Raw genomic sequence first — 72,089 nt, forward strand, 5'->3', positions numbered from 1 at the left:
TTAAGATGTGTTGAGTGTGCAGGGACAACCGCACCATGGTCTCAGCCCCCAGAGCAGCCGCACTGCAGTCTGGCTCCACCTCCTGCTCCAGCAATGGTTCACCAGGCAGCCTGCCCTGGCTGCAGCTCTCATCCTAGAATGTCTCCCCCTTTGTCAAGGTGTTATATCGGGCGTGGGCTGGGGATGGAAGCATTTTGTGTCTAGACCGCCTGCCCCAGCCTTCGGAAGCCCCCGTTTGTCTCCTCTGAGATGCAGCCTTATGGTTCTCATGGGTCATGATGATGAACTGGTTTGGGCACACAGTAAGCACACACAGTAAGCCAAAAAGGAAAAACACAAATTTAGCAGAGTTCCATTTTTGCATGTGATGTTTTGGTTTTACCATTGGCAGTGCAGGGAAATTTCACATATGTTGACATTTCAGATTCCTAGATGAGTTTTGTTTCTTTGTCTTCCAAAACCTCCAAATTTGAGATTATTGCATTTCTTGTTTTGAAGAGCTGAGAAGTTTTCCCTAAGGCTACATGTAGACTACAAGCCTCTTTTGAAAGTAGCTTTTTCAAAAAAACTTCTTTCGAAAGAGAGTATCTAGACTACAAGCGGATTTTTTGAAAAAGCGAGCCGCTTTTTAGAAAGAGAGTCTAGATGCTCTCTTTCAAAAAAGCAGAGTTTGCATTCAATAGCTCCTTTTTTCGAAAGAGTACTTTTGAAAAAAGGTGTTATTCCTCGTACAATGAGGTTTACCGTGATCAAAAAAACTGCCTCATTCCTTCGATTTACTTTTGAAAGACTGCGGCTGCAGTCTAAATGCAGGGGAAGTTTATTCGAAAAAAGGCTACTTTTTTTTGAAAAAACCCTGTAGTCTAGACACACCATAACAGGGAAAGATTTTTAAAGTAAGATGTTTTGTTTTTAATGCATGAGTTGGGAGATCATGTTACTTTGGGTTTCTGAGTCTTTATAATGTAGTATCCTTTTAGGTTTTGTTTGAAAAAACAGTTTGAGGAACGACCCCATAGACTTTAGTTCAGACTTTTTTTGATTTTACGTGCTTTTGAACCTTTTTTGTTTTATTTTTTAAATTTTTTAATAGAGAAATCAAACTTTTCTCCTTATTGGACCCCTAGTTTCACTTCTGCAACCATTCCACAAATAGAATCTTGTGCCAAAAAAAAAAAAAAAAAAAAAAGAGAGCAACAATAATTATCACTTTCTCACATTAAGATACTTGTCCCTGTAATAACATTTTACTGACTTTGTTCTGTTGTTCTATGTTCAAAAGGTTTCTAGTAAATAGATTTATACACAGGTATGCCTTCCAGTCTTCCTTAAACGCCACAATATCTTTTTTGTCTGTAAGCAAATTTTCTGCAGGCACCTTTTTTGTATCTAATTTAATTGTCCATTGATTCATTTGGTGTGGTAGACTTGTTTTAGTGTGTCATAATACAACTGAGTAACAGAAAAGTCAGCCTTGGTACCACTAGGTAAGTCTATCCTGTGCGGCTGGTATCCCAAAAGAGATACCTTGTATCTACACAAGCTGGCCGATACTTTGAAATATTTTTTGAAATAATGGACATGCTATTTTGCCATCCTGCTAAACCTTGTTGCACGAGGGATAAAGGATGGTTCGAAATAGCACATTATCTCAAAATCTGGTGCTGTGTAGATGTGCCAAATTTCAAAATAAGCTATTTCAAAATAGATTTGAAATACGATATGCAATTTGCATAGCGCAAATTGAACATTTTATTTCGAGTTTAGAGTGCTGTGTAGACGCACCCACTGAGTACCTGCCCAGACCAAAGTATCTTTCAGACACCTTAAGATAGTCTTTATTTGTAATACTCCCTTATCTTCCCCTTGGATTTTCAACACGGAAAGCATGTTAAACTTGTTCCTCCTATCATATATCAAAATATGTACAAGACACAGTCTAACATTATGGAATAGCTGTTAAGAGAAAATTAGATATGTTCTGGTAATTATTATGAACTAAGATTCCTAATGTTCATATGAGCTAAGATTAGTTTATGTGAATGTCGTTTGCAAACATAAAGCTTACAAGACAATCCTGAAGAGACAGAATTTAAATGTGTATGTTAATGGAGGAAAGTTTATATACCCCGTATCTTCTTTTCAATAACTTCTTGTCATCTCAGCACAGGGTCCAGACAGGTTTAAAAAACTTGAGGATATGTCTACACTACAAAGTTAGTTCCAACTAACGTCCGTTAGTTCGAACTAACTTTCATAGGCGCTACACTAGCGCTCCGTTAGTTCGAACTTAATTCGAACTAACGGAGCACTTAGTTCGAACTAGGTAAACCTCATTTTACGAGGATTAAGCCTAGTTCGAACTAGCTAGTTCGAATTAAGGGCTGTGTAGACCCTTAATTCGAACTAGTGGGAGGCTAAGGCTTCCCAGCTTGCCCTGGTGGCCACTCTGGCCAACACCAGGGAAACTCTATTGCCCCCCTCCCGGCCCCGGAGCCCTTAAAGGGCCACGGGCTGGCTACACAGTTTGTGCCAGTTGCAAGGCTGCAAGCACCCATGCCAGCAGACCCTGCACCTGCCACAACATGAGCCAGCCACCCGACGACACCCAGCCCTCCACTGCTCCCCAGGACCAGCCTGGCGGCTCCCAGGAGCCTACCCGGGGGCGCAAAAGGCGGGCGCCCGCTTGGTCAAGTGCGGAGATCGTGGACCTCATCGAGGTTTGGGGGGAAGCCTCCAATGTCCACGATCTCCGCACTAGCCACAGGAACGCGGCCGTCTACGGCCGCATGGCTACCAGCCTGGCCGCCAGGGGCCACCAGCGCAGCCGGGAGCAGGTCCGGTGCAAAATTAAGGACTTGCGGCAGTCCTACTCCCGGGCCTGCCAGCCAGGGGCCGACCCGGAGGCCTGCCCCCACTTCCATGCCCTGGACCGCCTCCTGGGGGCTCATGCCACCCCTGCCCCCCGGGTGGTGATTGACCCCGGGGCAGAGGGACCGCTCCAGGAGACAGAGGAGGAGGAGGAGGGCTCCGAGAGCCAGGAGCCTGCTGGCAGCCTGCCCAGAACCTGGGACCCCCGAGGCACCCCACAGAGCCGCTCGCCTGTGTCGTCCGAGGCCGGGGAGGCGTCCACCTGTGAGTACCATCGTGCTCCCCTTATGTGTATGGGGGGCTGCGGTGAGAGGGAGCCCCGGGACCGTGTGCCTGGGCCTTGCCCACCACGGAGCAGCAGCTGGGGATCCTGCAGGGGCCCTGGCCTTGCAGAGGGGAGCTGGGTTTCACACACCTGGGCCCCTGAGGTAATTGACCGCTGTTCTGGTTTCACCACAGCCGCAGCACCTGGGCCTGCAGGGCGCACCACCCCGCCTGCAGCAGCCGCCCGTGCCCGGGCAAGCAGGAGAGCCAGGAACCAGGAGGACTACCAGAGGCGGCACCTCCGGTTCCTGGAGCAACAGCTCCGTCTCCAGGACCACTGGGTCCAGGAGGACCTGAGGCTGCGCCGGAGGAGCTTGGAGGCACTGGAGGAGCAGGGCTGTGCCCTGCGAGGCCACCTCCAGAGCCTGCTCGACCGCTTCCCAATTCCTCCTGCTCCCCCTGCTCCTCCTCCTCCTCCCCCTGCTCCCCCTTCTGCTCCCGCTCCTCCTTCCTCCACACCCCCCGTCCCTCCTGCCCCACCCTCCACAACCATTCCCCACCAACGCCCCCAGACCCGCAGCGTTGCGAGACAGGAGAGGCAGCCGGACCCCCACCCCTGTGCTTTCCTTTCCCTTCCTCCCTTCCCTCCCCTTCCAGCTCCCTCATCCCAGGTTTCCCCCTCCCCTCTCTCACCCTCCTTCCTCCCTCCCTCCCCCCACCCCAGTTATGTAAAATAAAAAGACGTTTTTGTTTGAAAAACAGGTGTCGTTATTTGACAGTAGGTAGGGAGGAGAAAGGGGAAGGGGGGTAGGGTGGAAGAAGGCCCCAGTGGGGCATGCAGGGAGAGGTCAGTCCTCCTCCTCCACCAGGAAGCTCTCCCGCAGGGCTTCCCAGATCCGGACGGCCCCCCGCTGGTGCGGGGCTGAGCGTAGTGGCCAGCCATGCGGTCAGCCTCAGCCATCCAGGCTGGCAAGAAAGCCTCCCCCTTCCGCTCACACAAATTGTGGAGCACACAACATGCCGCCACCACGGGAGGGATGTTGTGCTCGGCCAGGTCCAGACGGGTGAGGAGGCATCGAAAGCGGGCTTTCAGTCGTCCGAAGGCCCCCTCCACCATGATGCGGGCCCTGGTCAGCCTGGCATTGAAGGCCTGGCGGGAGGGATTGAGGTGCCCCGTGTAGGGCTTCATCAGCCACGGCTGCAGTGGGTAGGCGGCATCCCCCACCAGGCACACGGGCATGTCCACGTCCCCGACCCTGATGTGGCGGTCGGGGAAGAAGGTCCCGTCCTGCAGCCGCTGGCACATGGAGGAGTTGCGGTACACCCAGGCGTCGTGTGCTTTGCCGGACCAGCCCACATTAATGTCCGTGAACTGTCCCCGGTGGTCACACACGGCCTGCAGGAGGATGGAGAAGTACCCTTTGCGGTTGACGTACCGGGACGCCTGGTTTTCCGGGGCACGGATGGGGATGTGCGTCCCGTCGATGGCCCCCCCGCAGTTGGGGAAGCCGAGGGCGCCGAAGCCCCGGATGACGGCATCCGGGTCGGCGAGGCGGACCACCCTGTGGAGCAGCACCCGGTTGATGGACTTGACCACCTGCGGAGAGAGACACAGCAAAGCTCCAATCAGTGGGGCACCCGGGTGGCTGGGAGCATTCGTGCCCTGGCAGTGCCCCGCGCCCCACTCCCGGAAGCAGCCCCCCTGGCAGCGTATAGTACGGCCGGGACAGACCGACCCCTCCGGTGCAGGGCGCTTTCGCCTCCTCCCTCCCGCCCGTTTGTCCCTGGGGCGGCCCATCCTCTCCTTGCAGCCCCCCTCCCCTCCCGGCGCAGTGGCCGACGAGTGCCATACGTGCATGAGCACCGCTCCGACGGTGGATCTCCCCACGCCGAACTGGTTCCCGACGGATCGGTAGCTGTCCGGCGTGGAGAGCTTCCAGAGGGCGATGGCCACCCGCTTCTGGAGGGGGATGGCGGGCCTCATGCGAGTGTCCCTTTTGCGCAGGGCAGGGGCGAGCCACTCGCAGAGCTCCAGGAAGGTGTCCCTCCTCATCCTGAAGTTCTGGGTCTACTGTCGGTCATCCCAGTGCTCCAGGACGATGCGGTCCCACCAGTCGCTGCTGGTGTCCAGACGCCAGATGCGGCGGGGCACGCCGGTGCTGGGGCGCCGCCGCGGCTCCTCCACGGCCCCCAGGGCGGCCAGGCGGAGAGGCAGGGGGCTGACGTGCACCAGGTGGTGCCAGGCAGCCTCGAGCCATTGCTGGCAGGCTTGCAGCAGCAAGTCCAGAAAGTGCACCAGAAGGTGCAGGGCGAGCTCTGGCTCCATGTTGCCACCTGCGGTGGCCCCCCGAAGGGAAGCACCGACACAGACGGGCGCAGAGACCAACGCTTTGCTGTCCCTCGGCGAGGTTGGCAAGCAAGCAGGAAAAGCTGAAAACCGGCTGTCCGGGGGGGTCCCTGTAAGCACCAGCCTCAGATAGCCTCAGACAGCAGCCACGCAAAGCAATTACTGACCTGAAGACCTGCCAGAACCGGTTTCAGCCGCCCTGAAATGCTCCCCTGCGTCCAATCAGTGTGGACGCGCTAGTTCGAATTAGCAAAACGCTAATTCGAACTAGTTTTTAGTTCTAGATGCGTTAGTTCGAATTAGCTTAGTTCGAATTACCTAATTCGAACTAAATTAGTTCGAATTAGCGCTGTAGTGTAGACGTACCCTGAGATAGCATCTAATCCAGTGGGGGAAAGGTCTGGGAGAAGGCTATAAACAGATGAAGCAGGCTACTGAAAATTTTGTAATATTAATTTTCTTTTTATCTGACTTCATATTAAATAAGCATTTAAAGTCATGCACCTTGTTAATTATCCCTTGTTTTCATATTCTTTCTTCCATAACATTTAAAAAAATATGCAAGATATTTGTAAATAACTTGAGTGCCACAATGGCACACACCCGAACAAGGTCACATGACCTCAGTATTGGTGCACAAGACAGAACTCACTCCTCTCATGGATGGAAAATCTTAGCGGGAACGCTGGTGCTAAGGCACCTCCCTGCCTGTCCTGGCACCGCAGACTGCTCTGTGCCCCAAAAACAGCCGGCAGCAGGCCCTGCTCCTAGGTGAGGGGGACAGCACACAGGCCTTCGCACACTGCCCCTGCCATGAATGCTAGCTCTGCACTCCCATTGGTTGGGGACCTGCTGCTGGCTGCTTCTGGGGCACAGCAGGGTCTGTGGTGCTAGGAGAGGCGGGAAGCTGCCTTAGCACCCCCACTGCACCGCTAACCAGGAGCTGCTTGAGGTAACCCCCTCCTGCCCCAGCCCTGCTCCCCCCCAAGCCAAAGCCCCTTCCTACACCTGAAAGCTCTCATCCTCAGCCCCACCCCAGAGCCCACACTCCAGTCAAATTACATTGGGTCGCAGGCATCAACTATTTTCTTCAACTGGGTCATGAGAAAAAAAGTTTGGCACCCCCTGAGTTAGGGTGTCCTCACCAGATGCAGCTGTAGTACTTCTAGTGCAGTCTAGCCCGGCACGAGTCTGCGTACTAGAATGGGACCTGCAAATTTATTTCATTTTCTACTTCACCGAGGGTTTGGAGCAATGACTCCAGAATGGAGTCTAAGATTACAATACAGTAATTTGGGTATCATGGGCAAAGTGGATTGAATGTTGATGGGAGATGCTGCACTAAGACGAACAGCAGCCGCCTCGTCATTTCCCAATCGTTAGCCCCGATGGTATTTTTTGAGTAGTAGGCTTTGATGGATGCCTGATTGGTCTGGAAAGCAGAATCACCTGCAATCAACATATTAAAAGAAAAACTTGACAAGCTTGCCACTCTAAAACAATCACATGTTCAGTAAAAGCTCAATTCCATATTTATAAGGCCTGATGCTTCTCCTTTACTGCAATCACCGTTCACCAGGCTCTAAATCACTTTGCTCGGGGATTTTAAAAACGCCTGAAATACTGATGTATTTATTGTATTGTGTGGAGAGTTGCAGAAGACATGAGTGCTTGTTTGTCCTTGGGCATGTTACTTCTCACCTTTCTGATCCTCCACTTCTCCTCGTGCAAACCTGGAAACTAGCTAGATGAACCATTCTAAGTACGGGCTGAACCCACAAAAACTGGGATTTTCTGGTCCAGCAACATCCATGCCCTGGCAAGTTCTTGGGCCAGAGAGCCCCAGCAGCCAGGAGTCAGGCAGCAAGAGGACCTATGGCCGGCAGCCCTGCTGGGGTGGGTGTCAGTGGGGGCAGCAGCTGGCCGGGATGGGTGACAGCAGGGCAGAGCACAGTCTGTCTGCAGGGCTGGTGGTTGGTGAGGTGGCAGCTGGGGCTGGGAGCAGAGCTGAGCTTGGAGGCCTGGAATTGACCTCACTGGTCAGGCAAACTCCCTCATTCAAGACCAGTCAGACCCCGAGGGTGATGGACCAGGGAGGTCCAACCACTATTAACATCACATTGGTCAGTCGCTCTGGGCTGACAGTCTGATTTATTCAGAGAAGTAGCAGATGATTCCATAAAGGATGTAATTTCTGTTATTTCAGGAGCTGGTGTCCATCAGCTTGACTATAGCTCAGGTGGTCAAACGCCCAATTTTACCTCTAGATGTTTGCACACAACTGCATTTGAAGGGAGCCAGCTTTCTGGGATGAATTTGGCCAGTTATACAGCATGGTTTTTTGCTCTGCTGCTCTTAACTGCAAAGTCTTTTTGTAATTGTTGATATGTTTGACACACTAATTATGGTTCATAATGAAGGTAAAAATAGAGGGACAGTAAGAACTAGATATTATCCACACACGACCCGATTATCTATCACCCTGCTCTTGTGCATCACTGACACCAGTACAAAGTGGGTGTAAGTCCCTATCACATCAAAATGGCAGATTTCCACCCACTTCGCATTGGAGTAAATGGCTCTGGGAGATAGAGAATCAGGCACACAGCCATGTCCTCCCTGTATAAACCACAATGCCACACACCCACTTACAAGTGCCACCTCCTAGGGTCTGCTTCATTAACAACAGGTAATTAAAAATAACCTGTAACATGGACTGGGACACTGCTTCCTGCTGCTCCCAGAAGCTGCGAATGGTGATCTGTGCACCGTAGGCTGGTATTTACTTACCTCTGTAGTAGAGGCTTGAGCATTATGCTCTGAAGGTCCCAGGTTCAATTCTGCCTGTCAGCATTACATGCACTTTGTTCAAATTCCATAGGCTTCCTGAAAAGAGCCCTTTCTGTTAACATTTTGTGAACAATTCTATCTAGTCTCTACTATAGTTGCCTCAGTGACCTAATAAAGTACAAATATTCAAAAGACCAGATGAGACATTTTGTAAGTAAAGTATCTTCCAGGTAAATTATAAAGGGAAGTAATAATCCTAGACTATATACTTGATCAATTTGCTAGGCAGACATGTTAGGGTTGCCAGGTGTCCGATATTCTACCAGACAGTCTGGTATTTGTGCTCTTTATCCGGTAAAAAAAAATCAGAGAATACCGGACATGCGCAATGTCTGGTATTCTCTGATTTTTCCAGCTGCGCACCGGACGGAAGCCTGGCGTGGGCGGGGGGAGCAGCTGGAAGGCAGGGCCACGATCGGCACTAGGAGCCTGTGATTGCACAGAAGCCTGGTGGGGGCAGGAGGAGTGGCTGGGTCTCCCCCGTCCCCGCTAAGCTTCTGCGCAATCACAGGCTCCCAGCGCCGATTGCGGCCCCAGCCTCCCAGCTGGGACTCCCAGGCTGGGTGGCGGGGCCGCGATCGCCACTCTTGGCATGTCAGAATCCTAGTGGGGGTGGGAGGCATGGCTGGGAGTCCCATCTGGGAGGCGGGGGCCGCAATCGGCGCTGGGAGCCACGCCCCCCGCCCCTCTTGCTTCTGACATGCCCAGAGTGGCGATCACGGCCCTGCCTCCCAGCTGGGACTGCCAGTCTGGGAGGTGGGGCCGCGATCGGCACTGGGAGCCTGGGAGTCCCAGCTGAGAGATGGGGCCACTATCGCCGGTCTGGGCCCATCAGAAGGGGCGGGCGGAGTGGCTGGGAAAGGCAGTATTTATTAGCCTGTGCTCTTTTTTTTTTTTTTTTTTTTGCTTGACCAAAATACCGCACGTCCGATATTTTTGGGGGGATCAGCTGGCAACCCAACATGTGATTTGGCTGTGTGTTGAATCAAACAGAAAAAAGTTGGTGCATGTACTATGTTGGAAAAAGGACAGAACCACAGATCAAAATTCTCTGGGGCTCCAGTGGAAAAATCTCCTGTTGTTTTGAAGTAACTAAGAAAGTGGCAGGTGTTTACAAATGAAAACTGCAACTTCTCTGTAGAAGGGAATGAATCCAGGTATTTTAGTGGTACCTCGTACTGTTCCGACAACATTCAGAGGGGCACAGGCCTGGATCCACAAGGGGATGTAGGCACTACAACACTTAACTTTTAGGGGCCTAGAAAGTCACTGGAACAACAATGGGATCCACACAGTCAAATTAGGCTCCCTGTAGATGAATGAGGGACAAGCATTCTTACAATGAGATCTACAAAAGTGTGGTGATGGATTTCTGATGATAGTTGAGAGGCTTGTTAAACCTTTAACCCAATGATTAGGGTGTTTATTGGGCATGTGGGGGACCTCCAGGCAAATTCCCCCCAGATGATGATGAGGAAAGATTTGAACAGGCGTTTTCTCTCCGGCTCACATATTTGCCCAAACATTCCTTCTACCTTTAGGCATTTTGTGTGGAGTTTAGTCAGCCTCTGAGTACATCTACTGGATTAGGCCCTAAGTGCAAGTTATGAAGAGGAGTGGCTATCTTCCTCTGGGTCATGGATTGCAGGTGAGTGTGGTGTTTTAGATACTGCTTGTAATTATTAGAACTAGGGCCACTGGCTATTGGGAGTCTGGAAGCACAGGAAACAGGAAGGAGAGGGGAGGAGATGAGCCAGGGCTGAGTGAAAGCTACAGTGGGGTGCAGCAGCTTTGTAAAGAGGTTTACTTTTGGTCAATAAAGTTCTGTTGAAGATTGTTAGTACCTTGCTTGCATGATAAAACAGTGGGAGATAGGTGCCTGGATAACTAGAAGGAGGCAGCTATGTGCATGCTTAGATGTGGTGTCTAGAGGAACTTTTACAGTAAAAGCCTAGGCACCAAGGGAGTTTGGATGGCTAAAGATTTAGGGGGCAGCTGAGTTGGGTTTTGTGGGTTGCAGTGGCTTAAATCTGGGGATGAGTGACTAAATCCCTTTGCAGATCAGTCTTGAGATTATACTTGTCTACTTTCTTCTCCCTTTGTCATTGGCTGTCCTGCGCCTTTAAAAGCCTGGACCCAGTCAGCCCAGTTCAGTTAACCCTGCACTGCTCCACCTGTGTGGGATCTGGGACTTAAAAGGAGGAAAGCACAGCTGAGTCATGGGCAGGCTGCAGAGGAGAGGCCCAGGCATAAAGGCCTGGGGCAGATTCCAGGTAGGAAGGCCTGAGAGAGGCTGCTCAGGAGACTGCAGGGAGCTGAAGGGAGAGTTGGAAAGGAGCCTGGGAAGGGTGAATGCAGAGCCCGGTGTAGGGCAGGCCTTACCATGAGGTGAACTGAGGCGGCTGCCTCAGGTGCCAGACAGAGTGTGTGTGGGGGGGGAGGTGCCACTAGGACCCAGAGAATTAAGACCTTCCAAAGTTTTGGCCCAAGTGAGGGGCCATAGGGTGTCATTTGAGCTCCCTGCCTCAGGTATCAAAATGTTGTGGGCTGGGGCTGGCCCTGTGGGTGGGGAGGAGACAGAGAGTGTCTGAAATTAGAGGAGAGCAAACCCCTTAAGAAGGAGGAGCTGGACCTACCTGGAGACAGGGCAAAAGTTTGGCTGCAACTCCTGTCCTATTCACAGCAGCAAGCTAGCAAAGCAGCCTGGAGGCATTGCTAGCTATGTGGCTATGCAGGCAAAGCTGTTGTGGTGCCAGGAATGCTGGAGTGGTTGACAAAGGCTTCCCTTGTCACCCGCGGCGCGTCCAGACTGCCCTGCTGTGCCACCAAACAGCTGATCGGCACAGCGTGGAGGCCATTTTGATGTAAATGATGTGATTTTATTTAAATCGCAGCTTCATTTTCCTGTGTCTAGTAAACTCCTCTACATGGCTCCGTTGAGTCATGTAGTCTAGACATACCCTCATGGATTGGGAATTCTGCTGCATTATACAGGCTGAACCTCTCTGGTAACTGGAAGCATTTGTGGTCCAGCATGATTTTAATTAGCCAGATGTCCACTTATCATGGGTGTGGTCAAATTTCCTATGGTCCGTTAAAGTTTGTTTTCAGACACCAGTCCTGAGTCTCAGTGTTCTGTGCTGCTGTTTAGTTCTAATTTACCCCTAAATGTTTTCTAAGAGCTCAGTAAACAGTGCAAGTGTTAGAAATGCTGCTAACTACACCATATTGACCTCCCATGGTCTGGCAAATGCTCTGTTCCACATTGGTCAGATCCTGAGGGTGCTGGACTAGAGAGGTTGAACCCAAACATAACAATGTAAGTCCAGCTAACACAAAGTGGCTGTCTGACCTTCTATAGAGGTTATTACCTTTGAATTAGTGCAGTGTTCCTTAAACTGTGTGCCGTGGCACACCAGTGTGCCACAGAGAACAAGTGTTCAAAATAGTTGCCCTTAAAGGGGCAGGCAACATTTTTTCTCTTTCCCCTGACCCCCTTCTACCCCCCCCCCCTGCCTTTTTTTTTTCTTTTGGCTCAACAAAAAATCCTTGGTGTTCCTCATTTAAAAAACAAAACTATTGTTTGGTGTTCCTTGGTCTTAAAACGTTTAAGAAACATTGAATTAGTGTATTCCTTTAAATCAAGTAATAGAGACTTATGGTTTGTGATCTAGAATTTGTAGGTCGGTCCCCCCAGAAGTGCCAGGCAGGGAACATTGATATGAGTAGAGGTGGATAAAAATGCACACTGCATTAAAATAATACATATATGAACATATTAATACTTACATTGAGTGTGTTTTTAAATATTATTTGTATAGCATTTTACAATGTGATCAGGAGAGAAGATCCTAACACTAGATGTTTATGGTCCAAAAGGGCAACCACAGACTGTTGGGAATGGGATGTAATGGTGAGCTGTTTGCTTAAGTGCGGTGTTTCTTTCCAATGACTTTTGTTGGGTGTAATTAGCCCATACTGCTGTGCTAGGATAATTTTTTTTTTTTGAAAGACTTCTTAGTTCTAAGGGAGATCTTGGAAAGGGTTGTGTCACAAATGCTACCACTTTCTCATGTTCTTCACTCTGTGAGCTTATATGGAAAAGGGCAAAGTAGCAGGTTTCCCCTCCAGCAATAATGCCCGGAGCTAAGCAAGCGCAGTGCAGGAAAGATTTTTATAATGACAGTTTTGGACGAGCCTACAGAATGGTGAGTTTTGAATAACGGGTGTTTGTCAAATGTTTTATTTTCACTTGGCGCAGGCAGATGCAGAGTCAAAGTGATCCGAAGCAGGACGAAAACAAGCCAATTGAGAGAAGTGCTTTTAATGGCAGTGTTCTAAAGTGTAAATGATAAATAATATATAGATTTGCATTACTTACCAGAGCCGATAGATGTGCGCACTGGGGATTTTATTGCTGAGAAATCATATGTGCCTGCTGAAAGAGCTAGTGTAAAAGCTGTACACTGAATTTGAAGCGTGCTGGTGATTTGCTGTCCCAAACCTGAGCCGCACACGGAGGAGTCTAGGGTAGTGATTTGATGACATTGGAAACGACCTTATAGCAGGTTCCTAGGTATCCTGTTTTTTAATTATTTGAAACAGTCCAGTTCCAATAACCCACCAGTAAAAATCGATTGAATGGGCACACACTGTGGAGATCTTTTCCTTCAAAAACAAGGTGGGCAAAGGGGTTTCTTATTGTTTTTGAACTTTGTGTTGAGGAGGCCAATGATCCTGAGAATTGACCCTGACAGGGGCTCTCGGGGATGCCATGTGGCTTAATGATCTCGTGGCTCCCTCCAGTGGCTGGGCTCAGCCTTCTACTTTTTCCACAGTCTCCCCCTTTAGTTCACTAGAGTGAGGCACATCCTGTCACCTGAACATCCTCTCCATACCCTTTCTCCCTCTCAGCAATGTTGAATATCTGCCCTTCCTCCTCCCCCTCAAACAGACTGAGGGTGCGTCTACACTGCAGAGTTTTTTCTGGAAAAACAATATTTACATCCACACTGCTATTGCATTCTTTTGACAAAGTCTAAAGAATTGAGCGATTTTTTTTTTTTTTTTTCCAATGGCAGTAAACCACATTCTATGGGGAAGAAACCTTTTTCCAAAAAATCTTTTTCAGAAAAAGGCATGTGTGGATGTGGAAGAGTGGTTTTTTTTGTTCCCCCCCCCCCCCCCCCCGAAAGAAGAGGCCTCCAGGAAAAAACACAGGTGCCCTGGTGGCCCTCTGTCCATAGCAATCACAATTTAAATGTGAGATAGCATTCAATGAATGTGGACGCTATCTTTTGAAAAAGCATACCGCTTCTTTTGTTGTACTTTTGCTGTGTAGATGCTCTCTTTCAAAAAGTTTTTCTGGAAGATCTTTCAGAAAAGCTTCTTCCAAAAGAAGCCTGCAGTCTAGCCATAGCCTGACAGACACAGGGGAGGGGGACCAAAAAGAAAAAAAGGTGATGTGACCGGCTCTCAGTGGCAACCCCTGTCCTACAGCTCTGGGTCTAATTTCCCTCTCCAGGCACAACGAACAGTGCTACATCCGTGCCTCTCGGGTTTGGCACTTCCACCTCTCCACAGATGGAGAACCAAAGCAAGGGAGGGACAAATTTGATTGGTGTTGTGAGATGACCCCTGATGTTGCAATCACATTTAGTTCTATCTCCATCTATGGAGGGGCAGAGGTGCCAAACCTCAGCTGTGCTATGACACCATGGGCTAGTCACAGCTCCTGGAGGTGAAAAGAGCCAGCACTGTGGGGTGGGGGAAGGGGATCATAGAATTTGTTCAAATTCCCAATTATTTTGAACACCAATAGCTCTGTGCCAGATCTGTAGCCTTAGGGAGATGGATGAAAGAGAGTGAAGGCTGAGAGGGAAAATGGGGAAGGAGATTTTGGAGTGATTTTTGAGGGAGGAGAGAATGGATATTGCATGAGGAGAAGCTGGGCAGAGTGAATAGGTTTTGGGCAGGTTCATTAGGGTGTGATGAGCAGAGCTCGACAAACTGTGGCGAGAGCTACTTGCCAGCCCCGCACCGTGCATGCGCCAGACGGGCACTGCGCATGTGCGCAGCACCGGTGAATGGGGCGCACGGAGCGACCGGCTGAAATCTTCTCGCCACGGGCGAGTAGAAACTGCAGTTTGTCAAGCCCTGGTAATAAGCTTTAAAGCTGTGTTGCCTGGTAGCATCTGGTAATGTGAAGGCAGGTCAAACACGACTGGAAAATGCAGATACAATATTACTGTCCTAGTCCACTCCAGTTTTATCATCAGTCTCACAATATTTGGTCTTTCTTAAAAAGCTGCTGAAGTTATATGCAATTCATCTTCCATTAACCCCTTCCCCCCCCACACACACTTCTAGCCTTCTTGCTTGTGAAGAAAATTGGGACAATGTAGCCCAAGTGTAAGCTACAGGCTCAGCCACTAGCAAGCAAAGAAAAAGAATTTCTGTAGAATTTCATGACGTAGGCCAGTGTCATAATTTTGGCATGCTTCAGGTTGACAGGTTTAAGCTTATGATTTCCATGGGACTTGAACCTGCTCTCAGCAGGCTTCAGTGGAGGCTATTCTCCCTGGAAGAATGATCGTCTCGCTTTATATTTTAGAAATGTGCATCTGTCTGTCTGCCCTTCTGTACCACCAAATTTGGTATGCAGCTCCTCTTTTACTAACGTAAAGCAAGGCCAGGGTTTGGTTGTGCCAGCATAATGGGATGTGAGTGGAATTTGATGGTGTCTCATAAAATGGAAAAGGAATCGTCTGGCAGGAGGAGGTTATACTACAGAATTATTACAGGGGGAAGAGTGAGGCCAGAGATGGGCACTGTGCTATGTATAACCCCTTTTGGCCAGTAGAGAGCACGGGTGGAGAAAGGGACAGCTATCTACTATATATTTGAGAGGGTTTGTTTGTGTCCCAAAGCCGGGAAACATGCGCCTCTCCCTGAGCCGTGCCCACTGGAGCTGCAGTGGCCATGGACAAGTGCTTCTCACCTGGCCCCAAGCTGCTGCAGCGAAAGAGGGCTGGGGTTGTCCGCTCTCCCCATGGCAGCCTGCTTACTGAACCCCTTGTCCTCAACCCTACCCAGAGTAATGATTTAAACAAAGAAAAACAAAACTTATTTGAGTTAAGGACCCGAGAAACTCCGGGTAAATCTTCAGTCATCTATATGTTGTACCCTTTTCGCAGTATTGTTCCTTAGCCCTATTGATATTTGTGATTGCTCATCGGGGGATAAAATAACATTGACTTAGGCTTTCAATTCAACTTAATCAACAGCTGACAGGTTTTTTCAGAGTCCCTCTGCCTGCAGTCTCCTCAATATTCATAAGCCTGATAACTTTGCACTTGCAAAAATGGAATTGTGTCTTTTCCTCCCACTACCGTTGATAGAACATATGGCTCTGTGTTTGATTCTAACTAGCCAGATGAGGCACATTTTACAGCCTGGTAGCAGTCTCTTACTGTTTTTTTTTTTTTTTTTTTTTTAATAATTTTGCTCTGCCTTTTGACAAACTATCACTTTCTGTTGTGTTAATTTAAATGTGGCTTCATATTCTATAGCATAAACACTCTCCTTTACATGACTGAGCTTCTACATCTTACAGGCCTAGACACTGTCAGGGAATCTGTATTTTGTTTTTAGCCGCCTTTAATTGTTTTCATGGTGCTGCAGTGGAAATGACTTTCTAGGCACTGATTCAATAGTTAATCATTTCAACAGCGAGGGTGGACAGTTTGTTTTTGGTTTTGTTTTAATTCATTAACTCTTTACTTCTAATTAACCCATTTTTTTTAGCTTTAGAGTATCCTCTGCATTAATTTTTAGTTATTTATTACTTTGGAGAGTTGATTAATAGGATATGTTAAAATTCTAAGGCTGGAAGTAGGATGCAAAACCATTTTCTGTCAATATTTACTTAAATTGATTAACTCTGACTAGACACACACATTGACTTCAGTGTCATTTGAACCTTTTGAACGTTTCTACAAACCTATTTCTATTACTGCTACAGTGGTTCACAGAAAGCTAATACCCATCCTCAACTTAATACGTCCACAGAAACCAAATCCATTATTTGTACAAGCAGATACTCACACGGAAAATATTTGCACACTTAAGTCAGAGAATGTGAGCAATACCATGAATCTTACCTGACCAATCATAACTAACCTACTCGGTGTCAATAGCCAATACTGTATATTCCCACAAATCTCATGATAAATACAGATTAAAAAAGGAGAGAAATCAGTGAAGAAATTGTCAAATAATATCAAATCACAAACAGAAGACTTCCGCTTGCAATTGTTCTATGAGCAGAAAGAGGCAACAGTCACTGAATACATTTGTTGTGACTTATTTGCTCAGCTCTTACAAGACAAAGTCCCAATAATGATTTGGTATTTAAAGGTCCTGTAACCTTTACTCATATGACTTGGATGGACTACAAGGTGCACAATGGATGAAGGGCTGAGGCTAATGACTGAAAGACACTTTGCTTTACAAGCTTGTTCTGGATTCCCTAACTTTCTCAACAAAATTCTTTCCAAGCAAAATTTCTCCCATGAGCTCTGCATTGTCTGACCTTTATTTGTGCCTACCCTGCCCGTATTAGTCTGACTACTAATGTTGGCATTTCAAGATTTTGAATGTGGTATGTTTTTCTAACTTGTTTTGCTCATTCCTAAATCAGAGATAATTCAGTGTAGAAATCTATATTCTGTACTAATCCCTACCTCTGTCATTCCCTATTAGAAATTTAAAGCAAATACCGATATTGACATTGAATGGGAGCTGATAGTACCATACAGAACTTTGATGTGATAATCTGGATTATGTTCCCTCTCTGTTCTTGACAGCCTCAAAGGAGGGCAATCAAAATTTTTCTAGTCAGAAAGGTTTGAACACCTCTGCCCCCATTGTGGTGCACAGTCTTGGTATCTCCAATTCAATGAGATGCATCTGTGGCCTTTCTGACTGATCTAGGGCGCTAAACAGAGCTTACCCACGGCAGCATAGGCAGTGGGAGGGACTAGCTGCCCTGATATGATCCCATCTGAGATGCTATGCAAGTACGAGGGCAGCTGGAAACTACACAGTGCAGATCCTGCATAGATGCACCTAGGACCATGCCCATACCACAAGCGTATTGTGAGTTATTGAGCCAATCCAGCCCAATTTACTCTCATGAAAAGCTTCATTGACGTTGATATCTTGGGGCTATTGGCTTCTCTGAAGGCCTGACCGCAAGCCTACCGCAGTGATGGGTGTCTTTCCAATGACTTGGGCCTCAAGGAAGATCAGTAAGGTGAGTGGATCAAGTCCGGTTGTTTTTGAAGGCCTTTGGAATCCTTCAGGTGGAGACAGGCCTATCAATTTACAGGGGGTAGGGGAGTAAAGGGGGCAAATGCCCTGGGGCCCAGTGATTCTAAAAGGCCCTGGGTGCCCTGCCTCTTCTTCATGAGGACACCCCCCTTCTGGGAGCATGGAGCCAGCCTTCTCCATCTTGCCCAGGGGCCCGGTGTGGCTGTTACCTCCCCTGCTGCTGTGTGAAGTGTTCAAATGCAAGTTGCAGGCTGGCTAAAGGATGCTTTTGAGGGAATACATTTCCCTCCACACCCTCAGGCTTCTCTCTTCCCTTCTGCATCACCTTTAGCTTTAGCTGAGATGACCCCAACCCTTCACCCTACTTAGATGCTGAAAGAGAGTGCAGAAGGGTTGAGCAATTTCCCTTGTCTTTCCCTTTAAATGAACAGAGACAGAAACCCAGCTCAGATTCTCCCCTTTCTGTTCTTCCCTCCTGTCTGCAGATGATAACCACTTTCTCTGTCTTGCTGTTGATGCAATTTACAATGACGTGCCACAGGAGCATGCAAGATTAATGAAAATGTTCTGTAATTCTTCAAGTCTTTCTGTTGAGGTAATGTAATAGAGATTGATTTGGACCAGTCGTTTGCCTCGTCCCCATTTCCCAAGGGCCGTGACAGATTTTTGTGAGATGGGGAAGGGAGAATATTAAATGGCCTTGTCACCAGCTGCTTATTTGGAGCTCTGTTGTATCACTTTCTAAGCAAAGTGCCCCTTTCAGCTACTCTAGTCCATTCCTGTCTTGATTGTGTGTAATGCTGCTGACCACTTAAAAACCCACAATTACCTTGCCATGGTATTAGTTACTGAGTGATATGCTGTATTTCCCATACTTGGAATAAGGACGACTACTGTAATATAATGTCATTCCCTCCTGCCCCCTTTGATAGTAGCAGCCACTCTATGGACCAGATCCAATGCTCCTGGAAAGTCTCAAATCTCAGCGACCTTTGGCTCAGGCCCTATGTATCAATTTACTCAGCAACTCAGATTTTTGGATGATAGGAATTTGTTTTTCAGTTGCACACATGATTATGTGGAACAGCTGTCTGCATTTTTATCTCACTCCTGCTCTATTCTTTCTAATGTCCTTGAAGCCTGCTTCTTTCGCAAACCCTTTATCCTCTGCAATCTTGCTAGTGCTGTCATTGGTAGTAAACAGATATTAAAGTCTTTGCTGCTGCTGCTGCTGCTTTGCTCCAGCTTGAATTGCTGCACATGTATGCCGGGTGCTGCTGCTGCCGGAATAGCCAACAGCAATGTTCCCCCTATCTTTTCCATGCATGTGCAGAGTACATTTTGTTATGTGCACCACCCGTAGAAATACAAAACCTAGCTGTGGGTGATCTGCTGAGTAGCTACACAAGTGCACAGCTTACAGGGAACACTGTCCAACAGCTCCTTTGCTTGATGAGGTGTTTGGTACTGAACCCAAGCAGCCTTATTTTCCGTGTCTTAATTACAATGAAAACCCTCATCTTCCCATTTCATTAAATTTGAGAGCCATTTTTTTGGTCTTCAGTACTCTTTTTAAGGTTGCCAGATGATTTAACCAAAAATACAGACCCCCCCAAAAAAAAACACCGGGGAAAAAATTCCGGGGGGGGGGGGGGGGGGGAAACCAAAGTTAAGTTGAGCAGAAAAAAAAGGACCCCAAGAGTTATTAAGCAAAAAACAAACAAAAACAGCATTGCCCCTTTACGAAACACTTTTGAGGCTTTTTGGCCCTAACAGACTGTTGGCTGCCATCCACCATCTTGTCTCCCTGCTCCAGGCCAGACAGCTCCCCTGCAGAACGAGGTGAGCACCAGGTATTTTCGCCTCCTGGATGGGAAAAAAAGTCAGAAAATACCAGATGTCTTAGGTGTCTGGTATTTTCTGAATTTTTTTTACTGGATGGGAGATAAAAATACTGGATTGTCCGGGTCAGTACCGGACACCTGGCAACCCTTCTCTTGTTTATGCCTGGTGCTTGCCCTTTGTACTTCCATGTTTTCCCCCTCTGTTTTGAGATGGAACTACTTGAACTGCATGCAATATTCAAGGTGTGGGTAGATCATGAATTTATTTAGTGCATGGAAACCCTCTGGGCAAGCCATCAGTTGGTTTCAGGGGGTCCCCACCAGGCAAATCTGGTATTAGACTCAGGGGAGCTCTGGGTGAAAGCTGATATATGCCACCCATGGCTGAACCTAAGAAACTTAGCTTGTAGAACCCCCTATGCCATGGGACTCCAGGCAGTTTCCTTACCTGCTTCCCCCTCATGCCAGCCCTGGCTTTTGTATGTAGAAAAACAGTTGTTGTGGAGTTTTTATCGCATGTGGGGAAGTAGGGAAGGATCAGAAAGAAAATGCTTGAGAACATCTGATGTAGTGACATGTTGGCATTTTCTCTCTTAATGGCCCATAACATTCTGTTTGGGGTTTTTTTGTCTACCACTGCATATTACACAGATGCTTTTCAGAGAAGTATCCACAGTAACTTCAAGATCACTTTCTTGAGTGGTAACAGCTAATTTAATTTGTGTGCATAATTTGGATTTGTTTTCCAATGTGCACTACCTTGCATTTATCAACATTGAAGTTCATTGGCTATTTTGTTGCCCAGTCACTATGGACATTCCTTTGTAACTCTTTGCAGTCAACTTTGGACTTAAGAATAATTTTGTATGGTCTGCACATTTTTGTCTCCTTATTGTTCACCCCCTTTTCCAACCAACCAATGGATACTTCTAGAGGTGCAAATTGATCTTATCAGCCTCTTGTGAAATGGAATGTTCAAGTTACTATTTTTTTCTCCTTTCTCTCCCCCCCCCCCCCCGCCTCATTCCCTCCCTATCCCTCCTCCTCCCGCCTTCTACCTTCCCTTATTTATTCTAGAACAGCTCAGGTCCCAGCATAGATCCTGAGACTCCTCTGTTTCCCTCTCTCCACTGTGAAAACTGCCCATTTATCCCTACCTTTGGTTTCTTAGCTTTTAACCAGTTACTGATCTGTGGGAGGACCTTTTCTCTTATCCCTTTGGTGTGGAATCTTGTCAAAGGCTTTTTGAAAGTCCCAGAGCACTATAACAATTGGAATACTCCTGTCCACATGCTTGTCGATACCATGAAATAATTCTACTAGTTTGAGGTATGACTTTCTTGGCAGAAGCTATGTTAGCTCTCCCCCAACAACATATCATGTTTATCTGTGTGTCTGATAATTCAGTTCTTTACTGTAGTTTCAATCACTTTGCCTGGTGCTGAAATGAGACTGTCAGGATCACCCATGGAGTCTTTTTCTTTAAAAAATCAGCATTGCATGAACTCTTCCAGTCATCTGTTACAGGGGCTGATTTTAAGGGATAGGTTACATACTGCAGCTAAGGCAGATGAGTAATATCTATCACGTGTGGTTTCTCCCTCTTAATGTAAGCTACATATCCAGGATATTTCCTTCACACTTTTTAACCATATTTTCCTGGAGTGGACCACTGCATCAGTTTTAAAATTGATTAGAGAGCATGTCCTACTTGCTCTGGTTGGGTGGGAGTCTTGCAGTACTCCTTAATATTACAATAATTTAAAATACAACTATCGAGGACTCATACATATAATAGTCAGCGGTGAAATTCAATTTCATCACAGTTGTAGCAATTTGACCTGTAGTGCATGAATAGCAGTGCATCCCAGGAAACTTAAAACTATAGCCTAATTAGTGACATTTCTGTATATTTTTGTTTTAAAATGTATTTATTAAGAAATTGTCAGGGCAGCATGCATGAAAATACTACTTTTTTTTTATACAGGGCAAAAGATCTGTTCCTGCTGCTTGCTCCCCCCCCTTTTTTTTATTGAAGTCATTATCCCCTGAGTGTAAAACCTCCCAGTGAATTGCCAGAGCTGTGATTAGCTACCCAGTGCTCATACTTTAAAATACGTACTTTCTAATACAAGCAGTAGTCTTGTAGCACCTTAGGGCATGTCTACACTAGGAAATTATTTCAAAATAAGTTTATTTTGAAATAATAACTCCCAAAATAATAATTTTGAAATAGCGGGCCCGCACTACGGGGAAGCCTTGAAATCAGTCCAAGGCAGGCTCCATTAATGTTACACTATCTCAATTTAGAGCCCCAGGAAGCACTGGGGAGTAATTCGTTTGAATTACTCTGGGGAGTAGTTATTTCAAAATCACAGCACCCGTAGCATTCACACTACTGTTATTTCAAAATAACTATTTCAACATTAGCGTTATTCCTCATTGAAAGCAGGCATTATTATTTTGAAATAACCAGCCTGTTATTTCGAAATAATGGGGTTGGTAGTGTGGACGTGCCGCTTGTTTCGTAATAAAGTGAGTTATTTTGAAAACTCCCTAGTGTGGACCAGAGCTAGAGACTAACGAAAAGGTATAGATATCATGAGCTTGGGTGGGCAAAACCTTCTTTCCCAGGGTACGTCTACACAGCAATGTTATTTTGGAATAACTGGTGATATTCCAAAATAATATCGACTCTGTCTATACTACAAGCAGTAATTTTGACATGTCAAAATAATATCAAGCTGGAGGACTTTTTACTATAAATCCCTTAACCCTCCTTTTGAGGAGTAAGGGAAGTCAGAGGAAGCATGCTCTTCCTCAGACTTCCTGCTGTCTACACAGCAGGCAAAAGCTGAAGTAAGCTATTTCGACTTAAGCTAAGCAATTGACTTAGCTGAAGTTGCGTAACTTAATTCAATTTCTGCCCTGCTGTGTAGACATACTCTCAGTTGAGCGGAGTGGAGCGAAAAGAGGGGGGAAAAGTACCTGTCATTGTTAGTGCTGGTGCTAATGAGGCTACTTGAGTGGGCTGGAATTGTCCCATAATTGTCATTAAAAGCTAAGTGCGTTGAATGTAAGGAGAGCAGGTTTTAAAATGGGCCATGCAGTTCTTCAGTTTTTCCCACTCTCCTTTTTTTTTTCCTGTTATAAATTGAGTGTCCCCCCTTTTCTCTCAACTCTGCGCATCTGAGGAAGTGGTTTTGCCCATTAAAGCTCATGATACTACCTATATTATTGTTAGTCTCTAGAGTGCCACAGGACTACTCATTTTTCAAGTTACAGACTAAGATGACTACCCCTCCAAGATTCTCATACAAACTTCATCCAGCTGGACATGTGGCATCTCTACCTATGTCTCTGAAGCCACCGCCTAATTAGTCTTCCCACTAGATTTTGACACCACCCAGGTGCAGGTCCTTACTCCTGCTTTTTGGGGTATGCATTTCTACCAGTACTTCTGTACCTTAAGCACAGCCAGATCTTGTGGAATGAACCAAATTATAGTTTTTAAATTAAGGCCCATGGGCAGTGGCTTCAAATTAGCATTGTATACTTCCCATTATTGCTAACAGAAATGCCCATTCATCGCAAGGGGAGTCTCACACAAAGGCGAAGCATAAAATATGGGTGTGTGTGTGTGTGTGTGTGATGTTACTATTTATATATGGTTCACACTTGCTCTCACTTTCCTTCCCTAATCTTCTCTTCTACAATTTTTGTTCCTTAGCTTCTTAGCTTCAAGGTCAGTATGGTGTCGATAACCTTTGTTTCTATTTTTATTGTGTTTTAAGATAATTGTTTAGCTCTGTCAGAGCATTGTGTTCTAATAGTTTACTACCTCATGAGTGCTTTCCAAAGGATGGTTGGTTGTGTGTTCGCACACGTGTGTACCACAGCTGTCCACAAAAACACTTACCCGCTTTTTGCCTGTTCCTCATTTGTTAGTAGGAAAGAGGATACCAAGCAGGAGAACAATTAAATGGCAAGCAATGACAGGGAAGGCATTTCAACCTCTATGCAAACACGTGGCATAGCTGTGTGTAGTCAGCATCATCACTCTTGCTTCAGCTTGTCAGCATGAATTACAGAAGTAATTAAGTGAATGTATGTCATTAGTAGAATGACATTGCATAGTGTACCATCCAGCTGGAAAAATAATAGAGGAGGACTTTATTCGAAACCACCATATCGAGATTGCCCCTTCAGCACCCTGATGGAGGCATTTGATGTTTACTTGTGAATAAGGACTTGAGAATTTGGCCTATGGAGGTGAAAAATAAAACCGGTCTTTCCTACTAGGGACAAAATAATCCCTTAACGCAGGGGTTCTCAAACTTTGTGATACCCCCCTCTTAGTTGCTTGCGACCTCCCCCCCCCCCGAAGGGTCAGGACCCACAGTTTGAGAAACGCGGCCTTAACCAAACAACTAACCAGAGTTGTTTTGCACGTACAATGTGTATATACTCTTTCCTCCTGGCAGAGGGCAAAATTCTGCTTTATGTTACATCAGGGTAAATCCAGGGCTTTCTGTTTTCAATAATAGTTTTAAAAAAGAGATCAGGCAGAGTCCATTCTGGGGCAACTTTTCTCCTAGTTTAGTTTTATGGCAGAACATTTGTCTTCAAAGTAAAAAGCTTTTTGTCTGTCTTAAATGTTGTCTGGCTATGCCTTTGTGAGATCCTTCTTTCTCTGTCATGTCTTCTGTCACCAGACACCACTTTTAGAGCTGGCCTAACACTAACAACTATTTTCTACAAACATTGATTAGAATTCAACCGCAACCATGCTTCTATTGTGTGACCTAGCTTTCTCAGAGAATGAGATTCAACTGAGTCACTTGCTGGTGGTGGGAAAAGAATTAAGTTTGCACATGAAAAATATTCTCCCCAGAGAAGAGTTATTTTTATGTGAGGGAATGCTGCTTCCCACAGCATGGGGGAGAGGTTTCCAAAACTCCTTGCTGGAGCCCTAGCATACAGGTCAAGAACAAACTAGACAGAGAATTGGGCACATCTTTCATAGGTAGGATATCACATGCACATGTGATTACATTGTGTGACGTTTACAATACAGGCAGTCCCCGGGTTACGTACAAGATAGGGACTGTAGGTTTGTTCTTAAGTTGAATCTGTATGTAAGTCGGAACTGGCGTCCAGATTCAGCCGCTGCTGAAACTGACCGCCAGTTCTGACTTACATACAGATTCAACTTAAGAACCCCAAGCTTCCCCAAGTCAGCTGCTGCTGAAACTAATGAGCGCTGATTCCAGGAAGTTTGGGGCAGAGCAACTCTGCCTCGGGCTTCCTGTAGTCAGCGCTGGTCAGTTTCAGCAGCGGCTGACTTGGGGACGCCTGGGGCAGAGCAGCTGGGGTGCTGCCGGGTTGGTCCAGTAGTGCCCAGAGCGGGTGCTGCAGGACCAATCCGCAGCGCCCCAGCTGCTCTGCTCCAGGGTCCAAAACAAAAGCCTGGTCTGCTGGGGGGGGGGGCACACTATCCGCACCCCTCCCCTCCCCAGCAGACCAGGGACACGGGGAGCAGAGCAGCAGCGGCAGCGGGGTGCCGCGCCTCTGAGGCTTTGCTCTGGCAAAGCCTCAGAAGCGCGGGAACCCGCCCGGTGCCCCTGGTCTGCTGGAGACGGTCTCCAGCAGACCAGGGGCACCGGAGCAGCTTACGAACGGGGCTTTCTCGCCCCGGAGCTCGCAGGTAGCAATCCGCTACCTCGACCTCCGGGGCGAGAAAGCCCCGTTCGTAAGTGCGGATCCGACGTAAGTCGGATCCGCGTAAGTCGGGGACTGCCTGTAGAACACTAAACAAAACCCAGTCAATAAATCTTACGGGCATGCAGACTTTCTGTGAGAAACATCTCTGGCTCCGAATGGAAAGGTTCTGAAATTCTTCATGAAGGCAAACTGCAGAACCACTAATCTTGCACCCCTCCTTAAACCATTCCCTCTCCCGTGAGAGATCCGAATCTGTAGGGTCTTAAAAATCTTTCCTAGTGCTAAGCTATGCTTCTCACAGCAGGGAAAAGAAATTACTTGCTGACCAATCACCACTAACCAATATAGCTTGGATTTTGAGTATTGAGTATCAAATTCCGATCATGATTAATCTATAGAATGATAAAAACACAGAATACACAAAAAATGCAAGTAAATATCTGTCAGTTCCTGGACATTCCATAAGGCCGCAGAAGCTTAATTCCTCCAACAGTAAATTTTGTTGCTCAGCTCTGTCCTGTCTCTCTCTCTCTCTCTCTCTCTCTCTTTTTATCTCTTCTCCCAAATATCTAGCTGCTTCTGTAGCCCTTTAGACTGACAAGCCTCTGAACTGCTGCTTATCTGAAAGTGAGAGCTCAAACCTTTATCTGTCCTATCAGTCTTTAGACAGATATTTGGCTTATTTCTTGGAAAATTTGGATCCACTGGTGCAAAACATTACTGTGCATTTAGGCTCAGCTCCTTTAAAGCCCAGATCCTAGGATAACACAAATATTGGGTGCTCTTTTGGGGAGCCAGCCAGATTGCTGAGCAGTGGGGAGCACCAGAAAGAAAGAAAGAAAGAAAGGCAGGTAGGAGGTCCTCTGATGACAGAATAGCACACACATAGAAGCTGCAGTTATGCAGATGGAAGTCAGCCTCAGGATGAAGCTGAATTTATGAGCTGGCTGTTCCCGGAGGAGGGGAAAGAAGAGACAGGCTGGTGGGGGTTAGAGATCTATGAAGAGTCACTGAATCTGTGGAAAGAGTTTTCAGAGTTATACACTTTTGGTCAGAGCTGCAAGGTGACCTCCAGAGTCAACAGGGAATGTGGGGTTGTAGATCTGTCTTGCATTCAATTCTGCCATGCCCCGTTACAGAAGGGATGTGAACACATTGGAGAAAGTCCAGCAGAAGGCAACAAAAATGATTAGGGGGCTGGAACACATGACTTATGAAGAGAAGCTGAAGGATTTGGGCTTATTTAGTCTACAGAAGAGAAGAGTGAGGGGAGATTTGATAGCTGCCTTTAACTACCTGAAAGGGGTTCCAAAGAGGATGGAGAAAGGCTGTTCTCAGTGGTGACAGATGACAGAACAAAGAGCAATGGTCTCATGTTGCAGTGGGAAGGTCTAGGTTGGATATTAGGAAAAACTATTTCAGTAAGAGGGTGGTGAAGCACTGGAATGGGTTTCCTAGGGAGGTGGTGGAATCTCCATCCCAAGGCTTATCAATCCTGGCTTGACCTAGCCCTAGTTGGGATGATTTAGTTGGGATTGGCCCTGCTTTTAGCAGGGGGTTGGACTTGATCTCCTGAGGTCTCTTCCAGCTTTTGTCCGGTTGGCAGGGGTAGACCTTGTTTTACATGCAGCAGCCCCACGCAACCTACTGTGATTAACTCCCCGTTTGCTGAACCGGGAGGATGCTAAATGCAAGAGCAGGCCACGTTTCAGGCTGGGCTGCAGCCTTAGAAGGGCTGCAGGGAACCTCCCAACTGTTTCTAAATGCTCCTTTTCATTTGCTACTGCTGGGAGTGGAGAGCGAACCGAAAGAGCTGGGATTTCAGACATGCCCCGAGCGCGCCGGGATTCCGAAGAAGCTGCGGCGATGTCAGTGAGCCAAGCATGGAAAGCAGGTTCCCCAGCCCCCTGCAGTGACACTTCCCATTCAATTACATGAAAACGTTGGCAGTTACAGGAGCGGTTGCCATGGCAACATCACAGCAGCCTCTGCTGCTGGCGGTCCCTGGGCCGGGTATTCCTAGGTTTCCCCCATGCACGTGCACAAACCAGAGGATTGCTCTGGAATGCAAAGAAGCGGGAGCTGCCAAATAAATAAAGCAAGCCAAATCAGACTGAAAAATGGAGGCAGTGGCTGACCATCACCAGGTGTGCACAGTATGCACAGGACAAATGATCCTTAATGATCAACCGCCATTTGTTCCTCTGGCAAGTCGAGCCACTGTGATCACTCAGCACTGTGTCTTTAATGCACAGTGGCCTCCGCATGTCCCTGGCAGATACCGCTCAGCAGAGCAGCAACGTTTTTTGTGTGTGAAACTTCAGCTTTCCCGGCTCAGTTTGTAAATCATGGCTAGTGCCTCCGTAGGAAATGGTCAGCGTTGACCTGGCTGTGGGAGAGGCTCCTCTTCCCTTTGCCCCTCACTTAATAGGTGCCATGTTTTCAACCAGCATAGCAATTTTATTAACGTCATCGCTAAACATGCGCACACACAACAGTGCCTCTGCTGGGCAGTGGCTGAGAAGAGGGTGTGATCAGAGTGCTAATGTGCCTTTCCAGCTCCTGGCTGGTCCCAGGATCAATGCTCATGCAAGTGAGGAAAAGTGACCTTTTGCCTTCCCTATCCAGCCCCTGTGTTGAGCATAGCTCAGTCAGAAGGAAGGATCTGGCCTACTGAATCTGCCACTTTCCTAACACTTAATTCCCTTCACCTTTCTTTTGGAAGGAAAAAGACCTGAGTACAAGCAAAAGACATTTATAATCATCAGAACCTTCCGGGTGATGCTCTGTGAACATGATGTACTGTTCTCTCTTCTCTCCATTAAATGATGTTCCCTTGTTTAATGGTCTCTCTGCTTCTAATGTAAGTCAGACTTTTTTCAACCTTGGGAGCTTCCTGTACCGCAAGTTCCCTAAATCTTTATAGCCCCGTAAGAGTCATTGGGATGGGCAGGTGAGGAGGACAGCACAGCATCTTCAACCAGACCCCATGCTGCAGAACTTTTATGGAGTCCATCGCATTGCCCCAGGGGCTGAATTAAAACATCATGGCCTGAATGCAGATCCCAAGGCAGGCTCAGGGAGTAGAGAGCATGCAAAGCAATGGATTGCTCCCAGCTGCCTCTGATCTGCGCTTCAGGGAGGCCCTTTACAGATGGGCCCATGTGCTGCACAAGCAATGCTAGTACCCCTAAGGCAAACCTGTATCTTCTTGTTCTTGAAATGCAGTGAGTGTGGAGCTGCGGCCGCTAAGCAGAGAGAGATCCTGAAGCACTGTACCTAAGCAGGGCAAACCCAGCCAAAGTGGTACATGGGGATCATGCTCTGTAGCTGCCTTTATTCTGCCCTAAAATATGGCAGTGAGCACCCCTCTAGCTGACACATTCCTGCTGCTAGTAAGGGTATGGCTACACTGTTGGGGGGTTTTCGGAAGAAGATATGCAAATTGAGCTTATATTTGGATATTTTCTTCCAATTTTTTTCTGGAAGAGGCTTTTCCAATATTTGGACTGTCTACTGTTTTATTCCTCATAAAATGAGGTTTACAGGGGCTTCCAAAAGAGGGTTTTTTCTGACATTTGGCCCCACTAAGACTTTTTTATCCCGAAATAGCATTCTGCAGATCTTAACAGCATGCCTGTTATTTCAAAATACATTTGAAATAACAGACTTCTTATTCTTGCTTCCTGCAAACCTTGTTGCATGAGGTTTAAGGAAGACACCAGAATAGCAATTTATTTCGAAATGTAGCACTGTATAGACCAGGGTTTCCCAACCTATGGGTCGGGACCCAAATATGGGTCGCCATTACATTTCAAAGGGGTCGCCAGGTGTCTCCCCAGGTGGCTGTTAAGGAGCCATTCACACTTTTTTTTTAATTGCCCTGGGTCGCCACGTCTTCCTGAATTGTCAAAATGGGCTCCTATCTGGAAAAGGTTGGGAACCGCTGGTATAGACACCGCTAAATTTCAAAATAACCTAAGCAATTTGTGTAGCTCAAATTGCATAGCTTATTTCGAGGTACATGCTTCCGTGTAGACGTACCCAATAGAACTTCTGCCTTATCTGTCTGTGCACTTATCTTGTTTCCAGCTGCTAAGTTGCATTCAGATTGTTAAAGATACACTGAATAGCATCTTACTCTTACTTTTCCCGGCAGGCCACTCTATAGTTAACAGAAGGATGTCATGTGATTGACTAACAGGAGTTGGTTTACACCACTTAGAATAAGTGGAGAGGCTGTCCATGCTACAGTCAATGCAAGAAGGGGTGTCCATGAGTCAATCTCACTATTAAGTTCTCCCATACTCTATGGACAAATCTGAGAAGCCCTCCCTGAGCTGGTCTCACAGAGATGGAGACATCTTACATTTGGTTCCCCAGCTAAGTGACATTGGGAGAGCGCTGATGGAGTATAGAAAAGGACTAATGCTCAGTGAGATGTATTGAAGACCATCTGTTGGTAAGTATCCCCCAAAAGTTCCCAGGACCAATGAAATGACACTGTTCCTTTTAACTATAGCGCAGACCATCTTCGTTTAAGTGTCCTCCCCATTGCTTTGTAACTGGTTCCTTGCTGATCGGAGCTAGCTGTATGATGAACAGGAAACTACTTCTTGTGTCTGTTCTTTCCTCTTCCTTCTCTCTTTTGCTAGTTCTTTCATTCCTGTTCACCCTGCCTTTTTCCACTCCAGCAACTAACAACTTAATGAGGAAACATGTAAACGACAAGACTGTGTGCAACTTATACATGAACAAATGGGCCTTTTTTTGTTTGTTTTTTTTTGTTCTCCATCCCCAGCAATGCAGCTGTCTCCTTTAAACTATAAGCTTTCCCGGTTTGGGACTGCCTCTTACACTAACTGCATATGGAAATGGTTTGAGTTGACACTGGCCCTCCAATGAGACCTTTGGAGGTTGCCATAATGTAAATGTTTTTCATAATAAAAGTATTTGATTAGGGCTGACTCCTATAGGCCTCATGCAGTCAAACCTCCCATAGGTTTCAGAAAACAAACAGACAATGCAAACCTTAATCAGGGTCAGCTTATGCTGAGCCTAAAGTGACTACTCAAGAGACCAGCAGAATGGGATCTGAAATTCTGCCTTGGTTGAAGTCAGTGGAGTTATTCTGTACCTAAACAGAAAGAAGTGACAGCAGAATTTGGCCCATGCTCTTGGAAAAATAAAATAAAGCTGGGAATGAGTGACGGGAAGGAGTTCTTGATGATTCTCTGTTCTGTTCATTCCCTTTGCATCACCTGGCATTGACCCCTGTCGGCAGACAGGATACTGGGCTAGATGGACCTTTGGTCTGAACCAGTATGACCATTGTTATATTTTTATGTTCTTATGTTAAAAGGTTTGGTGAAAACCTTGAGGGAGGAATCAAGGTATGAGATTTTGACAAAGGATTGCAGGATTTGGCCTTTGAGAAAGTGGGGGTTACTATATTCTTAATTAATGTTCCTGTTGACCAAAGTTGAGCCTGATCTGGTCGTAGCTACACCCAAAACTATATCATTACAGTCAGTTTCTTCCCAAACATGACCAAGGATAATCCAAGAGGATGATACTGGGATCATACATGATTTGTGAAGAAAAAAAATAAACCATGTACCTTTTAGTGCTGCAGAATAAATAGATGACCATTTTGTTTTGGGTGCAAGTAGAAAAACTGATACAAATTTTGTCACTGAGCAAAAAGGGCTTAAATTAATACACCCAGGCTTGCCCCTCCACCCATTTTTTAAAAATTTTCTTTTCAAGAAAAGGTTTGGAGACTGACTCTTTTTTTCTCTTTCTCTCGTAACTCCTTCTGAAATGTGCAGACTGTCTGCTAATGTAATTTTATGCATCTGCCAGACCCTGACAGGCTACTAAGCTTCTAATTCCTTGGGGGTGGGGGGAAGGAACAATTCAAGCGCATACGATAAGTAAGCTAGCGTTAAAATAGATGCTGTTGGCTGGGTCGGGGTGAGTAATGGCTGCAGTGATCAAAATATGAATGTAAAAGTACTCAGCCCATTCCTAGTAATTGTGTAGGACTTTTTAGAAAATCTCACTTCTAAAGCCAGGCCCTCTGATTTGGGGGAGGGGGAAGAGGAGCAAAAGGGGCAATTGTCCCAGGACCTGGCAAAGTCTAAACGGTCTGGGGCTCCTGGATGATGCTGCCACAGTAGTGTTCTGGGCAGCACTGAGGGCTGCTGGGGGGAGGCTACTCCAATCCCGCCCCTTTCCGCCTGAAGCCCCGCCCCTTTCCGCTTGAAGCCCAGGTCCCCCGCTTGTGGGACATTAAGCAGCCCCCTCATCTTGCCCACGGGCCTAGTGAGTCTGTCAGCTCCACTGTCTAAAACAAAGTTCTTCTGGTGGGAATATCTCAGTCAGTAATAACCTACATTGGAGGCATAGGCATAATCTGACCTCTATCTTGGGAGGCAGCCGCAGTCAGGCCAATGGGGCCATGGGTGTGTCAGAAAAATTCTGCACCTGCTGATCCTTGCAGTTGGGGGGCAGTGCTCCTTTGCTCGCTCAGACTCTGCTCCTGGTTGGAGGACGTCGCAATGTTCCAACTGAAAGTGCTGCAGGTTAGAGAAAAGGGGCCCAACTCTGACCTTGCATACATGGACACAACACCCACTGATGTCAGTAGGAGTTGTCCTAGCATATCTGTCTTCTCTCATGGTATGTCTGCACTGCAGAGGTATCCCGGAAAAACTCTGCCACGAACAGGAAATGTCCGCTCTTCCAAAATATTTTTTCGGAAGAGCAGACGTGCTTTATCGGCATCCCTGTAAACCTCATTTTATGAGGAAGAAGGGATGTTCTGAAAGGATTTTTTTTTTTTCCTGACACATGGCTCAGTGTAGATGAGCCAAATGTCAGAAAAGCCTCTTCCAGTTTGCAATTTGCGTAGCTTTTTCCGGAAGAGAAGTGCAGTGTAGACACAGCCCCAGTGATGGAGAGTGATGTGTCTGTACCCTTTGGGCCAACTTCTCTGGTCCTTCCTTAGGATGGATAGCACCTTTCTCCACAAGGAATCCCATGTCCTTCAATGGGATTATTTATGGGGCAACATATTATTTAGCATTGAGGAAGGGTATCACAATCTCTCTAAATAGTACTGGCAAGTAACAAGCTTCAATTGTAACTGGTGCTTACCTTGAGTGGTTCCCTGACCCCCACTAATGTTTGGATCTGATTTTTGTTAGCTGCAGCATTTGAGATAACATATCCCACTCATTGCTTTAGCTTAGTGTTATGGAGTGATTGCCTTATTATGGAGTACAAAGGGTTAAAACAGTCCTTGGGAGAGGGCTAGGAAAGGAGGCAAGAGGCAGCCAAGCAGAACCAGCTTGGCTGAATAAAAGGGCTTCTAACCTGGAAGTGTGGCCAGTCTTACTGCTGCGGAGGAGAGAAAGAAGGATCTGGCACCTTGATAGAAATGGGTACCTGGGACAGAGCAGTGCTGGGGAAAGGCAGGGAGAACTTTGACCTGGTGATTTGCTAGGCTGAGATGTGAGGAGGACTAGGGCTGCGGGACAGCCAGGGTAGTAAGGCAGCAATTCCATCTCCCTTGCCAATGATGAGTGGCCAATTTAGATTTCAATTTGCCCCTGAGGGAAGGGGTTAGGTGAAGTACAGCAGGGGTCATTGAAGTTAGGTGGGCTTAGGCGTAATGGGGTTTCCTGGGAGTGGAGGACCGCAAGCATAAGGGCACCACCAGAAGGGCAGTTCCTTCAGGAAAGGGGCATTGAGGTCTGGGAGGGATGTGATGGAAAGATGGAGAAGAGGTGAAGACAAAAGGACAGGTAACAGTGGGTGAGACCAACAGCAGAGGGTGCTTTTAGGTTGAACTGAGCTAATTCCTGAAGTGACCAGCAGGAGGTACATGGCAGTGAGTGGAACATGTCTCACGTAATAAAAATGTGCATACTTTTAGATCCAAAGGTCATAGGTTTGATATATTCTAGCATTAACATCCTCTTCCCCTAGGGATGGTAAGTTACATAAGAACAAAACTTCATTGTTACAGCCCTGTGCAGATACAAAATTCATATCTGCATCAAGAAGAACCCTGGATGTCCTCATTTACATCGCAGTTGTGGATATAAAGTGGGTATCTGCAAATTTGCAGGGTTGTACATACAATTTTTTTATCCACTTTCATATCTGCAAAAATGAGCTGCAGATATCTGCATTCACATCTGCAGATTTGCAGCGCTCTACTCATTGTGCTCTGTTCTGAGAAGTGCATTAAAAACAAAATGGAAGACAGGTTGATTAATGCCATTAGAATATTCTCTTGGAGCTGGCATTGTACTTGTATCTTTAGGGAAGTGGTGGGGTTAATGTTATGAGCTACCTAGTTATTAGCTGGCATTCAAGAAAAGATAAAAGAATGAGTTTGATCAATAAGAATCATTTCTATATCTGAGAGACTCAAAAAAATCAAAGTCAAATGCATTTTGAAATAACAAGCTCAAAGATGGAACAATTCATATTTGCATATCTTTGTAGCATGGAGAACATATACAACAAGTGCATGAACAATCATCATCACAGCTCATCTTTTCTTAGTAAGGTTTATGTAAATCAAGAAACAAGGTACAACTTATGAACAAATCCAGTAGATAAACAGAGGGAAGTAAAAATCAGTAAAAACTTATTTTTTTCTGGACTTGGATAAATGCTAGAACTTCATTAGACACAAGATAATGTAATCATTTTTCGTTTTTATTATGGCAATACCATTGACGGTTTAATGGTGGAATAACAGCACGAAAGGTTATGTAGCTTTCATAGAATCACACAATACTAAAACTGGAAGGGATCTTGCATGGTCATCGAGTCCAGTCCCCTACCTTAATGGCAGGACAAAGCACCATGTACATCATCCGTGATAGATATTTCTCTAACCTGGTCTTAAATATCTCCAGGGTTGAAGATTCCACAACCTCCCTAGGCAGTTTATTCCAATGTTTAACCATCCTGATATGTTAGGAATTTTTTTCTAATGTTCAACCTAAACATGTCTTGCTGCAATTTAAGCCCCTTGCTTCTTGACCTGTCGTCAGAGGTTATGGAGAATTTTTTTTCTCCCTCTTCCTTGTGACAGCTTTTTAGTTATTTGAAAGCTGGTATCATGACTCCTCCCAGTCTTCTCTTTTCCAAACCAAACAAACCCAGTTCTTTCAGTCTTCCCTCATAGGTCACTTTTTCTAGCTTTAATCATTTTTGTTGCTCTTCTTTGGACCTTCTCCAATTTCTCCACATCTTTCCTAAAGTGTGGTGCTCAGAACTGAACACAGTTTTTTGTATTTTAAAAAAGCAAAAGGGGTACAGTAGTATTTTAAATGGGCTTTGCTTTGATTTCTATCCATTAATAAATCCATTTCACACAGAAGAAGCATGATTTTGTTTGAGTTTTTAATGTGTAGTTTAGTCTCTTATTATTTAGTTAGTGAAATGCATAGCACAAAGCACATGAAATTCTGCCTGATGTGTGGGTACCCTAAAATTGACCCCTACTGTGTCCTATAAGTGCTGATTCTAGTGTCCATGTGAGTCTATGGCTGTCAGTATATAAAGTGAATTACTATATTCATCTGAAGCTTTGAAATAGTCCTCTTTTTTTTTTTTTGGAGTTACCATGCCATTATTAAAAATTGGAATAATATTTTTTCCAATGATTCATTAGAAATGCAGAAAATGTTCACATCTTGCTTTCTGTGACAGCTTAACAACAGCACAAACCTTTCTTCCTCCAGCCCCACTGCACCAAAGCCAATTTAAAAATCATTCTGCAAATGCAAAGATCATTCTCCTATGATAACAAAGGAAATGAAAGAGCCGGTATTCTTATCTCCATGTGCCCAGGAAAGGGAAGGAAATGTAATATTTTAACACAAGAGCAGAGCTGCAAACTTGTAAACAAAAATTCAGTAAAGGATTTCATTTCATTACCAGCTTTGATCTGGCCCCAAGATCACTCTGTTTTTATTTACTCTTAACACTGACCAGATTGCTTTCAATTTACAAATGAATACAAGGAAGACAGGTTATTGTAGTATGCTTCCTGAAATGGGATTTATTTTGCTGTTATCTGAATGGGCAGCAGTGTGAAACATAACATTTTTTGAAAGAAAATTTTTAAAAAACCTTCTTTAAATGAGATTGAAATGGGATTTATTATACTTTGAGGCAAAACCTTTGTTTGATTAGTGAACCAACATAAGAGGAAGAAGACGGGGGCAGATTCAGCTGAGTTTACTCCCTCTGAGGAGCACTTCCCTTCTTGAGTAATGCTACTGAAATCCGTGGCAAGACTTTGATAGTAAGGTGTAATTTCACATTGTGAGTGTGGCTGACCCTAACCAAGGAAGAAGATTCCAAGGAGATGGAGGGTCAAAGCAGACAGCTTAATTGTTTTTAGTAGCTATCACACTTCTCTTCTGCACAGCTCTTCCCTCTTGCTTAAATGCAGGTACAAACCCAAACATGAAATCTAAGGATCATCGTTTGCCTCATCCCAGTCATTTCTTGCCAACAATGCAATAGGTCCACGTGAGCAAACAGAACCAGAGGTGGCTCTGTTATTGTTTGTGTACATACTGCCTAAGCACCCTAGTCATGTACTGAGACATCATTATGCTAGGTGCTGCACAGAGAACAAAAAGATGATTCCTGCCTTATAGCCCTTGCAATTTTAAGAATAAGACAGGCAACCGGTAGATGCAGACAAAAAAAATAAACACAGAGGCAGTTTCCTGTATTAATCTACAGGCCCTTAGTCCTAAAAACAGCCCTGCCCTTCATAAACTTAGCAGGCTCATTCTTGAAACCAGTCAGATTTGTTGTCCTTCATCTTCTCACTTCCCTTGGAAAGCTGCTGAAGAATTTCACTCTGAAGAATCTTCATCTGATTTCAAGCCTAAACTTCTTGATGGCCAATTGGCCATCCATTAAAGACCAAATGGAGCTATGCCAATTTATGCCAGTTGAATTTCTACATACAATACAGATTTCTAGATAAGAGAAACTTATGTGGTTAAATTTTCACACTGTAACTTATTTGGAGATGGGGATTCAAACAACAAGACATAGCATCTTCCAGAAATAGATGCACCAGTGGGAGTTGGAACAAGGCTTCAGACATAATTACTATCCTGTCTGGCGTGTCAGATTTATCAATAAAAGCAAAGCAAGTCTATAGTATTTGAATAGAACATATCCTCCATTCTGAGCTAATTGTTTGAACTAGATGTTTTGCTAAAACTGAAAACATGCCAACGGAAGACTGATCTTTGTAGTTTTAATGCTGAGTAAGGATAGCAAAACTGGGCCCAGGATCTTTCCCTAAAAGCTCTTCAGAGACTAGAACGTTTACAATGCAGTACTTCATTCCTCTTCTAATTTTAGCAGACGGCCAAGGATTGTTAGATCCCAAATTAATAAAATTCCTTTTGGGGGAAGACCTAAAACTCACAAACAGCTCAAAGAAGAGATTGGAACTACTGAGGAGAAAGCTGAAGTGGAGATGTGACTCATTGGAAATCAAAGAAAGAAAAGTTAGAGGACTACAATTCTAATGTTCTAAGGAAAACAGCTTCTAGCCTCTCTCATAAGATAGAACAGGGGTGGTCAACCTAGTCTGGGCAAAAAGCCAAGATAGTGGATCCAGTGCGTGAAGAGCTGGAGCAAACTTATTGAGCTAAATAAATAAATAAAATAAAAACCCCACCTCTGCCCATTTAAGAACATATTTAAATGCATTTTGAGGCTTTTTGGCCACAGCAGGCTCCCAATGCCATCTTTAATTCTGCATCTTTCATGGCCGCGCTGGACGGTTCCCCTGTCCGGGTTATCACAGGGAGCCTGGAGGGCTGTTTATGGGGGTGCAGGTGCAGCTTATGAGCCCCGGGGGGAGGGGGGCTTCACAAGCCACATTGGGGGGGGGGGAGAGGGAAAAGCTGCATGTGGCTTGTGAGCCTCAGATTGGCCACAGCTGAGAGAGAAGAACATGAGGGCAGCAAAGATTTTGGGTAGCAGCCAAAAAGGCTTCCACGGACTCTTTCCAGTATAACAATTTCCAAAGGCTTCTGTGCATCAGGCCCAGGCCCTGTGAGACAAATGCTCATCCGAGCCTAGTTTAGGTGCCCAACATTAGCTACCGGTTGAACCTCTCTAGTCTGGTACCCTACTGGTGCTGAACCAGAGAATTTGCTGGACCATGGGAGATCAATATTGTCTAGTACCACAATCAGCACGTCTACTGCCTTTTCATATTTGTTCATTTTTTTTAATTGTATCCTTTGGTATATATGGTTGTGACTACTTTCTTCCACTATTTGATCTGAGGAAGTGGGTCTGGCCCACGAAAGCTCATCATCTAATAAACCATCTTGTTAGTCTTTAAAGTGCTACATTGTCCTGCATTTTGCTTCTACTGCTTAGAAGACATTTATGGGTAAATTAGAGCTAAAGAATAGCACGGAACACTGAGACCCAGGACAGGTGCCTGTAAAGAAACTTTATGGGACACCGGGAAACTTGGCCACTCCCATGATAAGTAAACATCTGCAAACTAAAATCATGCTGGACCATGGATGTTTTTGGACTAGACAGGTTCAATTTGTATTTGCTTGAGTGTTTCGCTAAAGAAAGCCAGGCAGCGACTTGCAGGATCAAGCCCTGACACTACCGCAAAAAGTAGTGTGCTTTATGGAATGATTTGAAGTGGCTGATCATGTGACCTGCTTAATCAGGGAGAGAATTAGAATATTGTTTCCTGTTACGATGTAATTATTTAGGGAACCAAGAAGTGATTTTAGTTAACCTGGGTGGTGGTCAGTTAATAAAACAAATCAAAAGCTTCACTGCCAGCCAGGCAGATGCTCTAAAGTTTCTGTCTCAACTTTAGAATCATTGGGTTGGAAGAGACCTCAGTAGAACGTCAAGTCCAACTCCCTGCCCAAAACAGGACCAACCTCAACTAAATCATCACAGTCAGGGTTTTGTCAAACCAGGACTTAAAGACCTCTAGGGATGGAGATTCCTTTACCTACCTATTCCAGTGCTTCTCCACCCTCCTAGTAAAATAGTTTTTCCTAATATCCAATCTAGACCTCCCCTACTGCAACTTGAGACCATCGCTCATTTAGCTATCTGTCACTACTGAGAAAAGCCTCTCTCCATCCTCTTTGGAACTCGTTTCATGTAGTTGAAGGCTGCTGTCAAATCCCTCCTCGCTCTTCTCTTCTGTAGACTAAATAAGACCAAAATCCCTCAGCCTCTCCTCATAACTCATGTGCTACAGCCCCTTAGTCATTGATTAGAGCTAGTTGACATTTTTGGAATTTTGAAATTTGAATGAAATTTCAAATTTCAGAATGTAAAAAAAAAAAATCTGGAAAAATTTCAGTTACATTTCATGACCTACCTCTGCCCACTTTTCATCCAAGAATAGAACTGGTCAACAATTTTCAAATACAAAAATATATTGGGGAAAAGTTCACAATGTTTCCCCGACCAGCTTTACTTAAGATATCTTTCTGGGTCCGCCATGTACCTAAACTTCCTAATCAAATTACTCATCTGGGTCTGATCCTGCCAGGTCCTGAATACTCTGACACCAAGCCAGCAGAGTATTTAAGCCTGTGCTTAATTTTATGCATATGAGAAATCCTATTCAGTTCAGTGGGACTACTCACATGCTAAAATTGAGCATGGGCTTAAATACGTTACTGGATCAGGCCCAGAGTGTTCAGAATTTTGCAGGATCAAGCCTTTTGTTTGGGATTCCTCATCTCCATTTCATTGCAAGGAATTTTAACCTGCCATAGAACAAACTATGTTTTGCAATTTGGTGGAGAAATCATGCTTTCAATGAATGGAACAATTATAATTAGGGACTACTTTCTGTAATCACTTGGTTAATGTAGGAATATTGATACATTACCTTGCTAGGAGAAAAGAATCTGCATTCTTTGTATTTCAAAACCAGTGTGGTAGTTAATTAATATGTTTTGTGGAGGGCATGGGGACCTATGTATCTAAGAACAACTGTGCTCTATGGAGCTTCATAGCTCATTGACTCAAGGGGAGACATAATTTACCTCACTTCTTAGATATAACGAAACTATTATCCAAAAAAGTCAGAGAGGGCTAATTAAAAAAGATTTTATAGTGCAAATAGCTGTCTTGATGATTTTAAGTAACAGTCGCCATAATTGATTTAATTAATTGTTATAGGCATGCAAGATTCATTTTTGTAGCTTTTAATCAACTCTGCTGCTACCAGACTTTCAAATCAAATTTTAAAATGCTGCTATCATATTAGCAGGTTTGTAATGGACTGCTGTTTTTCTTTGTGCATGGTAAATTATAGCAAGTTCCTAATTCCCAGCCATGGGGCCTCTTGCTGGTCACTCCAGGAATTAGCTCAGTCCAACCTCAGAGAATGCCTTCTCCTGGTGGAATCTCCTGCTATTACCCTTATGTCCATTCTCTCATACTTGTACAAATCCATGTCCCTCCCAGACCATGGTGCCCTTTCCTCAGGTGCTGCCCCACAGCAGTGCCCCACACTCTGGGGTCCTTCCCTCCCAGGGGATCCCAAACCCCTATGCCCACCTTGCCTCAATGACCCACTTCCATTCATCATCTAACCCTGCCTCGGGGCAAACTGCAGTCTGAAATGGCCACTAATGGTTGGCAAGAGGGGTGTGGCTGTGTTGCCTTCTCTTGCACTGGCTGCTCTTCTGCAGCCCTAGTACCTCCCTTGACCCCTCTTGCTGGAACTCAGCCTGGGGTATATTCAGGCTTAAGCTCCCTTGGCTCACCCTGCCATTTCCCAGCACTGCTCTGTCCAAGGTACACTGCTAGCAGGCAGCTAGGTCTTTCTATAGCTGGAGCAAGTGTGCTTAGCCTGGCCAACCATCTTTTTATACAGCCCTGCTGGGCTGTGATTGGCTGCCACAAGCCCTCTCCCAATTGGCTCCTGGGATCAGCTCTTTCCCAAGGCTGTCTTAACCCTTTACATTCAATGCATGCATATCTGTTTATATCAAGCACCTTTTCTCTAGTGGAAGAAACATTAATATAAATTCCAGCACCACTTTAGATTCTGAAAATTCAAAACCAGAAAGAGACAGTGTGTGCCTGTCAGTATCTGGAAAGAAAAATGAGGCAAAACCAAAGTTAGATCCATCACTCTTTTGTTTATCAAACTGTGTAGGAAACAGTGGTGCCTTTTCTAGGTTCCAGATTCAACACTTTAGAAGTTCTCCAAAGTTTCACACCCTCCTTCTATCTGCAGGTCTCCAGCAGATCCAATGGCACGGTGGTTTTCTAGCCAGCTTCCTCCATCACAGCATGACTACAGCATTCTGACAGACAAATTTCCTCCTCCACTCACATAAAGCCTCCCAAAGAGGAAGGAAACAAGTACACAGTTTTGAGCCTACCTAAACCCCACTACTCTCTTCACAACATAGGCCTACAAGAAGAGGGTTAAGGGGAGCTACTCATATCCCCACACAAACACAGATATTTTATCCCAGTTTCACTAGAGATGATTCTGAAATGACTGGACAGGAATGGGGGTAGTCTGAAAATGGGGTTGGCGTGGTTGTATTTCTTACAATTATCTTATTACGGCCTCCCTTCTCATTAAAGCTAAGGAAATTGCCTGCCTCGACAAGTTACAGCCTGATCCAAAATCCATGAATGTCAAACTCCCCTTGATTTCCATAAACACTGCATCTGGCATAAAGTGATGTGAGATGCTGCTGCTGGAATTATTTAGAGGCACTGTCTAATTGATGGGGTGGGGCAACGGTGAGTGGAAGATAGAGGAAATGGTTTAGTAAATTGGCCATGTAGTTGTGAAAAAGACCTCTAACTCCAATGTCATTATGCCTATTTCATTTGGTTCTAAATAAACACATCTCCATAAGTTTGCAACAGTTCTGTTGGCTTGCTGTCTCCTGGGAGATCATGGTGTGCCTTTAGTCTGACTTAATGCCTATTGATTCTCAGAGACATTTCCTGAAATGTTTGGCTTATCCTGTCTCTTGTGATTTGTCCAAACTTCAATCAGAAGTCTGAAATCAGAATTAATCCAGCTGTCCTAGTTAAGCCACTTAAAATACATTTATTTATATATAGTATTTTATGGTAAGTGATCGGTTTTAATCTTTAGATCATAATCACTGAGATCCTAGCCTCGTTGTGCTAGATTTTGTACAAACACAAGTTCCTTTCCCAGACATAGTCCAGTTCCTAAAACATGTACAATCTAAACAGACAAAGGCTGCGAATGGGAAACAGACACATAGAGACATGAAATGACTTGCCCACTTCAGGACCGGAGCCCAACTTTCCCTGTGTCTTCTCCACTGGATCATGCTGTCTCTCTCTTACTCAATAACAAAAGTAAATGTTGCGCTCCTGATGGCCCCAAAGTGGAGGTGTTTAAATGCTAAATTCATAATTTATTAGTCAAAGGAGCATCATCCTCATGAAAAGAGAGCAAAAAAAAATCTAAAATGAGGCTAAATCATAATTGTATGTAATAAACAAAGGCCTTGTACTGGTGGAGCCAAGCTGAGATAGGAGAGAACATTGTTCTATTTTAGGCACGGTGTGTGGGTGAGTAAGATCAGTGGTAAAAATGCAATCAGATGTGCAGGACAGCTCAAAACCTGCCGAGATTACCATGGTGATAATAGCTGTATTTCATTTCAGCTTTCGCTTGCTGGCACTGGAGTGAGTAAAAGATTTTTGCTGTTGTGTTTATCACTTGCTTCATAGTGTTTCTTTGGTGCAGACCTTCACTTTCAATTAATAAATTCCAGAGGTGTTTATTGTCTTATAAATATAATCTCATCTGATCCCCTATTTGTTATGTGGAATCTGCTAGGGTGTAGGAACATCAGAATTGCCAGACTGGATCAGACCTGGGGTCCTTTAAGTCTAGAAATCTGTCTCTCTCGGTGCTTAGCATCAGCTTCTTCAGGGGAAGAGAAACCTTAAAGTAGGCAATTACTGAATAACCTGCCTACACTAAAAGTTTCTTCCTCATTCCCATTCAATAGCCCCAACTACACTATAATCTCTGCCTGCAAAATTTACGCTGCTCAAGTGGGTGAATATTCCACTCTCCCCACATGACATAAGTTACATCATCCGTTACACCATTAGCATGCACAGTGCAAGAGAGCACCTCCTGCCAACATAGCTGGTTGGGGGTGGATTAATCATGTTGAGGGAAGAGAGCTCTCCCATCAGCCTAGAACAGCTATAGAAGAGATCTGACAGTGGTGCAGCTGCTGTACATTCTCTAGTATAGACATGACCTAAGAGGTTGGCTTATGCTCTGAGGCACTAGACCCTTGCAAAACTCCTCGGTTTTAATGATTGCTCCTTATCAGTATAACTGGATGATTTTGTTATCACCTTCATGCTCCATTCTTTTTTTAATCTTACCAAGCTCTGGCGCTCCATGATACCTTGTGCCCATGAGTTCTGCAGAATGGATGCATATTGTATGAAGTATTTCTATTGCTATCATGGGAGTTAGGTGCCTAAATACCTTTGAATCTGGGTCTAAGTGACTTAGGAACTAAAGTTGCATTGATTTAGGTCCCTGAGGGTATGTCTACACTACCCCGCTAGTTCGAACTAGCGGGGTAATGTAGGCATACCGCAATTGCAAATGAAGCCCGGGATTTGAATTTCCCAGGCTTCATTTGCATAAGCCGGGCGCCGCCATTTTTAAATCCCGGCCGGTTCGAACCCCGTGCCGCGCGGCTACACGCGGCACGAACTAGGTAGTTCGAACTAGGCTTCCTAGTTCGAACTACCGTTACTCCTCGTGGAATTGCGATATGCCTACATTACCCTCCTATTTCGAAATAGGAGGGTAGTGTAGACATACCCTAAGTGATTTAGGCATAGTCAAAATTGTTGAACTTTATGGAGCATCCCATTTCAATTAAAAGCAAATTCGGTGACTATAAAATCAATGGGCAAAATGGCTAAATGACAGTAACACATTAAAGCTGCTCTCACTGTTTAGTTGCCAACAGTGTGTCTCATGGGTTGGGGAGCTGCACCTCATCTTGTGTAAAATTACAAATATGCTGGCACCTAGTGTGTTCTGCCTTCTAATGGTGTGATTTCCATGATGGAGGAAAATGAGAACTGCTAAGATAATGCTAGTAGGGATAACAGATGCATGCCAATCAAGGACCTAAATATGCAGCACTCTGACTTGCTTGAGAACTGCTGTGATTCTAATAAACAATCTGCACAATGATATACAGAGCCAGGAGAGATTAAATATGCAAAATGGATGGAAATGAAAGGACCCTCAACATGGTGAACCATAATACAAATGTTACCAGAGAATTTCCTTCTCTCCCAGGTATCTCCTGAAGGAAAGGGTTCACACGGTCACTGTGTTCTCTTTAGGAAAGCTTGTATCTCTGGTGATTTCTCCTTCACTTACATTTCAGTATTCACACTTTGAGAACTTACGTCTTCGTTGCTAATGTCAATCAGTGTCATTTCCATTTAATACAGTATCTGTGTTTTCTATGTGCTAGAAGAGTCCCTTGCTGAGGGGTAAATTCGAGGTTCTGGTTTTTTTCCTAGTCTCTAGTTAGTGCGCTCCTCTTTCTTTTTCCACTTCTATTATTCTTACTTTATTTCTTAACCTTCAAACAGGAAAGAACCTGGAAAACATTTTCCAGAATGTTGTAACATTTCTTTTTGAATGACAGATCCCAGTCACAAAAGCTTTTAATATTTTGTTACCCATTTCCTCACAATCTTCATCTTAAACTTGCAGCCCTCACCAGTAGTACCCACTGATTCTTAAAAGAGGAAAGCTCAACTGTACATCAGATATAACTTTTACAGTTCAAATCTATACAGCAAAAGTATTAATTTAAACAAGTCCGCTAGCCGTTTCTATTGATTTGGTACTTAATCATGTGAACACCATGAATATTCAGTGCCTTTATGATATAAAAAGAACAATCAGAATAAGCTATTATGGGTGCTGGAATCTCATTTAAAACCTAATTAGGTCTAGTACAAAGCTAGAGAATTTCTGTCTGTGTATAAAGAGATGTATCTGTGTAGGGAGTGAAATGATTTCTTATTTCACCCATCTCCCTGAATTTATTAGGAACCTAGCATTTCTTTTTGAACTCCCATTTAGGATTACATTATTCTGTCTCGCTCAGAGATTCCCTAATAGCCGAGTGCTTCAATTTAGAGATTAAAGAAAGCTTGTTCATTGCTGCACAAAACTGTACTTTACCAAGGCTCTAGTCAAAATGTTAGGAATGCACACTAGATGTGGCCATTGCGATCCCCTGTGTGAATGGATTTTGAGTAACCTCTTAGCATTTTACATCATGCATGTTTCCCCAACAAAGCCAAAATTGTCTGAGTGAACTAAAACCTGGGCCTGGTTTCAGAAGTGCTGGGTGCTCAATTTGAGTCAATGAGAGTACTTGTTCTTCAGCCCTTATAAACCACTCCTTTACTACTCAAGGCAAAGCATCACAGGTTGAACCTCTCTAATCCAGCACCCTCAGGATCTGACCACTGCTTAACAAGGTTCCCTCTAAGCTGCATGAGAGCACGACCCCACAGCTGCTTAATGAACCCCGCATAAAGCTACCTGGCTAGGGGAGGGCTATTTCTCCCTCAGCTACAGCAGCAGTTCACTGCTGAGGACAGAGTAGCGAGTCTCTCCCAGATGGTACAGGAAGCTTAGATGAAACCTTGGTGCCAAACCAGAGAATTTGGCAGACCAAGGGAGATGAATATTGTCTAACAGCATTACCAACACTTCCACTGCTTGCTGGGCTCCTAGAAGACACGTATGGGTAAATTAACAGTAAATAACACAGAACACTGAGAGCCAGTTTTGGTGGATGTAAACAAACTTTATGGCTCAGTGGGAAACATGGCCACACACATAAGTGGACATCTAGCTAACTAAAATTATATCAGACCACAGTTGTTGCCAGACCAGAGAGTATCAGACCTGAGAGGCTCAGCCTGTACAAGGAAATCTTTATATTGGATGATGGCCCAAATTTAGTGAGATATTTAAGCCTAGGAGTAATCCTTTTGAAGGTAGTGGGATTACTGACATGCGGCATGTACTTCAATACCAGACTATCCTCAAACATTGTTTCTCATAATTGGGACTAAGCAGAGGTGAATTCAATATCAAGCATACGTTCGTATTCCACATATTTTTTCTTAACTGTCTTATTGAGCCTGCTTCAGCTCCCTCAAGGTACATCTACACTGCAGTGTTATTTCAGAATAAGTGATGTTACTCTGAAATAGTGTACTACACTGTCTATACTACAAGCCTTTATTTCAAAATAACGTCAAACTGGAGGGCTACGTCTACACTGGCCCCTTTTCTGAAAGGGGCATGCTAATTTTCAACTTCGTAATAGGGAAATCCGCGGGGGATTTAAATATCCCCCGTGGGATTTAAATAAAGATGTCCGCCGCTTTTTTCTGGCTTGTAGAAAAGCCGGAAAAGAGCGTCTAGACTGGCCCGTTCCTCCGGAATAAAGCCCTATTCCGGAGGATCTCTTATTCAAAGAGTTGCATATACTTTGAAGTAGGAATAAGAGATCCTCCGGAATAGGGCTTTATTCCGGAGGATCGGGCCAGTCTAGACGCTCTTTTCCGGCTTTTCTACAAGCCGGAAAAAAGCGGCGGACATCTTTATTTAAATCCCACGGGGGATATTTAAATCCCCCGCGGATTTCCCTATTACGAAGTTGAAAATTAGCATGCCCCTTTCGGAAAAGGGGCCAGTGTAGACGTAGCCGAGGACTTCTTATGCTGACTCATGGTAATCCTCATTTTATGTGGAGTAAGGGAAGTCGAAAGAAGGATGTTCTTCCTTCAATTTCTTGCTATGTAGACTGCGCCAAAAGTTGAATTAAGCTATTTCTACTTAAGTTACACAATTGATGTAGCTGAAGTTGCATAGCTTAATTTGACTTTAGCACTGCTGTAAAAGCGACAAGGAGTCCTGTAGCACCTTATAGACTAACAGATGTATTGGAGCATAAGCTTTCGTGGGCAAAGACCCACTTCTTCAGATTCATGTCCTGCTGTGTAATTGTACCTTCAGATGCTATTAGCAAATCTCCCAGGGTATGTCTACACTTGCTCCCTAGTTCGGACTAGAGATGCAAATGGAGCATACTGAAATTGCTAATGAAGTGCGGGATTTAAATATCCCACACTTAATTAGCATATTCGCGTCCAGCCACCATTTTGGATTCGGAGTATTGTGAAATAAGTTGTCCCATGTAGATGCGTTATTCTGAGAGAAAACCCTTCTCTCGGAATAACTGTTATTCCTCAATCTGAGGTTTAACAGTTATTCTGAGAGAAGGGTTTTCTCTCGGAATAATACATCTACATGGGGCAACTTATTTCACAATATCCCGAATCCAAAATGGCGGCCAGCTGCGAATATGCTAATTAAGTGTGAGATATTTAAATCACACACTTCGTTAGCAATTTCAGTGTGCTCCATTTGCCTCCCTAGTCCGAACTAGGGGGCAAGTGTAGACATACCCCTACTGAATTAAGGAGGAGTGGGAGGAGACCTAATGAAGTAAATGCAAAGTATGTCTCCTCCCCTTTGACATATGAATTTTCTAATGGCCTCTTTAACTCTGTCCCCAAAGTAGCTCTCAGTCTTGTCATGTCAACATTTGGATTTTCCCACCAGACTTCAGTACCACAGAGCACTTGGTGTCTTCATGCATAGAAATTCTAAAATATTTCCATACTAAGATTCCTTTTTCTCACTTTTTGGCACCATTAGTAGGCAATGGGCTTAAATTGCAGCAAGGGCAGTGGAGGTTGGCCATTAGGAAAAGATTTCTAACTGTCAGGGTGGTTAAACACTGAAACAAATTGCCTAGGGAGGATTGGGAATCTCCATCACTGGAGATATTTAAGAGCAGGTTAGGTATACATCCATCAGAGATGGTCTAGATGCTTCTTGGTCTTGCCGGAGAGCAAGGGACTGGATTTGATGACCTCTCGAGGTCCCTTCCAGTTCTAGTAATCTATGGTTCTATGAAGGTCCAGAGTGAGCCCCTAGAACCCTTACTCAACAAACTGCAGAAGTACCAACATCTGATGGGATGTGACTGTACCATGGTGAATTGATCTGGTAAAAGAGGATCAGTTTAATGAGGGACTAACTGTGGTGTAGCACCAGGGGTTGGGCTACTGCTGCTCAAACAGAAGAACAACAGCATGTAACTGGCAATTCAGCATGCTCAATGAAGATCAGTCTCCTACAACTCCGCCTGCTGCACCACTTACAGCTCACAAAACAATGACAGCAATGGTGTGAGAGTCAAGAGCATCACTGTAAGGTGAATGGCTTGAGGTGTAGCCATTTTACCATGTGAAACTGTAAAAGCAATCTGAGTTTGAGCCCTGCACACTGAATAGAGCTTTCTCTGTGGTTTACATTTTCTGTTATTTCCTCGTAGTAAAATGAGTGGGTGAGGGAAAATATTGGTGCCTGTATCTGAAATCCATTTAACACACCAATTCTGCAATGCAGGAGGGCCTTTGGGACAAAATAATTCAAAAAAACCCACAGACCCTTTATTAGAGATTATGGCAGAATTTGATTCAGCACATTAAAGGGAAAAAGGTGTGTGTGAGTGAAAGAATCAGATTTTAAACAGCTAGTGATTGTCATTTATACTTTACTTTGAGGCTATCTGAGGAAAGGAACAGATGAAAAAAATGCATCTTTCAGCTATGGATGTTCAATAAATAGGACAGTGCTTTCGCTCTTAAGGCTATATCTTTCTGTTAAGATCATGCTTGCAATGTGGATCTGTTATTCAGTGCATGTTCTAGTTTCCCTTGTGCTTTTCTTGCTGAAAACAATGTCTGTAGGAGTCAGTACTGCTGGCACTATCGGACTGTTCATATCTCTTGCTGTACTTTTCTATTGTGCTTTTTCTAATAAAAGATGTGATTATCTGAGGAGAGGAGCAAAGAAAGTGTCTGGAGAGGCGCTTTAATTTTTTGGTCAGAATTTCCATTATCAATGTGTACCTTTTACTGGTGAAGTCCAAACACAGTTGAAAAATGTTGCAGCTGATTTCAGTAGAGTTAAACTTCCACTTCACTAAGCGGAGCAAAGCTACGATTGCTTTATTAAAGATTGTGAAAACCTTATCATCAAAAGAAATACTGTGGTCAGCTTTTCTGTGTATCTGTTAGGTTAGGGATGTACCCAGAGGCTCATAAACTTTCTAGTTTACATTTCTTTGTTTAATTGAGAAGCCATGTAGGCTTTTCAGATTCCTCAGTAGTATTAAAAGAGAGTTCCCTGTATTTTTTGTGTGACAAAGTTAAGATCAACTTTAATTACTTAAAGGCATTTCTATCAAAAACAGTCCTTCAAACGCCGAGGGCTTTCTTGCATAAAGACAGGATTGAGGTTTGCTTGGATGGGCAGAATCAACTCTGCAAATGATTTGCCTCTCTTTAACAGACTCGGTTTAATGCATGCTTGATTTCGCTGCACGTTGGAATAGCCGAAATATGTAAATGGAGATCAGCCTTTTATGAACCGTGTGTGTTTATTAATCTGAAGTTTATTTAATATCAGTAAGTCTGGTTTTAAATTGATTCAGGTTGATTGGAATACAATATATATTAATTCTCAATGCAGTAGGGACCCGATCCAAAAAGCCCATTGAAATCAATGGAAATTTTTCCATTGACCTCAATTGTCTTTGGTCATTTAATGGATTAGAATTTATCTCCCCAAACCCTCTGTTAAAATGTCATCAACAAAAAGGTACAGACTGAATGGTTGTAATGTTTTCAGTAGGGACTGGTCTATTCCCTTTGAGAATCTTGAGAAAAGTTTGCCCACAATTTATTTATGGCTTCTCCTCTGCATGCTAGGAGATGATTAGACACCTCCATTTATATGGTAGTTGTGTATTCATGGGAAAGAGGACCAGATACAAGTAATCCTGCTTCCCCTGAGATATGATTGAGCATTTCATAAATCACTCACTCTGATTGTATCCAGAAGTAAAAATCAGCTCAGAGACGGAAAAGGAAGCTGGGCTGGCCCTGCAGAATACACATTGAAAAAAGCAATCCATGACCCCCTATTGTAAAGTGCAAGATGGAATAGACAGAACCTACTCAATTGGGTCATTTCATGTGCTTTGCCAGAAAGTTGGGAGCGTTAGTAAACCAAGTTCACCTGCATTCTGATTAATATTCAGCATATATTAAGCAGCTTGAAGTAATGGATATTTCTGCAACGGGGACATGCGGCAATTAGAACCATTGGTGTAGCTTTTACCTGTGCAAATGTTCAGTGTTGGTGGATGAACCCTCTGTCACCTGTGATTTATCTCAGTGCAGCTGCTTTACTGGTTGTTTAATATGGATAGAATCATAGAACACTAGAACTGGAAGGGCCCTCGAGAGGTCATCAAGTCCAGTCTCCTGCCCTCACAGCAGGATCAAGCACCATGTAGACAATCCTTGATAGATGTCTAATGTAACCTGCTTTTAAATATCTCCAGTGATGGAAATTCCACGACCTCCCTCGGCAATTTATTCCAGTGTTTAACCACCCTGACAGTTAGAAAGTTTATCCTAATGTCCCACATCTTCTGCTGTAAGGGGTGATTTCTTATCTCCCATATCCAGAACAGCGTAACGGTTTCCCAGTACCACGGTTGGAGGGTTGTAAGCAGGGGTTGTAAGCCAGAAGTGACCAGCTGCCAGTGTGCGTTATTAAGCTACGAGACCGACTGTGTACCCTGGGCCAATGGGCCCGTGAGAACTTACAGCGGGCCTAAGGGGCCCAAGTACGGCAGTACAATTGTGGGACTTGGGCGAGGGAATTTAACCCAGGGGACCCGGTATTAGTGTTGTTACCAACCGGGGACTCTAGATTGTTAGCCCGATGGCAGGGCCCCTTTAAGGTACTAAGAAAAGTGGGGCAGGTAAACTACGAAGTGCAGGTGGAAGGGAAAAGATGGCGAAGTCAGATCTACCATGTGAATTTGTTAAAAAGATGGGTACGCCGAGAAACACCCCCGAAAGAGGCGCTAGCCATGGAGGTGGAATTCGGACCCTGGGGGGAGGAAGAGGTTACTTGGAGAGCAAGCCAAATAGGGGAGGCTCTGACCCCCCGCCCAATGGGATGAACTACAAGGAGTACTAACACAGGCTGAGAAGGGGCTGACGAACTGGCCAGGAAGGACGCCCCTCACGAGCCATGCTATCAGCACAGACCTGGGGCAGAAGGTGCATGATGCAGTTCACCCAGTACCACAGAAAATGTGGGATGCGGTGCATAAGGAGCTACGCGATATGATCCGTTGGGGCATAGTGGAGGAATCACATAGTGACTGGCGAAGCTCCATCGTACTAGTACCCAAAAAGGACGGGACCATACAATTTTGTATAGATTTCCGCAGGGTGAACGCCATCTCGAAGTTTAACGTGTACCCAGTGCCCCGGGTAGACAAGCTACTGGAGCGGTTAGGACAGGCCAAATACTTGTTGACAATTGACTTAACAAAAGGGTACTGGTAAATCCCACTGACACTGGAATCCCGCGAAAAGACAGCTTTCGCAACCCCCTTTGAGCTGTACCAGTTTATAACCATGCCATTCGGGCTCCACGGGGCCGCAGCTACGTTCCAATGGTTGATGAACCAGGTTCTTAATGAATACCATGAGTATGCAGTAGCCTATATTGATGACGTCGTCATCTTTAGTACGTCGTGGGAGGAACACCTACGACATTTGGATGCAGTACTAAAGGCACTGATCCAGGCAGGTCTGACGGCCAACTCAACAAAATGCCACTTCAGAAAGCGAGAGGTGTTGTATCTGGGGTATACAGCTGCGACCATTGGTGGACAAGGTACAGGCCATTCAGGACTACCCATGACCAAACACGAAACGGCAGGTACGGCAGTTTTTAGGGTTGGCCGGGTACTACCGGCAGTTCATAGAGCATTTTGCCTCATTAGCAGCCCCATTGACGGACCTCACGAAAAAGGGTCAACCTCAGCGGGTGGTTTGGACCCCCCAAGGGGTACACGCATTCGAGACGCTAAGAAAGTGCTTGGTAACGGCCCCTGTGCTACGCCAACCAGACTTTAATAAACACTTTGTCCTTCAGACCGACGCGTCGGAGGTGGGTCTAGGAGCAGTATTGGCACAGGAAGAGGGGGAGTCGAACACCCGGTGTTGTACCTGAGCCACAAACTGTTCCTTAGAGAGAAAAACTACTCCACGATAGAGAAAGAGGTGTTGGCCATCAAGTGGGCCGTCGACACTTTGCGTTACTTTCTTACAGGAAACCACTTCACGCTGGTAATGGACCACGCACCCCTGAAATGGATACAGACGATGAAGGACACAAACACCCGGATCCTGCATTGGTACCTGAGTCTACAGCCTTACCATTTCGACATCATCCATAAGCCAGGCAAAGAGAACCAAAATGCAAACTGTTTGTCAAGAATACCCGAAACTGGCCGTGAAGTAACGGTGAGTATGGGGGTTGACTTAAGGAGGGAGGTGTGTGGCGAGGTGGAGCAACCCCGCCACTATCCCCCACAAGGGGACAGGGATGCGGCGGGAGCCCGCACGGATGCAGCCTGGGCAGCGGCGAGGCAGGCACCACTAGAGGCTGAAGGGGAAGCGGCAGGCCGGCCAGGCACGCAAGCACGGTGGGCGAAAGCAGCAGAGGCACTTCAACCGCACACAGGGCCAGCTACGGGGGATGACATCACCGGCGCGCCGGGCGCCGGAGATGACGACACCGACGCGTCGGGGGGCGCCGCTGGTGTGGTGGGTGCCGGGAATGATGTCCATGTTGCGACGGGCGCGGGGTATAAAAGGGGACCAGGGGTAGCCCAAGGGAGGAGGGCTGGATGCGGAAGAGCTAAGGAAGGGGAGTCAGGGTGATGGAGGGGCAGTAAGGGCTGCTCCGGGAAAAAGGGAAGCTCGGTGGCAGGGTTGAGCATGGTCCACGGTAGGGTCGTGGAGCCCGAGAGTGGGTGCATTTAGGGGTACGCCCCCGCTCACTACCATTGGGAGCTCTGTTCCCAGTGTCAGGGCCCTGGGCCGGGATCTGTGAGAGCGGGTGGGCCCGGACCCCCTTCCCTGCTACTGGCAGGTGCTTCGGTGGCATCTAGCTTAAGGAGTCAGAGGCTCGCCTCTTGGGGGCCTTCACAGTTGGCTCAGAGGCAGGCACGTTACGAATCAGTTGGGGCACACTAGTCACTGTAAACTAACAGGGTGCGAGACCTGAATAAAGCAAACGTGTGACACTGACCCCCTCATTCCCAGCCCCACCCCAGAGCCATGATTTAAATGAAGCATGCACATTTTCATTTTATTTTCCAAAAAACCCCAAGAATTACTTGTGTTAAGGACCTGAGCAATGCCAGGTAAATCTTCTGGTCGTTTATAAGGGTAGAATTAATGATGTTTTAATGAACAATGAACCAATTTTTATAGATTGCTATCAAGTCCAGTAGGTTCATAGGTTGCTTATGCCCTCTGTAACACTGTTCATGAATGTGCTGATAACTACTTGTAACCCATACCACTCATGAGTGTAACCTGCTTTTAACATCTATTAACTGTCACCCCTTTATAAATATGAAGTGTGACCCTGACACCTATTGAATTCCCTCTCAGAAATTACAGGAAATGTTGTTTAGGATGGAGGCAATCCAAGTAATGATCTAATGACTATGGAGTCAGAAAAGCAACAGTACTGTGACGTTCTTCTTTTTGTATGGCGTGAAGAAAAAACAGGATTAGACAATTAAAGCTCATTCACTTGTGAGTATAAACTTGTTTTAGTCAATCTGGATGTGGTGTTACAGAATTTGATGAATCACATATCTCTAGATAGAGTGGAACGTATGAAAAACATCAGTAACCAGCTGAAAACTACAACAACTAATAGGAATGACAGGTCAATATGTATCCAAGATCAAAAATGAATCTTATGAGTTGAGAGAGCTAAGCGACTCATGGTTAAAGGATAAGATTGTTTCTGGCGTTAATTACCTCAGTTTGAAGGAACAGTCACTAAGGCATCCAAGCTTAAGGTGAACTAAAGTGATAGGTTTCTACAGAGCTGAAGAAGTTACTATATCATAAATAAAAATGTTGATAAAGCAGGAAAGAAAAGACTGAAGTCGCTGGTATGGATGTCATTAAAAAGAACAATGAAAACAAAATGATTAAAAAAGAATAAAGCAGGAGCTCCTAGAAAAAATGCTAAATAAATAAAAATAACAGAATCAATAATCAACAAAGCAGGCCAAAAGCTGGGCCATGAGAGTGAAGTTAGATTGACAATCCTAGAAGTTAACGGGTCAGATCTACAGAATTTGTAACAAATCCATTTTATGATTAGGGTAAAAAGATGCAGAAAAACAATGACCAGTCCTCTCCTTGAATGCTGTTGCTCAAATGAGAGCCTAGCAAGGAAGCAAATGCTCCCTGCTCAACACTGGATTAAAATATAATCAGGTAAAGCTACCGGAGTCTTTGCAGTGACTAATGAGCGTGAATCCAGACGTAATAAAAAAAGAGCTTTTAGAGCCCAGCAATGCTGAGAGATGTCCAGGTAAAGTGTGCAGTGAAATGCCTTGGTTTGGATGCAGTGTTGCAGTGCATAATTGACAGGAATAGTGGCAGCAACCGGAGCTAGTTGAAAAACGGGGAGACAATTTTGTAAAAAATGTAGTCCAAGACAGTTTCAAATTTGAAAAATGGCATCAATGTTTTTGGGATCATTAGTAATCTCAAGACAGGCCCTGTAGTAGGATTCCAGGGAGCAGATGTAGTCACCCAGAGGGGTTGAGTAATGACTATCCATATTCAGGGCCAGCTTTGAATTTTTTTTACTCACTTTGAATAGCCCCTCCCGGAGTGCTCCTATTGAAGCCTGATGCGTGATATGCTTGTCTGTTCTTCCAAGTTTGTACACTGCTTAGTGCAACGTGACTCTTGCTTGATGCCTCTGTGGTACCATCAAGAACATATTAAATAATAGCATTCGGTGTGACAGAGGAACCCGTATCTTCCTCTTACTGATTAATGGTATTAATGCTTGTAGGAAGTTTGCTGACCCTTGTTGCTTTGAAGCTGAGGTTAGAGAGGTAAACTGAGATTTTTCCAAGGCATCTGGGGGATCGGATGCACTATTCATATTCATTTTAATGGACTGTAAGCATCTAAATCCTTCAAAAATTAAAGCCTTTGTAAATTGCCTAAAAGACACAACATTTCTTTAAGTTAATCCCTACTGCTGACACTATTATCCTTGCCTAACGCTGCATACTATAACGCTCCAGGGCTGTCTTCTGAATAAAACACCACCACTCATGGTCTGCAGGACCTTTGGCTCTGAGTCTTCTCTGACTGAATTGTTGTGGATCTTAATGAAGTAGTTTGGGATCCACTAACCACCGCAAACCATGTGTTGAGGGGGAGGGTTCCAAAATAGCTTAGAAAACATGCACTTTTATCCAGAACACTTCTATTCTATTACAGGACACCTCTCATGCGAGTAAATACTTCTGGGATCACCATTAGCAAATTACTTAATCAAAAGGACTGCATTATTCAGGGTTTCCCTTCCTATTTTTACCTCCCTTTTACCCTTGAATAATTCTTTCTTACAGCTTTCCTGTTTCTACACCTTAAAATATTTATTCCAATATTCCCCTTTCTCGTCTCTTCTCACAACTGTATTTTTAATCTGTCTCTAAAAATTCTGTACTCCACTTCTTTTATCATTTGGATTCCTTCTTATATATCTTTCTGTTATTGAGGAGATCTAAAATTGTATGCAACGTATTTGTCAATGATCTGGGGAAAAGAGTAAACAGTGAAATGGTAAAGTCTGCAGACTATACAAAATTACACAAAATAATTAAGTCCAGCACGGACTACAAAGAGCTGTAAAGGAATCTCACAAAACTGGGTGACTGGACACAAAAGAGTGGATGAAATTCCATGTTGATAAATGCAAAATAATGCATACTGGAAAACATAATCCTGAGTGCACGTCCAAAAAGATGGGCTTTAAATGATCTTTTCCCACTCATGAAATAGATCTTGGAGTCATTATGGATAGTTCTCTGAAAACATCTGCTCAATGTACAGTGGCAAGAAAAAAGCAAACAGAATTTTAAGAACTATTAGGAAAGGGTTAGGTAATAAGACAAAAAATATCAGAATATCACTTTATAAATACCTGGTATGCCCATGCCTTGAATGCTGAGAGCAGTTCTGGTCACCCAATCTAAAAAAATGTATTACAATTGGAAAAAGTGCAGAGAATAGCAACAAAAATGATTAGGGGCATGGAATAGCGCACATTTGAGGAGAATTAAAAGAAAGGGCCTGTTTCCGTTTGAAAAAAATGCTAACTGGGTGGAGAATATGACAGAAGTCTATAAAACTATGAATGGGGTGTATGTGTGTGCGGGAGCAGTGAGAAGTGAATAGGAAAGTGTTATTTACCATGTTATTTAACATGCTATATTAGAACCAAAGGGTCACCCAATGAAATTAATAAGTAACAGGTTTAAAACAAACAAAATGAAGCACTTTTCCATATAGCATATAATTAATCTGTAGAACTTGTTGCCAGAGGATGTTGTCAAGGCCAAAAGTATATCTGGGTTCAAAAAAAGAATTAGATAGGCTAATGGAGTCTAGGTCCTTCAATAGCTATTAATCAAGATGGTCAGGAATAGAACCTCATGCTCTGGGTGTCCCTCAGCCTATGAATGCCAGAAGTTGGGACTGAAACATGAATCTTTTGATAATATGTCCTGTTCTGGTCATTCCTTCTGAGGCATCTGGCACCAGAAGACAGGATACTGGACTGGATGTACCAATGGTCTGATCTAGTATGGCCATTCTTACATTAAATAGAGCTAGTCAAAAATCGGTGATTTTTTTTTTCTGCACAGCACTTTGAAAAGTTTGAAAACCTTCCATTTGGAAATGTTGTTGCAGTCCCTTATAGGAGCTGTAGTTTGTGAGCCTCATGTCTCCGTATTCCCCTGAGAGTCCCTGGCCATGTTGCATCCTGGGAGTTTTAGTCTTTCCAAGGAGCCTGGCCCATAGAGGAGAATAGGGATGTTAGGCAACAAAATTACACTTCTATGAGATTTTTTTTAAGAGTGGTTGGTTCTTTTCAGTGCTATTTGTCGCTAATTGATGTAGGAAGTGTAATAAATATCAAGCTTCTGGGTGTGGAGATTGCAAGCTGATTATTTTCAGGGGAAATGAAGAATGCTTACCCTACACAGCATTAAATGCTTGATTGTGGGTTTCTTCACAAGTTCTCTGCAGTGTCATTACAGGGGCAGAATGTAAAACAAGAGGTACCTGTTGCCCGATGTGGTTTGACACATCTTACATTGCTTTTTCTGTGTGCTGATTATTTATGGCCTTTTCATTGGATCAGATACCTGCTTATTTTTATATTATAGCAATTGGAAAAGGTGAGAGAGACGATGGCAGTGTAGCTTTGATTAACACAGTTGGCAATATTGTGTTATTCCCTTCGATCCAGACTCACTTTTAGTGAGAACAGGGCAGATTTGGACACAGTACTATAGATAAAGGCATCCTTTGCTCCACACCATTACCTTATTGTCTGTTGATTTCATATCAGGGCTTTCCACGATAATAATAGCCTATTGGCATTGGGGAAAAAGCATTGAAAGTACTGCTTTAGGGAGGAAATGGCCTGCAGTTGGCCCTGATTCAGGAAGGTGCTTGCGTGTACGTTTGACACTAAGCATATGCTTTCAAAGTTCCTTTAAATCACATGGTTACAGCTCAGCATCTGCTTAAGTGCTTTCCTGAGTTGAAGCCATGAGTTATCAAACACACATATGAAAACCTGAGGTCAAGTTTAGTCTGAAAACTTGGTATTGACTCTTTAAACAGACTCCACTGTAAACTGTAATTTCTTGGAAAAAACTTAGTAGCACCTTAGGATATGTCTACACTACAAAGTTAGTTCAAACTAACGGACGTTAGTTCAAACTAACTTTCATAGGCGCTACACTAGCGCTCCGTTAGTTCGAATTTAATTCGAACTAACGGAGCGCTTAGTTCGAACTAGGTAATCCTCATTCCACGAGGATTAAGCCTAGTTTGAATTTACTAGTTCGAATTAAGGGCTGTGTAGACCCTTAATACGAACTAGTGGGAGGCTAGCCCTCCCCAGGTTTCCCTGATGGCCACTCTGGCCAACACCAGGGAAACTCGTCGGCTCCCCTCCTGGCCCCGGAGCCCTTAAAGGGGCATGGGCTGGCTACGGTGCCAGTGCCAGGTGCAAGCCTGCCGGCACCCAGCCAGCAGACCCTGCACCTGGCACGGATCGAGCCACCCACCCGATGCCCCCCAGCCCTCCCCCTCTTCCGGGACCAGGCTGGCGGCTCCCGGGAGCTTGCCCGGGTCCGCAAGAGGCGGGCACCCGCCTGGTCTAGTGCGGACATTGTGGACCTCGTCCACGATCTCCACACTAGGCACAGGAAAGTGGCCGTCTAGGGCAGGAGAGCTGCCAGCCTGGCCACCCAGGAGCAGGTGTGCATGAAAATCAAGGGGGTCCACTGAGACCCCCGACCCTGAGCCCTGAGCTTACAATGGCCGTCCTGGGTCAGACCAAAGGTCCATCTAGCCCAGTAGCCTGTCTGCCGACAGCGGCCAACCCTAGGGACCCTGGAGGGGATGGACCGAAGACAGTGACCAAGCCATTTGTCTCGTGCCATCCCTCTCCAGCCTTCCACAAACCTTGGGCAGGGACACCACTCCTACCCCCTGGCTAATACCACTCCATGGACCCAACCTCCATGACTTGATCTCACTTCCCTTTCAACTCTGTTCTAGTTGTAGCCTTCACAGCCTCCTGCAGCAAGGAGTTCCACAGGTTGACTCTTTGCTTTGTGAAGAAGAACTTTCTGTTACTAGTTTGAAGCATGCTACCCATTCCTTTCATTTGGTGTCCTCTAGTCCTTCTTTATGGGAACTAATGAAGAACTTTTCTGTATGCACCCTCTCCACCCAAGTCCTGCTTTTAGAGACCTCTATCCTGTCCCCCCTCCGTCTCCTCTTTTCTAAGCTGAAAAGTCCCAGTCTCTTTAGCCTCTCTTCATATGGGACCTGTTCCCAACCCCTGATCATGGTAGTTGCCCTCCCCTCTCCCAGCCTCTCTCTTCCCCTCTCCCACCTCCTTTTCCCAGTCTCCCCCAGTTTTGTTCAATAAAGACAGATTCCATTTTTGAACACAATTGTCCTTTATTTTGTACATGAAGAAGAGGGGCTAGGGAAGGGTAAGTGGAAGGAGGTGAGGGAGGAATGTGGTATGTGCCCCCGATGGGGAGGAATGGGCTGGCTCTGCGGGCTTCTGGGGGTGGAAGCTTTCCTGCAGCCCCCCAATTGCCCCTTCTCCCCAGATGGCAGCCTGCGGCAAGTGCAGCCGGTCTGATAGACGAGTGTTGTGATGTGCCCAGTGTGGGTACTCCGGGCAATCCAAGCCTGGACTGCTTTGCAAGCGGGGCACCCCTGAGAACTGTCTGTCCGGGGTGGGGGTCGGGACCCTTTAAGCACAGCCCTCGGCTAGCCTGAGACAGCATCTCCACGCTCTAAGTCCTCCTCTGATGCCCTGCCGGCACTGCTTCCGGGTATCCTTAAGCCTGGTTCAGGGTCCACTTAATGTGGACATGCTAGTTCGAATTAGCAAAATGCTAATTCGAACTAGTTTTTTAGTCTGGATCCGTTAGTTCGAATTAATTAATTCGAACTAAGTTAGTTCGCATTAACGTTGTAGTGTAGACATACCCTTAGAGACTAACAAAACAATATATATAGTATCATGAGCTTTTATGGGCACAAAAGAACAGTTTTTGCGTCTCATCATCTGAAAAAGTGGGTTATGCACATGGAAGCTCATGCTGCTATGTATATTTTTTGTTAGTCTTTAAGGGTACGTCTACACTACAGCGCTAGTTCGAACTAACTTAGTTCGAATTAGTTAATTCGAACTAAGCTAATTCGAACTAACGCGTCTAGAACTAAAAACTAGTTCGAATTAGCGTTTTGCTAATTCGAACTAGCAAGTCCACATTGAGTGGACTCTGAACAGGGCTTAAGGATGGCCGGAAGCAGTGCCGGCAGGGCATAAGAGGAGGACTTAGAGCATGGAGATGCTGTCTCAGGCTAGCCGAGGGCTGCTCTTAAATGGTCCCGACCCCCACCCCAGACACACAGTTCTAAGGGGTGCCCCGCTTGCAAAGAAGTTCTGGCTTGGAGTGCCCGGAGTACCCACACTGGGCACATCACACCACTTGGCCATCAGCCCGGCTGCACTTGCCGCAGGCTGCCATCTGGGGAGAGGGGGCAATTGGGGGGCTGCAGGAGAGCTTCCACCCCCAGAAGCCCGCAGAGCCAGCCCAGTCGTCCCCATCGGGGGCTCGTGCCCCATTCCTCCCTCACCTCCTTTCACTTACCCTTCCCTAGCCCCCCTTCCTGATGTACAAAATAAAGATAACGTTTCTTCCAACATTGACTCTGTCTTTATTGAACAAAACTGGGGGAGACTGGGAAAAGGAGATGGCAGAGGGGAAGAGAAAGGCTGGGAGAGGGGAGGGCAACTAATATGATCAGGGGTTGGGAACAGGTCCCAGATGAAGAGAGGCTACAGAGACTGGGACTGTTCAGCTTAGAAAAGAGGAGATGGAGCGGGGACAGAATAGAGGTCTCTAAAAGCAGGGGTTGGGTGGAGAGGGTACATTCAGAAAAGTTCTTCATGAGTTCCCATAAAGAAGGACTAGAGGACACCAAAGGAAAGGAATGGGTAGCAGGCTTCAAACTTAGTAAGAGAAAGTTGTTCTTCAGAAAGCAAATAGTTAACCTGCGGAACTCCTTGCTGCAGGAGGCTGTGAAGGCTACAACTAGAACAGAGTTGAAAGGGAAGTGTGATCAAGTCATGGAGGTTGGGTCCATGGAGTGGTATTAGCCAGGGGGTAGGAGTGGTGTCCCTGCCCAAAGTTTGTGGAAGGCTGGAGAGGGATGGCACGAGACAAATGGCTTGGTCACTGTCTTCGGTCCATCCCCTCCAGGGTCCCTAGGGTTGGCCGCTGTCGGCAGACAGGCTACTGGGCTAGATGGACCTTTGGTCTGACCCAGGACGGCCATTGTAAGCTCAGGGCTCAGGGTCGGGAGTCTCAGTGGACCACCTTGATTTTCATGCACACCTGCTCCTGGGTGGCCAGGCTGGCAGCTCTCCTGCCCTAGACGGCCACTTTCCTGTGCCTAGTGCGGAGATCGTGGACGAGGTCCACGATGTCCGCACTAGACCAGGAAGGTGCGCACCTCTTGCGGTCCAGGGCAAGCTCCCGGGAGCCGCCAGCCTGGTCCCGGGAAGAGGGGGTGGGCTGGGGGACATTGGGTGGGTGGCTCTGTGCCGTGCCAGGTGCAGGGTCTGCCGGCTGCGTGCTGGCAGGCTTGCACCTGGCACGGGCACCGTAGCCAGCCCGTGCCCCTTTAAGGGTTCCGGGGCCGGGAGGGGGGCATAGAGTTTCCCTGGTGTTGGCCAGAGTGGCCACCAGGGAAACCTGGGGAGGGCTAGCCTCCCACTAGTTCGAATTAAGGGGCTACACACCCCTTAATTCGAACTAGCTAGTTCGAACTAGGCTTAATCCTCGTAAAATGAGGTTTACCTAGTTCGAACTAAGCGCTCCGCTAGTTCGATTCAAATTCGAACTAGCGGAGCGCTAGTGTAGCGCCTATTAAAGTTAGTTCGAACTAACGTCCGTTAGTTCGAACTAACTTTGTAGTGTAGACATACCCTTAGGTGCTACAGGACCACTCCTTGTTTTTTAACTTGCATTATTCAGTAACCACACTAGGTGAGTGGGTTACATACTTCCCCTCGGTGAGGAAGCAAGGAAGCACATCCTGAGCTTCAGAGACCCAGCTGAGATCCCAGACAAGCCCCCACTTGCCATGAGGTGGATTTGAACCTGGGACCTTGGAAGCAGAGTATAGGAGCCTCTACCCTCTGAGGTTGTTTTGTTTGATTGGTTTTTTTTTAAATTTACAGACTAACACAGTTACCCCCTCTAATTTCCAGGAAATTGTAAGTGCAAGATACAGACCCAGATACAAAATTAGACTTGATTGATGGATTTATTTTGTTGCTTTTGAATGTTTGTGTCTGGAGTTATCTTTATGCTTTCCCCACATTCCACAACTTTCAACAACCTAGCAATTAGGACACCTTGTCCAGAAAATGTTCCATTTATGATTATGTATTTGGCCTTCACTTCTATTTGTACAATGCTCAGCTTGAAGCAAATCTGCAACAACTCCTCAGTGCCAGCTGTGAGCATCACACTCCAGCTGTTTGTCTGAAATTATTATTAACATATATTTTAATGTAGGGAATTGGAGTTTCAAAGGTACATTACTTCTTATGTAATGTATAACTAAAAAGACATTTAAGAAAGTTATATTGATCTCTTATCCTGCTGTTATTACAATTCACTCCCAGGCTAAAAGAGAAGAAAATACTACAGGTTGAACCTCTCTAATCTGGCACTCTGTGGTCTGGCAACATCTATGGTCCGGCATGATTTTACTTAGCCAGACGTTCACTTATCATGGGTCTGGCCAATAGTGTTCCCTGTAACCTGAGTGCTTGGGCAGCTGCCAAGGAGAAATTCAGGTGCCTCCCAGCAAAAGTGGCAGAGTGCCCACATCAGCCCGCAGTTGGCAGCATGTGTTTCTATTAGTGGTGCATATCTGCACATACCTCAGTGCACACGACAAAATGTATTCTGCACATGGATGGAAAAATTAGAGGGAACATTGGTGTCCAAGCTTCCTGTGGTCCCATAGATTTTGTTTACAACCACCAGTTGGCTCTCAGTGTTCTGTGCTGTTATTTTGCTCGCATCAACCCCTAAATGTCTTCTCAGAGCCCAGTAAGCAGTGGAAGGGTTGGTAATGCTGATAGACAATATTGAGCCCGTGAGGTCTGTCAAACTCTCTGAATTGGCATCGGTCAGGCCCCATGGGTGCCAGAGTAGAGAGGTTCAACCTGTAGCTAGTACAGGTATGCTTTTGAGCATCTGTAATAGACATATATTGGAAGACTATGGTTGTGGTTGTATTATTGATCGGTCTGGTGTATACTTTATTCTAAACAGAGTTCTTGTTCTGTGGGAATTTCAGTGGCAAGGATGCCTTATGCCTGCATTCGTGTGGCAACATATGCACCATATCATCAGGACACCACCTTGTAAATGCAGTGTGTCTTGAAGTTGCTGCCTTACAAAGCAAAAACACCATTTCCAGGAGTATGGATTCACCCAGAGCATGTTTATTCCTAGGCTGATGATTCCAAATGCATTCTAGTCATGACTGGAAGAGGTGGTGTTCTTCCTTTGGGGGAAAACGTCTTACGTTATAATGTATTGTGCAGTGTTTAAATTGGTGTAGAAATGCTGCTTACATTAGTGAGCACTCAGTGGGATTTCTGATATGAGATTCCTGTCAAGGAAACATTCCTTATGTTTTTCACCCAAGGGGTAATTCATTGTATGCTTTTGAGCCATTGTTATCTCTTACTGAATCTTAATAGCTGTAGGGCGCCATGTACTTTCTTCTCTTCTGCCTAAGTTCAACCCACTGCCTTGCTCAGTGTTGTCTAAGTATAATCTGTTTCACGCACATAGATTTCAGGATGTTTATTTTAATCCTGGTCCATCTCATTTCAGATTACTTTAGTCAGAATCGATTGTGATTTACAGAACATCTGAAAACATATTAGAAGGGTTGGTCTTGCAGTGGCTGGGAGAGGGACTAGCTGATGTATTTGGTTTTAAAATTCTAACTAGGTTCTAATTTACAGCATCTAACATCTGTGATTTTCCAACACTAGCCTAAGCTGGTTTATAAATGTGCAAAAAACGAGACAAGAAAATACAGCCCATCTGCCTGTTTAGAAGTGTAGCAATGCTTTTAGTAGTTGTACTGTAATTATTCTCACAACTGAGATGGCTAATGACAGGTTATTATGAGCCATTGAATTTTGCAGTGGCTCCCTAGTGGATAGTAGCCAACCAAAGGTGAGTGTTCTGTTTATTTTAATGTAATTCTTTAAATGAATTTATACTGTGTTACTGACATTAACAGTATTCTTCAGAATACTTACTGATCTCACTATTTCAATGGGAGAAAGCGTTTGGTGTGGATGAAATAATATTGATAACCTTATCCGGTGGATGAAGACATATATTTTACTTCAACCTCAAAAGTGTGCTTGTTCTACTGTATAACTAACAAGTTCTTGTTTTAGGTGTCAGGTATAGTCAATTTCATTTCTCTAGAATCTGGACATCATAACCTTTGATATCATAACCTTTAATGTAATAAACAAGTCTGATATAGTTTGCATTAGGCTTGCATTATAGAGGAGAATGGATATATATTTTAATCTCAAATATCTCACATTACTTTTTTTTTATTTTACTGCTTTCCCTGGTGAGAGAGCTCTGTGAATTTCTTCTACAAGTGCACAATATTAATACCATTTCTCTAAACTACCAAAATCCAACTAAAGACTTAGTTGATTATTAAAAGGTCTCTTCTTCTAATCATTTTCCATTTCCATTGATGTCCATCAAGGTCAGCATATCTACTGCTGCAAGTGAGGGAAGTCTAGGTTGGATATTGGGAAAGACTATTTTACTAGGAAGGTGGGGTAGTACTGGAATGGGTTACCTACGGAGGTGGTGGAATCTCCATCTCTGGAGGTTTTAAAGTCCCAACTTGACAAAGCCCTGGCTGGGATGATTTAGTTGAGATTGGTCCTGCTTTGGACAGGAGGTTGGACTCGATGACCTCTTGAGGTCTCTTCCAACCCTATAATTCTATGATTCTGTGATTCTATGATTCTATGTATATTGAGTAATTTAATAGTATAGTCAGCAGGGAAAATACTCAAATACTTTTGTCTTTAGTCTTTAATTTCTTGTTAGGGACTTTCACTATAGATCTTCACTTGGGCCAGGTCTACACTAGAGGGCAAAGTTGAACTAAGGAATGCAACTCCAGTTACGTGAATGACATAGCTGGAACTTTTGTTGTTTTTTAAGTTTATTGCTGGACTTGACATTCCTGAGTTAGACTTACTGTGGCATCCCCGCTGCCTCTGCCATCAACTCCCCTAACTCCTCACAACTTGGTGGCATACCAGAGTCAATGGGAGAGTGATCAGTGGTTGATTTAGTGTCTTTATTAGATCAACTAAATCAACCCTTGGGAGTTCAGTCTCCAGGCGCCAATCTCCCAATAAGTGTAGACAAGGCCCTAATTCCTGTACTACTTTTTGCTCATTTGTTGTCCCATATCCTTAAGTTAAACACTTAAGCGCTTTGCAGAATTGGGACCTTAGGAAGAGAGAGAAAGTCCTTATGCAAATGTGTTTATGCACTGTCATGTGCAAACATCACCAGTTGTTGTGAATCCTGCCTTTGGTATGAAAATTCTCCATTGGTGTAACGCTCACTCCTACAGGTGTCAACAGAAGTTTAGCCACTCGCTACAAGACATGCAGAATTGGGCCCTTCATTCAGTTTCGGTGAGGAGCCTGCATTCCTCCCTCCATGGGAAGATCAGTTTACCCTCGTATAAATGAAGTGCATTATTCTCAAGGAACATGCCCAATTTTCAGTGATTTTAGACCTTGTTTAACACTTAGCTCTGTATTTCACCAGAGCAAAACAATACACTAGGGCACTCGCAACAAAGAGACTTCATTGGCTAGCACTCTTGTGAGGCTGTAAATTCCGTGGTACGTTTACAGCTCCAGCATCAAGCCACCTTTGTACCTTTCCAATCTTAGACTGTTACAGGGGCCAGTGAGGTCGCTGGTCTCCTTTAGCCTCTCTGGGAGCCTATTTTATAGCAGCCTTTGAACCAGTGCAGGACAACCTAGGCTAGTGAGTGGGCCTCAGGAGTGGCCCTCCTTCATCTCAGTGGGCTGCAAGATTGTCGTAAACTAGGGTAGTCTGGCTAACTGTGCTTCCATAGCTAGAATTTGTGGTGTGAGCTGACTGAACCATGGCAGCGCTTTGGGTACAGAAGGAACACACGGCTCTCTCAGTCACTGTTGTGTGCACTCAGCATGCATCTCACTTCACATATCCTTTAAGTTCACATCACTTTTTTAATACAGGTAGGAAAAAAAATCATTGTGGACAAAAAACAGCAGAATCTGACAATCCCATGTGTGGGCAATAGTAAACAAAATATATCATAGGACACACGTAGAACCCCGAATGTGGCCCTTGGGTTTCTCCTCCACATTGAGTTCTGTGATCCAGTCCAGACACCACCCCTCACACCAACATTTGTGAAAGCAGGATCAGGAGCAGCCTGATGATTGACTTCCACAATATCCCTGCCAGAGGAATTTTTCTCTGACCTTCTGTGGTGCTCTTATTGCCCCTTTACAAGGTACAAAGGGATTAGGGTAGGTGAGTAGAGGATCTCAGCTCTTTGTCGCACGTTGTTTATGCAGCAGTCCATGGCTTCTCTCCTTTCCTCCAGATCTCCCAGTGGAGCCGACATCTGAATGTGTTGTCTAGAGTGGACAAAATTAACTGCAGTCTAGTGCTTGTTTGCTTATTAGTCGCTCCTGAGTCAGTCTTCACAGGGTAAGAAGAAAGAAAGAAACCCCTCCCTGCGTGGAGCTAGAAGGTGATCTCTGAATGACTGCCAAAGCTGCGGAACGTGCTCCAAAGAAGTATTGCTTTTCTCTCCCTGCTTCTCTGCCCCTTTCATCAGATGCGGTAGTTATAAATCAGGGGAGGTTCCCAAACAAAAGAGATTTTTTTGAAGGAGCCTGATACTGTGTTCAAATTGCTGTACAGCTGTGAAATCTCAGCTGTTCTAAGTTCACTAACTACTTCAGCAGAAAAAAACATTCGCATCCTATTCCAATGACGGTGTCAGAAGCTTACCTTAGTGATAGAAATGCAGTCGTTATGGCCATGCATGGTGTCAATAAAGAAAGAATCCCCTCCCCCCCCACTCTCCAGTTATATTGGCAGGCAATTTGAGTTGGGTAGGGGGTTGCCTTCCTCTGCAACATGTGGGTGTAGGTCATTTTCCGGAATTATTGGGGGATATCTCATTTAATCATTTGCCTATGATTGCAGGGGCCTTGGGCTCTGGTGCACTTCAGTCTCTCCTATTCTGTGCCTCTGACATTATATAGTCTAGTTTCCTGAGGGCTGTGATACTTTGGTCTAATGTGCAAGTGCTGGGTGGTGTTAGTAGCTCAAGTGATAAGTCATACTGGATGATCTGGAGGTCCTTTCTGGCCTAAAACTCTGTGACTATATGGCACTAGACTGGGATTTAGGAGACCTGGATTTACTTCTAGGCTCGCCTCTGCTCCCTGTTTGACTTTAGACAAGGCACTTAATTGCTGGGCCTTACGCCCCAGTCTGTAAAATGGGGAGAATAATCCTCAGTTTTATTTGTTTAATCTGTAACCTCTTTGGAGCAGATACTGTGTCTTCTCATGAATATGTATGGCACAGTGAATCCCTGGTCTGGACTGGGGTCTCTGCACAACTGCAATACAAATTATTAATGATGAAAAAGTCCTATGGAGTTCAGAAGTCCCCTTAATTCCCAGCTCCAAATCCTCTGTCTCAAACACAAAAGCTCTCTTCAGAGGAGTTTTGGTATGTGAATAACCAGGGATACAAAGTTAGGAGATGGTTACACTTCAATCAGGAGGTATTATTGTAGCACCAGTAGACTTGCCTGTCCCCATTATGCTCAAGTTTATATCTAATTAGCTATATCAAAGCTATCTCAGGTAATGGTAGTTGTGAAGCTGTTGCAACTACACTTCTTGAATCTAGTGCAGACATACCCTTTGAGAGAGAGCCTGAGGTCAGGCCTGCACTACAGGGGAAGGTTGAATTAAGATACACAACTGCAGCTACTTTAATTGCATAGCTGGAGTCAATGTTCCTTAATTTGAGCTTCCCCACTATCTCCACAGTGGGTGGCTGACGGGAACAAATATTCCTGTTGGCTTCCCTTACTCTTTGCAGGAGCAGGAGTATCAACCACCTCCAGGGGCACCCTCTGAGTTCAATTTAGTGGGTCTTTATTAGACCTGCTAAATCAAATTCTGGAGGCTTGATCACGGCAGCATTGAACTTCCACTTAGTGATGACAGTGAAAGTGAAAATTAATATTGAGATGAAAGAAGAAGAGCCAGATCGATACCTTTACTCCCCTTTGATAGTAAATTACTCTGTGACTAGTCCTCTTGACCTTAATGGGCGTCTAATAATACTCGGCATGAGTAAGGGTACCATAATTTTCTCTTTGTCATTATTCCTCACTAGGCAGAACTATACTCTTAAATAAGCACTAAAATAGTTAGTTCAAGTTGATTGTGAAAATCAGCTCTGATGCTACATCCTCTGGATTCACTTTCCTTACATAAATTACCATTTGGTGTATTCTGCCCATGTTGCATGTAAACTGCCTTCACACCAAGCAGAAACATCAGACTCGTCTCATTCAACATTTCCATGACAGTGTTCAGTTGAATAGTAAGTGGCAGCAAAATCCCTGGCTATATCTCCAGAGACTCATTAAAACCAGATAACTCGGAAGTACAGCAAACTGGTTTCTATTTGGACTACAGTGCCGATGTAATAGCTGTATGAAAAGTAAAATGATTAAATAGTTTATTGTAAGGACATTCATCTACCTAGGCACTTCCTAAAAACATTCAATACGTATTTGCTTAATAGGTCAGCTTTGTTGACAACTTCTTTGAATCATACAGCTGATGCCTGAGCTGTACACAGGTTTTTTACAATGCTCGGGGCTATAAAGGCAATTCATATATATGCATTTCAAAATGAAAATATTAGAAAAGTCACATGTACTGTGCAGAGTACTGATAATTTGTAGTACAGGTTGAACCTCTCTTGTCTGGCACCCTTGGGGCCTGACTGGTGCTGAACTAGATAATTTGTCAGATTACTAGATATCACTGTTATTTAGCAGCATTACCAACACTTCCACTGCTCACTGGGCTCTTAGAAGACATTTAAGGCTAAATTAGAGTTAAATAACAGCTCAGAACACTGAGGGTATGTCTAGATTAGTCAGGTCGACATTGCAAATGAGGCAGGGATTTAAATATCCCGCGCCTAATTTGCATAAAAATGTCCGCCACATTTTGCCGACTCAGCACTTTGTTGGCAAAAAAAATGGCAATCTAGAGGGGGATCTGTTGAGAAAGAAAGTCTTTTTCGACAGATCCCTTAAGCCTCCTGCAAGGAGGTTTACAGGTTCTGTCGAAAAAGGCTTTCTTTCTCAACAGATCCCCCTCTGGACTGCAATTTTTGCCAACAAAATGCTGAGTCGGCAAAATGCAGCGGCCATTTTTATGCAAATTAGGCAAGGGATATTTAAACCCCTGCCTCATTTGCAATGTCGACCTGACTAATCTGCATCCCTCTGCCGACAGAGGGATGCATTCTAGACATAGCCTCAGAGACAGGACTGGTGTCTGTAGACAAACTTTATGGGACTACAGAAAACTTGGCCACATCCATGATAAGTGGACATCTGGATAACTGAAATCATACTGGATTATGGATGTTGCCATATCAGAAAGTGCCAGACTAGAGAAGTTCAACCTGTATTGAATTTCTAAAATATCTATAAGGGTTATCTATCAACTTGTTTCACTGTAAGCAGTACACTAGTGGGAAAAAAGTGGCTTTTTTCCACTAGTGTACTGCTTACAGTGAAGCAAATTGATGTGTTTATAATTTGCCTATTCTTGTTCACACATTGCCTTTCTTCTGTTCTCTGTATTATCTTGTCTGTCCTTAAATTGTGATTTCCTTAAAGCAGGAAAGAAACTAGCATGTAGTATGTGCTACTGTAAATAATAATCCTGATACACATTTATCCAGAAAGTGGGCAGTAGGTATCCATCACATTTAAAAAAAGGAAATGGAACAATCACTATAAATGATGCAGTAGAACATAGATCTTCCAACTGAATCAGTACCCCATTGCACACACATCATAAGAGACCGTCCCTGCCCTGATGATGCTGGAATCTAATTAGACAAATCAGACAAAAGACAGGAAGGGAAACAGAAGTGAGGTAACTTCCCTTTGGCGGTCACTTGTCTCTCGGTTCAGTGCATTATCCACTAGACTCATAGCTCCGAAACTTTTTAGTACTGAGACTCCCTTATAGATATTTTAGAAATTCGTTACACCCTATAACCAAATACCATTTTTTAGCCAACTCTGGATACTATCTTCATAGGGATGATAGAGAGTGAGTTGTTTTGTGACTTTTATTTTTAATAAAATAAACAGTTTAATTATATGATTTGTTCTAATCTGGGTTTAAAAACTATGATTTGAAAATTTGGAATGTGTATGTGTTCAGAGAGGTTTTTTGTGAGACTTGGCCAGTTTCAAGATGTGTAGTAACACAGTGTTTGTTTGAATCTCTTGTACCATCAGGAATAGCTTGTTTTTGAAGTTTAAATAGTATCTGTGCTTAGTTTTCATGGAAAACCCAGAGTGGAAGTGAATGGAAATGGCACTTTCATAGCTTTGGTACTGAGTTCTTTGTACTACTCACAGAAATCCAGAATTCCTGGTTTGATAGACTTGAAAACTTGGTTTTCGCCCTTTGTCACCTGATCATTCTAAGAAATGTTGTTGAGCCGAGTTACTTAAGGCTGGGATGGAGCTTGCTGTTACTGAGAATGCGGAATGGGAATCAAGTTTAATTATCTTCAGCCAAATGTTTGCTCTGTGCTGTCTTGGCAGTTGGTAAGAATCCTTCCATGCTAAAGAGAAGAGTCTCCTTGTCCTATGTGCGGGGCTGGTGTTACTAGCTCTGAAAGCATTGTTTGGCTTTCTGCTCCAGCAGGGGTCTTTCAGTTGAGAGACTTTCTGCTGAATGATTCTCCTAGCAGGAAGTCTCTCTGCTGAAGCCCTTTGTAGGAGAGGCAGACACAGAGAGACTCCCAGCCTAGTCACAGCATAAATATAGACACCAATGTAAAACACAGGTGATTTTAAAGCCTAGTTGAATAGTACATAAGAATGGGCATACTGGGTTAGACCAAAGGTCCATCTAGTCCAGTGTCCTGTCTTCCAAAAGTGGCCAATGCTAAATTCCCCAGTGGGAATGAACAGAAGAGATAACAATCAAGTGATCCCTTTCTTGTCACCCATTTCCAGCCTCTGACAAACAGAGGCTAGGGACACCATTCCTACCCATTCTGGCTCAAAAGTATTGATGGACCTAATATCCATGAATTTATCTAGTTCTTTTTAGAACCATGTTAAAGTCCTGGTCTTTACAACATCTTCTGGCAAGGAGTTCCACGGGTTGACTGTGCGCTGTGTGGAAAAAAATGTCCTTTTGTTTGTTTTAAACCTGCTACTTATTATCTTAATTAGAAGTAAACAAAGCAGCCATTTCAATTCAATTCTCCTCCCCACGCATACACACTCATGGCTCCTCTATGAACCATTTCGTCTCCCCAAAAAAGCCAGACAGGGAAGTACTGCACAAGACCATGCTGTGATTGGTCATGGAGAGCAGATTTCCAATGTCTGTGTATATAGTTCATTCATAAAACAAGCAAGAACATACACTTCCATTTTGTACAAGTGATGGTGCATCAAAACAACAACAACCTGAGCTGGTTGAAAAACAAGACCGTTTTTCTGGAACACTGTCTTTTTTAAAATCAGAACATTTCAAATTTTGATTTTTTTTCTGAACATCTCTAACATCATGCTGCTCTCACAAGGGTGACAGGGAGGGAAGTGTTGTTCATGACCCACAGCTGACTGTGGTTTATAATGATCCAACAATGTTAGATCCCATGTGGATTTAAAATGTTGAAACAGCATGAGTTGTGACACCAAAGAAGAAATAATGCCTCCTCGTGGAAAGGTAAATAAAAAAAATGTCATTTAGAAGGTCCAAGCAATCCCAGCCACACAATTAAAACATGTAACTACTCTCTGGCAACCTTGAAGCTGCCAACCCAACTGCCCAGAGAGTGTGCCAAAGAGCCCGGTGCTGCTAAGAAACATGTTGGCATCTGGGACATCTTAGGGCCCCTAAAGAAGAGCTGTAAGATATACAGTGCCTGTGCAAGACAGAATGTTTCATCACCGCAGGCAGGTTTTTCTAAATTGTTCTTAAAATATGTAATCAAACAGGAAAATATTTAATTTGATGGGGAAAACAAATGTTTTTTCTTTTATTTTAGAAATTATACTTTAAGCATATGATAGCCATCTGCCAGTTCTCTCCAGGATTGTCAGGGAGTTATAATTGGACACACAATTTTGACACCTCCTGAGAGTCTGGCATTAACACTTTAGGAGATTTTAAATGGGATACAGCAGTTGAGACTGAGAGTCTGTGTTTGACTGCAATCCAAGTAGCATTATTAAGGGATCATCAAATGGTGAAGGAGGGAAATGTCTAATAGAAAGTCTGCTTAGGTTAAAAAATGGTAAGTAGAAAAAAGGAAAAGACCTTTTGTGACTGAGGTTGGACTCTCCTAGGGCCTGGTCCTAGGGCCCCTTTCTGTTGATTTCAT

At 44.7% G+C, this 72,089-nt stretch overlaps 1 long non-coding RNA gene across 1 annotated transcript; it reads left to right on the forward strand.

The window, feature by feature from the left end:
- The first annotated feature begins 10,533 nt into the window (after positions 1-10,533).
- Positions 10,534-53,457, forward strand: LOC142831297 (uncharacterized). Its single transcript, XR_012907019.1, has 3 exons — positions 10,534-10,605; positions 51,680-51,873; positions 53,032-53,457. It is a non-coding gene; the product is annotated as an uncharacterized LOC142831297 (long non-coding RNA).
- The last annotated feature ends 18,632 nt before the right edge of the window (positions 53,458-72,089 follow it).

The sequence above is a fragment of the Pelodiscus sinensis genome, chromosome 13, assembly GCF_049634645.1.
Source record: "Pelodiscus sinensis isolate JC-2024 chromosome 13, ASM4963464v1, whole genome shotgun sequence".
NCBI classification, from domain to species: Eukaryota; Metazoa; Chordata; order Testudines; family Trionychidae; genus Pelodiscus; species Pelodiscus sinensis.